This window comes from Phaethon aethereus (assembly GCF_964289735.1).
Source record: "Phaethon aethereus genome assembly, chromosome: 7".
NCBI classification, from domain to species: Eukaryota; Metazoa; Chordata; class Aves; order Phaethontiformes; family Phaethontidae; genus Phaethon; species Phaethon aethereus.
Genome location: NC_138583.1, coordinates 41,117,116 through 41,187,944, shown reverse-complemented (window position 1 = coordinate 41,187,944; position 70,829 = coordinate 41,117,116). Strand labels below are relative to the sequence as shown.

The 70,829-nt window shown below is 50.2% G+C and overlaps 1 protein-coding gene across 1 annotated transcript; it reads left to right on the top strand.

Annotated features, from left to right (window-relative positions):
- Positions 1-55,893: 55,893 nt before the first annotated feature.
- STK32C (serine/threonine kinase 32C) lies at positions 55,894-68,129 on the top strand (the record flags this gene model as incomplete). Its single annotated transcript, XM_082002161.1, has 10 exons — positions 55,894-56,027; positions 59,360-59,533; positions 60,118-60,155; positions 61,575-61,664; positions 62,163-62,266; positions 62,366-62,482; positions 64,803-64,928; positions 65,100-65,231; positions 67,146-67,213; positions 67,991-68,129. The coding sequence occupies exons 1-10, from the start codon at positions 55,909-55,911 to the stop codon at positions 68,127-68,129; spliced, it is 1,107 nt and encodes a 368-aa protein (XP_081858287.1). The 5' UTR covers positions 55,894-55,908.
- Positions 68,130-70,829: the final 2,700 nt, after the last annotated feature.

Sequence of the window (70,829 nt, the reverse complement as noted above, 5' to 3'; positions counted from 1 at the left end):
TAATGGAGTCTGGCCTGGTCTCACGCGTAGCTGCGTGTGCTGTCCATTCCGTGCGTCGTCACGGCTCGTGGGGACCTCTCCTACGTGCTCGTGGATCAGCCAGCTCCGGCAGGAGGCACCAGTTTTACACCTCTCTCTTCGGGGAAACCAGCGCTGGTTCCCCCGGCGTCTCCTCGGCTGAGTGTGCCGCGCTCTGAGCCGCCTCGCGGCTGCTGCCGGCTGGGCTGAAGTTTGTACGCTGAGCGGAGGTTTCTGGCTTGTGACCTGGTTAGAGAGGTGGATGGTACAAAAATCCTTAAAAAGTGGAGGAGGAGCTTGTTGCCAGAGGACTTTAGTTTTGTGTTGCGCGTAAGGGGAGCGGAGTCAGATGTAATCAGGAGCGAGCTAGAAATAGTCCAGAGATAACGTCCTGTCTTTCCCTTTGAAAGGATTAGGAGTTTTATGATTGATTTCAGGGGAGGCAGCACTGGAGACTGAAATGAAAGAAAGTTGGGGAAGATGCAGTAGGTCAAAGCTGAGATGGTTTAAAGGACCAGTGAGCTGAGAGCTGCTAAGAATAGAGCACGCCAGAGACAAAGGGAAGTGTCAAGTAGTCTGGTAGGATGCTCGTGCAGATGCGGTGTGTCCGGTGATGACAGCAGCGGCGGAGTGGTGGGTGACTTGGAAGAAGTTGATTAGAGAGCAGCTCTGCAAGAAAAGAAGTTTTGCCTGGAACTGGGGGGGGCTTGATCAGTGGTGAAGCCCTGGCTGGGTGCGCTCGGCACCGCTCCCCAGGGCCTTGCGGCTGCTCGGGGAGCGACCGGGGGGACCACTGCCACTGACCAGTGCCAGGAGCTCCGACCCACGAGGAATGGGCGAGGGACCCGGCCTTCGGTCTGGGGCAGGGGAGAGCGCCAGAGGCGGGGAGGGAGCGCCTTTTTCTCCATCTCAGTCTTCAGTGGAAGAAGCGATAAAAACAGGAAGGAAATAGCGGTTGGACGTTGTGGAAGACCCCGCCATGGCCTGGACAGCCGGCTCCGCGGGACAGGCTTCCCGGGACGCTGCAGTTTGTGCGGCTGCAGGGAGCACCCGCAGGTGCCACCGGAGGTGCTGCGGGCACAGCGCCGCGCCGGCAGCCGCGACAGCAGCTGGCTTCCGGACGGCGTCCTGTCGTCCTGGGAAATCTGCTGTGTGGAACGCGCGTCCGTGCAGCTGGAAACCTGCTCGAAGTCTGGCTTCTCCTTCTGTAGAGCTCGCTGGGATCACCAGCGAAGAAAGTGGCTTTCTTGGTGACGTTACCTAATCTCACAGCACTCCGTAACGTCTCGTTTTTTACCCGGGGACTCGGGTGACCTCTCCGGCGAGCACAGCGCCAACCCGCTGGAGCGGAGCCGTGCCAAGCCGAGGCAGACGGGTTGGGTCTGGACTTGCTCTGTAGTCTTGGCCTCGTTTTTCTACCCTGCCTAACCAGAAGCCCAGCTATTTCAGTGCAAAATCCCTTACTGTATTTGCAAAACTCTTAGTCAGTAGAAACCTTGTCTGATTTTGAAACTCAAATAATAATTATTTTGATAGCCCAGTAATAGAGAGTCAGTGACTCACTGGCACAGATTGATGGCATTTTTTGTGCTTGCATTGACTGGTAATCTGTTAATATTTTTTCTGTTATTTAGTGTTTAATGTATACCACGTTCTTTCCACACAAACGTTATTTTTCTTTACTGTTTTTGAGGTGATGCTGGCCAAAGCCGTTGGATTAAGTTGACGGTGAGAGTTTTGTTGCTTCATGTCTCCAGGTCTTCTGTAGTGTTGGATTACAGACTCACCAGGTCAGCATATTTCCCTTTGGACTCGGGAGGCCACATAACCAGCAGTCCATAATGGCTCCTGATTTGCAATTAATAGTGTTGCTGGACATGGTCCCCCTGCGGGCCGTGCGGAGCCGTGAGGATCCCGGGGTCTCCTCATGGCAGATGTGCTCAGCTAGGAAAACAAAACACTCTGCAAGTGTATCTGCCAGCTTAGTGCTTTTCCCTAAAATAATTACCAGTGCATTTTAGAAACTGATTTTCACTGAAAATTGTTTCTTAAGAATTCTTGATCACCTCAGTTATAAAAAAGAAAAATAATTTCAGCGCACTTCAGAAATGCATTGGCACAAATATTAATTAGCAAAGCCTTTGTTTTCCTCCACGCGTGATGCAGGCAGGCTGGCAGTCAGGGTGTTGTGTGAGCAACTTCTGCAACTTCTGTTTTTATAACACACACATTACATTAAATTTTGATTCACATCTCTGACATCTAGAAAATCGCTTCTTAACAAAAGGGGCGTAATAGTTGCGCTATGAAATACAGGCATGGTCTGGCCGCATTTTGGATAACTCTACCTGATTCTTTAGAAAATTGGGTTTATTACTGGTAATTGGGCTAAAAGGAAGACCATTTAATCCTGGCCAACCCAACTTGCTGGGACATTAAGTTCTAACAGGCAGATATAAACTGGTCTTAATAGATGAGTCTGACATCATCTGGCTGCTTATTAACTATTAAACCTCGTTTCGGTAATTCTCTTGGCAACTATGTGTGTGTTGCCATAGTTTCTTTGTTAATAGAGCAAGACATCAGTGCATTTTGAGTACTTCTTGCCCAAAAGACGTGAAAAAACACCTTACGTTTAAAGACCCAAACTTGAGCCCGCCACAAGCAGCGGACAGAGCTATCTGGCCGTCTGCGGACAGCATCGCGTCCCCGCGGCTCTGCGTGAGCTGGCGCGCGGGGCGCAGGCTTGCGCGGCGGGAAGGCTGTTGAAAATCCCCGACGTAGTCTGTGCTTTGCAAACCTTGTCGGGCAGTGATCTTGACATAGGTGTCTTGCATCTTCAGACAAACATTGACTGGGCCACCACAGCCGAGGTTCCCCGGCACCGTAAGGTGCGTTTGGCTGAGGCCACTCGGGGACCCTCGAGGCCCCGGAGGACAGGCTCCCCGGGGGCTGGGCAGGACGCGGCGCCGCAGGCGTGCCGGGGGGCTCGGGCAGGAGGGGGCCGGGGAGCGCTGGGGGCTCGTGCCTGGCTCGGGTGCCCTTCCCCGTTTTTCACTTGTGCTGCTCCGCAGGGAACGGGACCCAAATTAGCCGCACCCTTTTCGTCCCCTCCTCCTTCGTTAGCCTCCGGCATCTCCTCCAGGGCGCGTTGCTGGAGAGGTACCGGTGAGCGGCGTGGAGCCGCGAGCTGCACAGCCTCACAGTCTTCTTGTAAACTTTTTGAGGACTTTCAATAAGCGTAAGTAGCGTATATCTCTTCTCCTCATCCTTGGGATAGATCAAACTGGAGCGATAAATATGTTGAAATAATTTCCCGTCTTCTGAGATGACAGTCTTCAGATTAAGCCTGACCTTACTTAGGGAGAAATCTGTGGGAGATCTGTACAGTAGTAAAAGGCTTTTGTAAGTAATTACAGGCTTAAGAGAAGTTGTAGCATTGGATAGTGACAAGTGGTATTTATTCCTTATTTTGTTCAATATTATAAATTACATACTTATTAGAAAAAATAACACAGGCAGATACAGAGCTGCATAAAGCTTCTGAATCCCCAGGAAGTTGGAGAGCGCTCGGCTCTTTGGATGCACATGCGGGTACAGACTCTGCCGATAACCCTACTTTAAAAGAAAGCGCAAGGTGAGCAGGCGTGCGCGCAGTCCGTGGGTGCGGGTGGGCGTTAGCCGGGTGCTGCCCCCCGCCCGGGCGCCGGCCGGACCAGAGCCGCCTCCCGCCCCAGGGGTGCGGGCGCAGCTGCGTCTCGGCTCCCCTGCTCTTAGTGGAGCTCCGTGAAGTCAGCCAGCAATTAGCACAGCAGTTTTAGAAAGAAAGAAAAAAAAAAAGCCTACGGATATGCAGGGTTAGTCTTCGTTTACTGAGAGTGGCTGGGAAGTGACTTTTTGGGGAGACTTTCCTGCCTGGAGATGATTCAGTGTCAGTACTTAGTTCCGTTACCCTGAGAGATGCTTTCTATAAATTCCAAGCTGGCAGCTAAGACATCCCCATCGTTTAAAAAAAAAAAAAAGACTTGAACGTTGCTTTGCTGGGGTGGTGGGTGACATCTGTACTTCCCTGGTCTGGGCGAGATGGGCTCTCGCTGGGCAGATGTGCGCTCAAGGGCAAGCGCGTGCAATTTCAGCATTACCAGACAGGCTGGAGGTTTAGGTGCAGAGTGTTTTGTCTTACCGTAAGAGAGGAGAAAAGATTCATGGCAATAACTTTCTCTTATGTTCGGAGGAATGCTGAGACCAAAACCTGATTTAATATAATGTTTCTGTTTCGTTTAAATTGCTTCGCACTTTTTTGAAAGTTTTAGTTATGCGGATGGACCGTGAATGGTGAAGCATAGCGAGTGATGAAGAGAAGGGGAGGAGCACGATTCGTTCAGACTTCCGCGGTGTGTTGTGATTACCGGTGCGAGCCGCATGACAGCGTTCATTCTGTGCTCGGCTAAGTGCGCTACTAGCTCGAGAGCGAACATCTCAAAATACCTCATGGAAAGGCAGTGCACTAAGAGGTGGTAAAAGGCAAGAAAAAATATGGAATTTTTGGAAATGCAGAACTTTTTATTTTCCGTGTTTTTTTCCCCCACGGCCCCATAGGTATCTTACGTGCTAAACTGAGGCTGCGGTAAGACAACGATTTTAAATCTGGAAGGGACAAACCAAGTTGTGTTCTTGCAGCTTTTCCTGTAAGGGTGTATAGATGTAAGCTCTGGCAGACAGGGACATTCCAGTCATACCATGAGCAGGAGACCTGGTCCCTCCTCTGGCAACGAAATCTTTCCTCCTGGTCATCAGTTATGGTGTGAATATATATATACACACATATGTATTCTCCATTATATGGAGAGATATATATCCATTATAATGTTTTTTTTGAGTGTTTCTGGATACTATTAAGCTAATAATAAGCTAATGTAGAAAACATTTAGTCTTTCTCTCTCTGTTTCTTAATGGAAAGGAAGCAGATTTTGAGCAATTTTTTTTTCCAAGAGGTAGGAAGGTAGTATTTGCCTTTAGGGAATAAGGAGAAAATACTTTCTGACTGTAAAGGGCTCAAGATGTCAGGTAAGAAAACGGAGGCTGAGTGAAGGGACAGGTTTTAATTTTATTCAATTGACTGTATCGTTTATCAGAATTTTTTTGAATTTGATAATTAAGGAAAAATCTGAATAATCTGATCTCAGTGCTGTTCATAGTGCAGTGGTTGCCTGAGATGCACAACGGAAGACGTGGTCCAGCCATAGGGAAACAAGATGGAGTACAAGGAGATGGAGGAGGGGTGTGTGGCAGTGGTGCAAACTGGTGAGAGGACCAGACGGTGCGTCACCTTCTCTTGGTGGAGAAGATTTTCATGGCAGAAGTGGCCCCCGGTGTTGCCCCCGCGTGCTTGTTCAGACTGTCTTTGTTCGGGATGAAACCCACCCCCTTTTTCTCGGGGGGAATTTGCACTACTTTGAGCAAAGGCAGGACTTCACTGGCGCTTTTGCTGTATTTCAAGGTCACATTTATGACACTTCATAGGGGTCATTACTTCATATATTTACTTGGATGCTCTTGGCATCGGTTATACTCTGGGTGTGTTTTTTCTTTCCTATTTTTGGGTGCGAGTCTCGGCGTGGCCACGCCGTACGCTCTGCTGGCAGGCAAGGAGTGTTCCTGCCTCCGTGACAAGGGCTGAAGTGGCTGCTGCGGTGGCGGTGAAAATCCATGAATTTACAATGTTGTCGTTTTTAATCGGTCTGATTTGCTTATAATGCGAGTCAGGCAGCCTGCTGCAGCCAGACAGGGACTTCAGCCACTGAAGGACAGCCCTGAGCAATCCGCGGTGGCACGGCTTCCCTTTCCCGTGCTTGTTTGGCTTTTGTACATATTTTAAACTGAAACGTACAGGTTGTTAGTGTGTAGCTGCTATGTAGGAACAACATCCTCATTTAAGGAGGAATGGCTTTAAATCCGGTGCACCAGCAGATAGATTATCTGGAAGACAAATCGCGGTGACGTGTAACCGGGAAGCCCACCAGCTCCAGATGGCAGGATTTTCTCTTGTTTGTCGTCGTTCCGCTGATGGCGGTTTTTTCATGGTCTCCGTTTCAGCTTGCCGTTTCCCCTCTGCTGCGCGGCTCCCCGGGTGCGGCGGGAGAGCTGGGCTGAGGAGTGGGGGTCCCGGTGGGCGACAGCCCCCTCGCCGCACTCTGCCGGTGCTGGGCGCGGCGGCGGCGCGGCCGCTCTGCCCCTGCGCGCAGCGCCGGTGGCAGCGCTCCCACCCGGCTGCGGCCACCCCGGGCACCGCCTTCGCGCGCAGCCCCGGCTCGTCGAGGCAGCTTATGCAGCTCGGCGGTTCGTGCTGTTCTGCGGCGCTCTGGGGCGCGGAAAGCCACAACCTCTGCTTCACTTGCCCCTTCGTGCGGCACCCTGGCTGATAAACCCACGCGCGCCGAAGCGGCCCCTTGCCCGCCGCGCAGGGGTCCTCGCGGGCTTTCCCACTGGGTGAGGGGCTTGCTTTTAGCTGCTGGACAGAGAGGCGTGCGCTCCTTCTGCGGGCCGTGTGCTGCTGGTGGTGAGCGCTCGTCAGCGGGGGTCCTGTCTCCGCCTGGCACGCGGGGCGGCACTTTTCTGGCCACCGAGGATTCGGCAGTTTCCTCCCGCCATGGATGGCAATGAGACCCGCTGGTTTGAGTCACGTTCTGAACGGGGAGCAGAGAGGGTTGGCTGAAAAACTCTTAGTTAAGTGGAGAAAATGTGAGGAGAGGGCAGGATGGGGATGGGAACATCTCGACGTGGGTGTGTTTCTGTCGAGGAGCTGTGGATGTAAACTGCAGGCAGCGAGGACAGGAGCGGGGTGTCCTGTCCGAACCGTCCTGCGAAGGACAGCGCTTCCCAAGGGCTGCAAATGACCTGACGAGACCCCCCCGTGTTTCCATCACTCTCTTCCATTTGAAGATGCTCCTGAGTCCAGGGGGCTGTGGGTACCTGGAGATCAGGACTCAGCCATGCCCATACAGGCTGTGCAGGGGACAGACGCGTCCCCGTCCCCATCCCCATTCCCAGCCTCGCGGGAAGGCAGAGCCGTTGCAGAGGCACGAGGGGAATTTTGTGACACTGCATTAATGACTTCTTCCACCTCTAAGCAATTGTGCTGGCGTATTAAAGAGTGAAAGTAGAGAAAAATCATCAAAAGCTAGCCACGTGGTAGAAAATTAATTACTTTGAAGAGTCCTTCTAGTGTTTTCCAGTTATTGAGAGTTCATGTGAAATGTATGAGTGAAGTGAGCTCTCCTGAAAACTTGCAGTCAGGAACCCTGCAGACACCGTCTGAGAGAAGTGCGTTGCAGGGCATGATCTGTATGGGCAGAGTCCTCCTTACTGCGTCCTTGGACCAACGTAAAGTGGCCCAGGAACCCTCTGCAGCTCATGATGGCCTTCAGAAGGCCGTCACTAGACACGAGAGCGACAAAGCTGTCGCCTTTCTGCACTATACACAAAGCTGGGGAAAAAAAGGAACTGCTTCTATTGCAGATCAAAGTGACCTTTTAATAAAGAACATGAGGTATACAGTGTGCAGATGTCCAGTGGTAGACAAGGACATTTCCTCAGGCCTCAGAAATGGTCCAGCATCATTGCACCAGTATTTATTTGGCTGAAAAACTGCATTGAATACTGGGATTTTATGATTCTACTATGTGAGGTATGTCAGATATAGTGGGCATCCTTATATTTATTGGAGTCACAATTTCAGAATAGCCAGTGATACTTTCATGTTAATATTCATACCTATATTAAGTAATAATATATATGCACATATGCATTCTGAGCATTAAGAGCATCCAGGTTTCCAGCTGGTTGGTATTTGCAGGATGTTTCATTGTACGAGACTTGTTCTGAGATGCTCAGACACCCCGACTTGGTTTTACCTGTAACAAGTAGCGGTGATGGCTCTTGGGCTCTCGCTAGCAGGCCCGGCCAGGAGAGCAGGCATGCCACGGCCTTTGTGTCTGCCTGAGCCTGGTCCAGACAGAGACTCGAGGCTGGTCAGTGCTGCTGTAGCTCTGCATTGCTCTGGTAGGTCTTCAAACGTGTGGGGTGGCTCATAAGTTGATGTGTTGTAATGAGATGGAGTAATACCTGCCACGTGGAGCAGGTCTTTGTCGTGAAGGACCCACAACAAGACTTTGTTCTCCAGGAAAAAGATGCTCTTCCACTGTCCAGGGTCTGCTTTCGCCTCCTGCAAACTCACCGAGCTTTGCTCGTGGCAGCTCTGGGCATGTTGAGCTCGCAGGCCAGCCATCGCTAGCAGGGTGAATACCTTTGTGGTACGCAGGAGTGAGTCCTAAACGATTATTAGACAAGAAAGGGGCTAATTTAATAATGAATAGTTTGACTGGCTCTCTTTGCAGTAATGTTGGAAATAAGCGTCACCTACTGTGATAGAGAGCCGTTTCTGTGAGAACACCATAGTTACTTACCTCAAACTTTAAAATGATCTTTTCCAACTCTCTCTTGCTGGTGTAGAAAAGTGGAAAGGATTTTACATGAATTAATATGTCTTGATCAGTGTGTTTCCAGCAGGAGCTGAGTACCAGTTTATTACACTATTTGAGTGGGAGGAAAGAACTGTGAATTTGTAAGGAGAGGGTGCATAAAGTGCAGGTAGGGGAATGGGGAAGACGAGAGAGGACAGTTTAACGTCAGGATCTGGCTAAACCTGTATTTTCCTCCTGTGTATGATTATGTGTTCACGCCATCTGATGATTTCGCATGACATGAATTGTCCGCTTTGAGAAATGACAGAAACACAGAATTTAGGTTTTCCAGAAAGAGAAGGGTGGTGCCTTCTTAACAAGCATGAATTTTTGCAGTCTAAAGTCATGTTCTGGGCAGTACCTAATGAGACTGCCCTAGAGGATTTGCAGTCAGACCTTTTACAATACTGTGGAAATAATTACAAATGAGTTGCCTGTTAAAAGGATTTGGTTTTGAAGCTCTTTTCATGCCTGCATGGGAGACGATGGAAATGCCTCCGTCTGGCAGGAGGCACCATCGTTTGGGGAATCTGATTCACATTTGCTGCTTGGTGGAAGGCTTGCCGTTGGCCGGGCAGCGAAGTCTCTAGCTGGAGCAGAAGGCAGGCGGGCAAAAGGTCTGTGGTGACCTACTTCTGGGGAGATGCCGGGTGTCCCCGGCGCTCACCCCGGGCTCCGGGCTTGCGGAGCCTCTGCGCAAGGAGAGCCGTGCCCCGAGCAGTCTGCGGGCTGAGCGCTGCCGCGAGCGAGCACAATTTCTTCCCAGCTGCCCAGAACGCTGGATGCGTGCGAGGGAAAGAGTGGATGTATTTCTGAGATGTAGGTTTGCTGACATGAGAAGTGGGAGTCTGGAGATCCAAAAATAGCGGCTGTGTTTTCTGAACGGAGAGGGATCCCCATCGGGCGTGAGCGGGCTAGCACCGCGCCCCTCCGGGGGTTTCCAGCCCCACGGGTCTTTGCGGCAGCGCTGGGGCTGCGGGGACGCTCGTGCCCCGCCGTGGGGAGGGAGGTGGCCGGGCTGGTGGGCAGCACGATACTTGCTGCTGGTGAGAGCTTTCTGCCGTGCCTACCTGCCTGCCCTTTGGGAATAGCGCTGTGCTGGGGAGGAGCAGAAGGGCACCCGACAGACCGGTTCAGAAGGCTCAGGACCTCTGCGAGAGGGGTCTGCACTGGGCAGAGCTGCCAGCTGGAGCTGTTCCGTTATGTTTCTGAAACAATCCCTATCCCCAGTTCCTGAATCTTTGCTGAAGAGAAGACCAGCCAAGATTTAAAAAAAAAAAAGGAATTTTAGCAACGAATCCTTTACTCACTGATCTCAAGAGAATCTGCTGATGTCCCATTCCATGGGGACGTGTGTGCACATGCACATGCACACGCACACACCCACACACGTGTGCGCTTGGGGAGGCAGACCCTGTGGGGCTTCCCGGACAGGTACGTGTGATCTGACCAGGGTCTGGGCTTCCCGTGAGAGGGCACTGCTGAGATATTCAAATCAGCTGCTGGCAGGGCTTCTGGGATTTATACCTCAGAATTACAGGCCATGTTAACAGGACTTTTTTTTTTTTCCTTCTCTTAAGTGCTAGCAAAAGAGATTTTTTTGTAGGCGATAAAATTTTGGGGAAAAAAGCAAAATCGTGTTGGCACAAGTGCTAGAAAGCAGGTCAGCTGCCAGAAGGAGGAGCAGGCATGGCTGGCACAGAAGTCTGCTGCTCTTCTCGCCCCCGGCACAAGAAGCGGGGGGCTGGAGCCGTGACCAGGACCCAGGTCTCCCCAGTGACGGGACCCAGGGAGAGGGGTCCCTCCGCTGCTCCTCCTGCACCTCCGTCTCATCACCCCTCTGTTTGGCAGCGCCGCCCAACCCGCGCAGGCGTCCCCGCCGGCTCCGCGGGCCGCGCGGCTGCCGTAGGAGCCTCCTCGCCGGTGCCGATTGCCTGGTGGTGGGTCAGTCCACGCGTGTCCGTCTGCGCTGCGTGCGGCAAAGCTCATTAGAAACAGAGCCGCGGGTTTCCTGCTGGAAAAGACATCTCTGGTTCTGCCCCCGACACCGTTGGGCCGCAGCCGTGGGCCTTCAGCACGACACCGCTCGCCGTGTGCGTGCAGCGGTCCGTCTGCCCCAGGGCTGCGCAGGGGTCAGCTTCCACTAGGCTTGCAGTTGTTTAGAAAAGCCTGGAAAATGGCACTCTAATTCAGGACTAGATGGCTGGCCCTTGCGTGGCTCCGAGCCAAGCCTAAGTGAAGAGTGGAGAAATGTTACTCTGTTCAAAGAAAAATACTCTGAAACTCGGGCTTTTCTGATACTAGCAATTCTCTTCCAGTTTCTTCTTCGCTCTGACAAGTCAGATAGTGCCAAAACACCAGTAATGAGCAGGCTGAACAAAGGTGTTGCTAAATAAGTTTATGTAATTTTCAATAAAGTTATAGACAAGCGTTTGTAATGTATTGCTGAATATTGTCACTCCTTCTGGAGGTGACAGAAGGAAACCCCGAGTTCGGATTCATACCTTTAATCAGTAATATCTTGATACAAATTTAATGGTTTGAAGTATTTCTTTTTGCAGACTCTTAAAACAGGTCAGCAGTTTCTCAGAAAGGAGGATTTCCTAACCTTGTTCCCAAATGTGCATTTTCAGTACCATAATCATGCAGCGCAATGTTGTAACAAATCACTTCATCAGTTCTCGAGAATATGTAAATTCTGCCTGGCTTTTCTTGGTGGCTTCAGTCTTGCAGATGTTTGCTCAGATGAGCTGTAGTTCCTCGCTCAGGCAGGCCCATCACTTCTGCAGAAGTGCCCAGTGAGCCCTCGGGAGCGCGGTCGGCTCTGCGGGCTCTGCGGCTCCTGCCCGCGGGCAGCGCGGCCAGGGTGTGCACGGCGGCTGCTCACGCGCTGCCCCGCGTGCCTGGGTGGGACCAAGCCATCAGCGCATCGTGCGCGTGCCCGCACAGACCGGCGCAGGGCGCTGGGTGCGCGTCCCAGCCCTGCCTGCTCCGGAGGGCGGCTGCTGGCGGCACTCCCGCGTCGGCTGGGTGGCCAGAAGAGCCCACGTAAGGTCTAGGAGCGCTCGCAGCAACACTGCGTGGAGCGTTAACATCAGTATACAGATGAGCAGCACTTTTCTGGATGGGGGTCTTAAGCAGTTGGTACAGCAGCGTGCTGGGACGCTGTGGAGTAATTGCATAGGGACGTGGTGGAAGCAGGAGCTGGTCAGTCATGTCGGTCTCTCTTTCCTTGAACCCAGAGGCCGCACCCAATGACCTCATCTGTGTGGTGATTCCAGCTGTACTTTCTGTGTTGGTGACCACAGAATCACAGACTGGTTGAGGTTGGAAGGGACCTCCAGAGGTCATTTGGTTCAAGCCCCCTGCTCTAGCAAGGTTGCCTGGAGCCAGTTGCCCAGGACATGTCCAGATGGCTTCTGAATAGCACCCAGGATGGAAACTCCACCTTCCTGGGCAACCTGTGGTATCTGTGGGAAAACTGTCTGAACTGGTTCAGGGAACGGATCTGGGTTAAAAATACCTGCCTGCAAAGAAGTGGAGGGAATGAGCAGGTGACAACTTGACACGGTGCCGCTGAGAAGAGGGTCTGTAGGACCATGGCCTCCAGAGCAAGATATGGTCCAGCCCTTCCCCTGTGTCCCCTCTCCCACCTTGAGGGCACAGACAGGAGTGGGATAGAAGTTTCATCCCTATAATCTCATCTGTGTGCCAGGAAAGGCACGAACTGGAGTTTTCCCTTCCACGTGTCAGCACATGGACCGGCATCACGGAGCTTGCTGCAGGTCAGCAGCCTGAAATCACCGTCTAGGAGAAGACAATTAAATCCTCCTGCCTTCCTGGCAGGCAGTTCCCTGGCTGTGGCCAGGAGCCAGCATGGCTGCTGGCCACCCTGTGCGTGGGGCTGCTGGTAGATGCCGTGGATGGATGGCCCCAGGGAGATCTTGGAGAGACGGCTGAGGTGCCCAGGCATGCCTCGGCAAGGTCCTAATCTGAGGTGCCGGCCCGACGTTCTTCCTTGGCTGACTTCTGTTCCATTGGCTTATGTTAGAAAGCTTGTACCATAGCATGGCCAGCTGACTCGTGCCAGAACTCACCTTCTTGGGTTTAAACAGCATGCTAAGATACGGTACGATTAGGTTAATGACAGATCAGCTAACGTCTAACCTGACTGAGCAGTGTGCCCTTCTCACGTTCAATACCAAGTCACAGCTGGAGGAATTTATTTTGTTTATTGCTTGCATTTTTAAATTAAGCTTTTATTTTATTTAGCCTTTAGCATAATCCATTTCAAAGTATATAAGCGAGGTTTCGCTTTGGTTCCCAGTTTGATCTTCGTGAAACTGGAGTCAATGGTGAAACACTTTGAAAGCCCAGGAAATGTAATGTTCAGTATTTATCTTTTGAGATATTTTAATTTTTCCCAGCAAACATTATTGGGTGGTTGTAGATTCACAGGAGCAAGCTGTCTGCACAGAGTCTGTGCTGCACAGTATGGCTTCTAGAACATTTTGTTTTCAGTTTAGACAACACTGAAAAAGTTGAGCTCAGCCCGACAGGAGTCCTAATTAGCTCTATCAGCGTATGTGCACCGAAATCATTAAGCGTGTGCTGTTGGGTTCAGCAAAGGAAGAAGGAATATCAAGTGCCACCTGACTGCACATAATTAAGTTTAAAGCATGAAGAGTTAATCCTGCTGTGTGTTAGAATTTGTGCCATTTCAGTGTGAACTCAGTTTCTCAAGACACAAGTATTAAAAGTGAGTAGGAATTAGTGTAAGCTGTTTGCTATTGAGCTGAACAATTGGTTTGAACTGAATGCTGGAATAAGATTGTGAGCAATACTATTATTAGCAGTTGTTTTCCTGAGTTGGTAATGATTGCTTCGACCTGCTACGGGAGCAAAACAATGCGGTAATTAATCCACTGCATATGGCAGGGCAGGTTTTATTCCGTGATCAGCATCTCTCTTACTTGGCGTGGCCACAGGTAGGATCCCATAGCAAAGGGCTACGCCTGGTTTTGCCGTGGATTCTCTCCCAGTCTGTGGACCCGGCTGAAAGCAGCCAATGTTAAGCTGTGTAACTGCAAGCCTGGCTTAAAGCAGATCCCTGGTGCTTAACAAAATTGAATACAGGGCTTGTGCATTTTGATGCAGTGAGATGGGCACCTTCTAGAGCTTTACCAGGAAAATCGTCTCATTAAAGTCAGTCGGAAAGCTTCCTGTCGATTCTGCTGGGCCCAAATATCCCCAAGCAGTGCCGCTGCCGTCATGAATAGAGTGAATTTAGACCTTAGAATTCCCTAACAACGGTTCGTGGACCTCTTCTCTTCTCATTATTTCTGCTCGCGCTCTGTCTGGGAGCTGCGAGCGCTGACCTGCAAGCAGCAGGCTGTCCAGCCCGTGCCTGGTTCTGCTCCGCCACCGCTGCACCACCTCTGTTGAGGATGAGACCCCACTGTGCTGGCTCCCGCGCATACAACAGGCAGTAAAGGCTTGCTTGGCACTGCAGAATAGGCTTTTCAACAGGGAACACAAAGAGAGAGTCAGTTCAATTCCCTTCGGATCAGAGACGGAGCCAGGAATAGAGCACGGGGCTGGTGGCTGCCGGCGTCCCCGCTAACACCTGCGTGGTGCTGTGGTCCCCCCGTCCCCCTCCGCACCTCCCAAACTGGGTTTCCTTTACTCCTCTGGCTGCACGCTGGGCTTAGATCTTGATTTTGCTCTTTATCTTCAATTCCAGTGATGGTATGTTAAAGATTTCTTGCTTTCTACTTTGGTTTCATGTGTCGTTTGTGTTCTTTTGGTTGAATCCCGTTTCCCCGGGGCTGGAGATACCGGAATGATCTCCATGTAATCAAATGCTGGCGAGTGCCACCTCCGCCTGTGCAAAGCATAGCAGCAACGGAAAGCTTGAACAGGGCCCTCGTTCTGTGGTTCCCAGTGAGGAAAAATTGATGTGGACCCAATAGACAGCAGCCTGGGCATATTATGGCTAACAGCTTGCTGGGGAACAGTCCTTAGCAAATTGCACTTAATTTGGAAATGTGTAAAAACAGCAAATTAAATGTGCCAGCAAATTTAATTTTTTTTTAAATGTCGTGTTCAAATCTATTTATTTTGGAGGTATGTAGGTAAAGAAAAAGAAAAGAAAGAAAACCATAACCTCCTCCCCGCTCCAAGCAGATGAAAAAAACCTCGTGGCCAAGGGTGGTGATGGTTAGGCTCCAGGCGGGAGGGAGTTTTCTCAAGCTGAGGTTGCGGCTTTGGAAAACTTGGGTCGTATCCTTTGCAATTATCATTAAAGCTTTGCTCACAATCTGTGGGAATAGCAGGCAGAAGTTTGTCTCAATTTTGGTGCTGGGTGCTGGGCGTGGTTTATTAAAAATGTGAAGTCAGGACACGTTGTGAAGACTGTGGGTTTAGCGTGATGGAGCAGCATGAAAAATGCAGACAGTTTAAATCTGGCCCATCCTCACGTGGAGCAGAGCTTAAAAATGGAAACTGTAGGGGGGGGAAAGCACATGAAGTGTATGTTAATGCTTCCATGGGATGAGGATGACCTATTTCTGTAAGTCATTCTCGATTGCCAACTCTAGGCAATGAAAATGTATTTTCTGAATGGTGAATAATTTAGCAACTTTAAAGTGATTAACATAGAGAAGCTGCTATACCATGAAAGGTAGCGTGCTTTCAGAGCAAAATACGTTCCTGTGCGGGAGGGCAGCACGAATCCTTTGCATCTTTTAAATTCTGTGAATTCACTCAGAGAAGGTTCCTATTGAAAGAAGATAGGAGGTTTAGGCTTGTGCTCATCCTCAGGACAGAGGTGAATTAAAGACCCGAGGATCTGAAGCAGTTTGTAGTGTCAGACCCTCAAAGGTGGCTTTGCCGCTGTTCAACTTTTGTTTAAATTGTCGATTGAAATGATTTAAAGAATTAACTTCTCATTTCATGGTTTCCCTTGTACAGTCAGAACCACAGGGTGAGCTAAGCTCATGAAAATAAGCAGACTTTATTTCTGATGTAAAACATGTAGCTATTACATCGCAAGTTCAGGACGCTGACTGAAACTATTACTGTGGAATAAATGTGGAAGAATTGTCTCCTTGTTACATTACATGGGACTGAAAAATGGTTAATGCTTTAAAAGCTGTGCCAGAAAGCCACAGCTCACCCTGCCTGCTCTTAATCCATTTAACGCATGTGTTACTGGCACACACAGGGCAAAGCTTTAACTGCGCTTATGCAACACTGAGCCTAACAGTTCAGTGCAGACTAAGGGGCCTGCGCCGCGGTCTTTGATTGCCATGCTTTCTAGAAATTTCACAAAAGGCAATTAAGTTTGGTTGACGGAATTACTTCCCCACAGAGTGGTAAAAACTGTCATTAATCATTTTCCTAGTTGTCTTTATAAGAGAACCCCAGAAAAGCTTCCTGCTATATACACCCAGGAGTAAGGTAAAACGCACTAGCTCGCAGGTCCCTGTGACCGTTTTTGCCGATGCGCCGTGAGCTGCGTGATGTTGGTCTTTCCCTCTCTCTCTTGCAGCCTTACCCATCCCAGGTCATGCTGGAATGGCTTCCAAGAAAAAAAATGAACAAGAACATTGCCGTCAAAGTGGTTGCCATAAGAACAACCGGTCCTGGTCCTACTGGCTGGTAGGACCTCTCGCGTCTCAGCAGGAAAAGGGCGTCAGTGGTGTCCCCAGGACAGAAATTGCAGCACACATCCTCCTTCCACTTAAATATGGTTTTGCATAAGCTTAGCTGAAAACTCTACTGGCATGCCCATGTTTTCAGAACTCATCAGGCATTGCTGGGTGGGCTTAAATATTTTACAGTTCACAAACAGCTCGAGGGTGCCGTGCACTTCACAGAATCACACAGAATCACTAAGGTTGGAAAAGACCTTCAGGATCATCAAGTCCAACCATTAATCCAGCACCACCATGTCCCCTAAACCATGTCCTGAAGTGCCACATCCACACGTTTTTTGAACACTTCCAGAGATGGTGACTCCACCACCTCCCTGGGCAGCCTGTGCCAATGCCTGACCACTCTCTTGGTGAAGAATTTTTTCCTAATATCCCATTTAAACCTCCCCTGGCGCAACTTGAGGCCATTTCCTCTCGTCACAAGGCTGAGGAATGCTGCAATATCCATTTTTTATGAGGTGGCGGGTCTGATGAGGAAGGTAGTAATGAAGTAGCAAGCCACAGTGCCGCTTCAACATCTGCAGCAGGTGACAGGTTCTGCAGAGCGTGGCCAACGCCGCCGCGCCGCTGCTGCCGCCTGCTACAGAGAGCCGGCCCTTCTGTGCCCCGCTCAGCACCCCGACCCTTTCGGGGAGGGGAAGAGCCGAGGACTCGGGCATTTTTCATTTTCCATGTCTTCCGTGTTCCTGGTGTTACGGCTAATATTAAAATACAAAGATGTTCTTGCGTAACAAAGCCGGGATTAATGTATTTTTAATGCCTAGTTTCCTTTCTCTAACAATCCTAACGAGGACTGTGCCCCCACCGTACCGCTCAACGGCGGTGCCTGCGCTGCTCTATCTGAAGCTCTGAGGCCGCTCTCGGGGGCTGCCCTGGCCCCGGGCGCGTGCCGGCGCCAGCCAGCCCAGCCGCGCTGCCGGCAGGGCGAGCCCCCAGTCTCAGCCCCAGCCCCCCGGGTTTTAATTTTCTGTTGGTTTAATTTTCTGTGGCCGGTCTGAGAGCAGAGGGATGGTGTCCTGGGCAGCAGCATCCTGACACCGGGGTGAAATTTAAGATGGGCGGCCAGCGTGGCTGCCGTACCAAGGTGACTTCTGGAAGAAAATAGTTAGGGGAGGATTTCTCTGAAAGGGCTGCGGTAACATAAAAACTCTCTTGCTGGCTGCATCAAAACCATTTATGTGGAGTTATGTTTAAGGACACGTAATGATGAACTAGGGTCCCATGAGCTAGGCACACAACCCCAAAGGCAAAAAAAAAAAAAAAATCCTGCATCAAAGGAATTCCTAATGAAGTTACTTTCTTAGACATATTTTAAAAGATCCGTCTCTTCCATATATCTTTTAATCTAATTTTGGAGATCGTTCTTGAACTTCTACACGCCCCAATTTTATTACGAACTTTTTAAACATTTCATTCTTTTCCTCATGCTTTCTGCTTCATCACAAGAGTCACTTGTGGACTTCTGGCTCATCTGAAGTTAGTAGCTGCCGTCTCATAAAACTTGGAGGGTTGGAGCTGGCTTACTGTAGTAGTAATAAGTTTTTTCCTGGAAGCAGTGTATTTCTTCACTGGCTGGATTTTATTTCTGATTACTAAAGATTTCTGCATCCTCCTATGAGAATTCCTGAACTGTATTTAAACTGTCATTGCTCAGCAAACCTTACCACTGCAGAGCCAAAACACACGGTACGTACATAAAACATTAACATTTTTCCCATGGATGGATGTGAACGGAGGCTGACAAAACCCAGACTTTTCTGTTGTGCTGAGCAAAACAGATCGTCAGCTGTCGGTTTGAAACAGAAATGGCGAAGTTGCCCCAAACTTTGTTTTCAGCCTAGTTTTCGAGAAAACTCGAAATATTTTTTAAGACTTTTTTTTAATTATTCAGTGAGAGTGTTTTCAGTCAAAACCAGTTCGGACAGCAAGCTGGCTCTGAGCGTAGTGAAGAGCGCAGTGCTGCCTCTGCGGCAGCGCGGGGGCTCCGGCACGGCTCTCTGCTGATAGACGCGCTACGCCGGCGTGGGGCAGGCCGTCCTGTCAGCGGGGTGGAAGCGCTGAGGACTCGTCACCCAGCCGGACGTGCTGAGGGGAAACCGCGCGGCAGCGTGGCGGGGGTGCCCGTGACTTGGGATGGGCCGTGTCCCGGGGAGTCCCGGCGACCCCCCTTTGCAAGGGAGCGACCGCCGGGTGCTCTGGCACTCGGGGGGCTGCAGCCCGGCGTGCCGGGGCGGGCGCACGCTCGGCGGCGCTGGGGGTTCGCCTCTTGCGCGGCTGCTGCGCGGCGCTGTGCCAGGAGTGGAGGTGACGGGGATGTACGTTCAGCAGCATTTCAGAGTCCGGTATCCGTTTGCGGTATTTTACCTGAAATCCACATTTTTCAGCAGAGAAAGCAAAACTTCATTTTGTCTCGAATATCTCATTTTGTGTAATCATCTATTCTTCTTACCATTTAAAATTAAAATGCAAAGGAAGACTTACTGTGCGGAAAAGTACTGCCAAGGTCAGTTTTGAAAACACTGCAGAAGAAGAGAGACTCTCCCACCTCCCTACACACTGTAAAAAAGTGAAATTAAACTGAGGAGCTGAATTCAATATTTTGGTATAGCCAGCTTTACAGTTTTTGTTGGAGTAAATTGGTCTAAAACTGTTTCGCTTTACTAATGTCCTTTCTGTTCACTTTTGGGTTTTTAGCAGTCACAGCCTAGCCCTGAACACAATACAACCTATATATTTTATAAGGCACCTGAAGTCATCCATTTATCATTTACAACATATGTTGCAAGAACATTAAGTAACATTTAGTGGTTGTTTATTGCTAATGATATGTTACTATAAACATGTGCTATAAAGACTGGGGTTTTTTTGGTAAGTTAATTTTAGTTACTTGAAATAAAATTTTCTAAGCTGTAGAAGTGGTGAAAAAAGCACAACAAAACAAGTAAAGGCTAGAGTACGCATCCAATCTGCCAGCTTGATAAAAGATGGAAGCTGAATTTGGTATTTAATGAGATTTATTTTCTAATGCAAAATGCCATGCCTTCAAGGAAGGAACGTCGTAGTACATTTTAATGGTAATTCTCGCCATCTGGATAAAACGTTTACTTGCTTGGCCCAGTACAAACGGGTTGTCTGGTTTTGGATTCCTAGAGAGGAGGGCTGACACTGGAAAGCAGGACGCCTTGCCTGTTGAAAACGTAACGCCCGTCGGTTAGTGCAGGCGAGCACGGCGGTGGCTGCGCCGTTCTCCAGGCACGATCCTGCTCCGACCTGGACGACAACCCAGCAGCACCGTGCCCTTTGCTTCTGCCAGCTGAGTGCGTGTTGCCGGCCGGCGGCGAGCGAAAGCGCAGCCGGGGAGCCCGGCCGGGCGGCTCGCCGCGGCGCAGGAGGAAGGCCGGAGGCGGGCGGTGCGGGGGGAGCTGGCCTCGAGGAGCGAGGAGGTGGCTGAGGGGGTTTGGTTCCCTCTTCTTTTTCCCTGTGCTGCTGGAAAAATCAAACTTCGTAATTATGATGGAACCGCCCCAGAATTAAATGGCTTACACGACCTTCCTGATTCTCTTGTTCTATTCTGGGATAAAGAGCAGGGAGAGACGAAGAAAAATAATTACTAGTGCCGTGGCGCGAGAAGCGGTGACTGTCCTGTAAAGCCGGGCACACCGGGGCTGGCAGAGGCAGCAAAGGAAGAAGTGCCCAGAGCCGTGACTCGGCCTCGTTCGGTCCAGTCCCATTCCCGTTTCCCTCTGTCACCACCAGCGTGACTTCTGTGTGTTTCCACGGCGTGCGGCAGCGCTGGTGGGGGACTGCCGCAGGGTGCCTCCGCACCGGGTCCTGTCCCTGCGAGTCCCGTTTGCTCCATCCCGTGCACCCGCAGAGGCTGGGCGAGTCGGGGCAATGTCGTAGATGAGGTTACCTTGGTGTAGCACTGGCGTCTGTGATCGCAGGCACTTCAGGCTAAGCTTAAATGAGTCGGCGTGGTGCCTTTTGCTGCGGCCGGGAAGCCTTCTCTGCCGGTACGTGGAGAGCCGGGGGTCAGGCTGGCCCAGGAGACTGGGCTGCTGTGAAGATGGGGAGTGCTGGGCAGGAGGTGGCTGAGGACACCCTGCTGCTGTGTCTGGAGGGGCAGTGCTGGGATCATCACCGCCTCATGGATTTAGCATCGTAGTTAGCACTCAATCAATTTATATGCCGTTCCTGAACAGTTTGTGTATCAGCTTTACTCTTCCTCCACCCAGGGTTGCTTTTTTCCCCAATTTTTCTATCCCAGGTCAAGAATACTAATAGAAGGTATGAAAATTGGAAAAAATCTTGTCTTTTCTTCACTATAGAATCAGCAAAGCTAATCTCGACTATCAGCAGTGCTCAAACACCTACCGGAGAGCTCTTAGCTCTCTGCTTCTTAGGGCCTTGGTCCGAGGCCGGGCAGTGAGGGGTCCCTCCTCACTCTTCCCCCGGGAGGAATTTTTGGCCTGGCAGGTGGGAGGGGCACCGGAGATTGCTGCGGTGGGGCTGAGACTCATCTGCTCTGCCACAGCAGCCGTTCCTTGCAGGGTCCTCCTGCGTCAAAACCCGCACCCCGGCACTGCTTTCTGAAGCGCGCGCCTGCCCTAGGAGACAGGTCTTGGGTTTGTTAGAATGACGCATCCAAGGGACCGGGATAAGAACGGTGTGTTCCTGTTGTTCCTGGCAGGGCTCTGATTAGCAGTCCTTTCAGCCGGGATAAGACGGTACTGTGATCAAAAACGGCTTCAGCTCTGCTCTGCTTTAGACTCAGTGTGCTGGAGGAGTTTGATTATTTGCCAGCGAGATTCTACTGAAGCTGAATATAAAGTTTTCCCTTACAAATGTAACATGATGGGTCTGCCCCGGAAAGCCCTGCAGTTGCTGTTCACGGGAGCAGGTGAACTTGTGTCCACAGTGGAATATGGCTGCTTGTGTTCCTCCAGCTTTCCTGCCGGCAGAGCCTCACGGTGCAGGATGGTTTGCTTTTGGTGGGTGTCTCTGCCACCCGCCAGCATGGGACCCGCCTCCTCCCCTCATCCGAGGGGCTGTGGGAGGGGGACGCGGCGGTACGCGGGCTTCGGCCTCGGCAGAGCATGTGGCCACCTCCCGCAGAGACCCCCGTGCCGGGCTGTCGGGGCCCGCCCCCCGCCTAGCTGCTGGTCGGTGGCTGAGGTGCTGGGCCCGGGCGCCATGAGGTGCTCTGTCCGCTGCGGCTGATGAGCGGCAAGCCTTGGCTTTGCTGCCAAGTAGCGAGACGCTTCCCTCCAGGGACGGCCTCCCCGCGGGAGCGGGGCGCATGGGAGCGCTGCGGCAAGGCCTCAGGGGCTGGGGAGCGGCGACGCCGCCGGCGCCCAGCATACCCCCGCCGGGACGGCTCCAAGGCCGGCCGCGCCCCGCTGCTCTGCCTGGAGCGTTCGCATGGGCAGTGGGGCGGATCGCTATGTGAAGTTTGCTCTTTCTGTACCACCACTGTCACTTGCTTGGAAGCTGTTTAACAAGCGATACCACCGTAAAACGGACCATTTACCAGCGAGTTTTGCCGAGAGGCTGTACCCTTCTAGAAATGCTAGCTGGACATGTGGGATCACGGAAAAGGACAGCCATCTTCGGCACGGGCCTCAGGACATGGGTTACTTGTTTCGTTTCAGGTGGCGCGGAGGGCTCTAGCGAGCATTGGGTACGGGCCGCGCTCCTGCAGCCAGCCTCCGAAAACGCGTCTCGCGGCGGAGCTGAGGGAGGCCAGTTGCTGCGAAAGCTGTGCGGCGCGTGTGAACAGCCGTATTTGCCCATCAGCCGGCGTACGTAAAGCACACGCTGGGCTGCTGTGCTTTTGGCCAAGACCACTCTGAACTCATTTAGCTCTCGCTAATCGACACCGGGGGAGAGCTCAGCTGGGCGGTTAATGAATAACCCGTTTGCCTCCCTGGGTTGTAATTACGAGGTAAGAGATTTTTCTAGGAGAAATAGCATTTGTGAAGTGTGCAGAGCACAGGGGAGAAGGTGCTGTGTTTTTCTCTGTGATCTCCAGTGCCTCCTGAGCTCGCTGATGAAGCAGCAGATGAATGTAATACACTTGCACTCGTCTGGAAGCGTTCCTGGCCAATGCAAGCAGTATTTTTGTGCTAATTAGGAGTGGTTTCTGGCCAATGCAAACATTATTGTACCCAGTATCAATAACCCAGTCTTCCTAAAAGGACCTTGCAGTTGCTTTACATGGTATATTTGATTCCTTACGGAGTCGCATGAGATTACTTTTTAATCACACAATAACTCAGTGTTTTTTCATGACTTCAGAGTTGCTTCCTAACAGTATGTTTGAATCCTTAGTTTCTAAAGGGGTTTGTTTATAGCACTGGGCTTGCGTTATACCTTTAATTTCTTTAATTATCTACCAGCATTCCATGAATTCCTGGGTAGTTAATGCTCACTTGAGTTTCCTGTCAGTCCCATTATACTGTATTTCCATTTTTCTCACCCATGTAGTCTTCACTGTGGATGTGAATAGGCAAAACGGATCAGCCCAAGGTGTTGGAGACTGAACATACTGCTTGTGCTTTTTCTAGGGACAGAAAGGAAGGCAGTGGTTTCTTGCGCCGTATGGAGCCTTCCAGTCGGAGAAAAATGGATGCCCTGCGTTCAGAGCGTCTCAGGCTTGGGGAGGACTGCTGGTAGCATTCACCATTGACCTTTGCTCCCTCTCTCCATCAAACACCTCTGCTTTTTCCCCCAAGCTGCTTTATCTCATCTCAATCACAAATCTCGCTTGATCTCCCTGATCTTCCCGATCTTCCCAATTCAGGTTCATCCTGCAATTCGAAAGCTTGTCATACGGAGTCGTCCCTGTCCCTCCTGCTGTCCTGCCTCTCTCTCCCACGCTTTTTAGCAGGCTTGCCACTTCTTTGGAAGTTTTCTGCAGTTGCCGTTCGCAGTGATGCCTATGCTTCCCTCGCAGGCTCTCCACAGCGCTTCCCTGCTCTGCCTGGTCCCCTTGCTCAGGCCCTCCCCATTGCTCTAAAAGCTGCTCCTAATCCCCACATCTGTTAATCCTGCTGTGGTTCCTTTTCGTCGTCCTTTGACTTTCATGACCGTTTTCCCCCATTGCCGTGCCCCTGTGCCATGTTCCTGTGGGCTGTCCCCTCCCGGCACGGCCTGGCCGGTTGCCCTCTCTGTCCATCCACTGCCTCGTGGTTTGCCGCAGTGGCCGTTCCTTTCTGGCTGGCATCTTGCGCGCGGGGACTTTTAAAGAGAAACTGAAACTAAAGCTGAAACTTGGCATTTTGTGGCAGCAAACTTGTGGCTACTGTGGCCACATACTAATGTTCCTCCATCAATTACCAAAGCTAGACTGCAGTAGTAGAATAGGTAGACAAATGCTATTAATTATACCAACATATAGAAATACATTGACAGAAAGAGAAGGTTGATCGTGTTGTACTGGCCCTACAGATTTGCTGCTACGAGACTCAAAAAAGAATTTCTTAAGTCTTTTGCGTCGTAGGGAGTCATTCTTGGAGTTAAAACTTCCCTGTTTTTATTCATGAAGCTGGAAAAGATGCAGGTAAATAGTGAAAGGTTGACTCAATTTTTAAAATGTGATTTTAAATTTTCTGTTTTCCCCAGATTTTAGTATATTGGATACTGGGTTTACTAACTGCATCCGTTGTTTTCCTGCTATTAGACGTTAATACTAGGTCCTGATGTTGAACCCTCACTGGGTGTCCACTGTGTATCCGAAGTTTTATGGTAGTTTTATCTTGCCATACTTTTAGATATTTTGTAAATAAATACAGAATAAACTGCAAAAATAATGAAAACATTTATCATTTTAAGACAGTAAAGACAAAACCCTCATTTTTTTGCATCTCACATTCTTCTGTGTAAAGAATTTTTGCAGAGAAACATATTCTTCATTCTCTTTATTTCACTGAAAAATAGAAGCTGTGCATCCAGTCTGCTTTATCACACAGCCCATTTTGTGACTACAATGAAATCTTAATTATAGAGATGTCAGTGCAGCACCTGGCACTCTCTTGTGAAGTGGGCTGGACTGGGCTGCGTGAGGTTTGGTGAGGTCCAGCAGGCGCGTGAAACCCTGCCATCCTGCTTTTCATGCGTTACTGGAGATGGAGAACAAAAACATGCCGAACAAAGCAAATCCGGGTCACAGCATTTATCTTTATTTGTGATTCATGGTTTGTCACCATGAATCAGGGAGACATGTCAGGGAGAGTCAGGAAAAGGCACATGTCTTTCTTATGGCAAATACCAACGTCTTATGTCGAGCAGTTCCACTTACCTGTGAAGGTGCTATATTGATAACGAGCTGTTAGAGGGGTCAACAGGAGTAATTAGCGTCATTTTCTCATGAGGAGCGAACGAAATACCCATTGAGCCATTTCAACACAACAGATGGCATTGGGTTGCGGCGCGACCAACAAGTCAGGGTCCTTGCGCCCTTGTCATGCTCCCTTGTGTTTGTACATTGCAGACAGTTTTCAGGTCCCTCTCCCCCTCTCGTTGGGTTGCTCTGGTCCAACCTCAAGCCAAAACCATTTCTGTACTTACAGATTGTGACTGTCAAAACTGTGCCGCGCTGAAGTCACAGTAGTGGGTGAGTATGGTCCTGTGAATAGGCAACATCAGATGCATGACAGCAATAGCTGTCACCTCCTGCTCGCTGGGAGCGTGTATCATGGAATCCTCCACTGGCGTCTGTGACTCAGGCTCCTACCAGTCACCCCCAAATAATCAGCTCTTCTAGGTGCGGTTGAAAGACAGCTTTCTCTTGTCAGCTCACAGAAAGCGGAGTCTCTGGAGCATACGTAATTGTTCCAGGCAGGTTCAGGATTTCTATTTTAGGGATAAACACATATTCTGTAGTGATATGTTGTCATTTTTAGAAATTCAGTGTGTTGTGCACAAAAAGCAACATGCTGCTACTATGATTTTCTTCCTCAAATGTTGAGATTTGCTTTTTCTTTAATAGGATTGTTTACTGAAGAACCTAATGAAACTGATAAAAACAGTCAGTGCCTGTTCATCTAACATCATCTGAACTTCAAATCAGCAGCACTGTGTATTTAATTTATTAAAAGTGACATCTTTGCTGGTAGGTTCAAGGGCCTGGTGAATATTCATATCTAGATTTGTTTCTTGACTGCTGACTAGAGAATGCTTGCTAGATCAGTTGTAGTCATGGATACATGGAAATGACACTCTTGGATCTGTTTTCTCAGTGGCAATGCTTTTTTACACACTATTCCAAACATTATAATAAAGAATTGTCAAAAACTGCCCTCCTGTAGTGATTGCAGATCATGAGCACTTCCACATGGTTTGATTGCCAAGAAAATGCTGTGCTTTGAAGGTGCTCACTGTAGCTGTGTTTCCTCTTGGAATATTTCTTAGTGACAGAAATTCAATTAATGGGTTTGCTTGCACGTGAAAAAAAAGGGATCTGTTGCCCCAAATGCTACAGCATTGCATGTGCTAATGTTTTGGATTTCGGAAAGAATATTTATGACACGTAGCTGTGGTTACACATTGCTCACTACAGTCTCTCTAATAGAGGTGATAGGAAAAACCTCAGTAAAATGCTGCCTGTGGCTGTGGACTGCTGCTTCCAGGGCTGGGTTTTCTCAGACGGGAGGGAGCAGGCGACCAGTTTGCAGCTCTTGCAGTGTCTCAGATGAGCTGGCCAGTGGCTCCAGGTGTTACCCACGTCCTTGCCAATATCTCATGGCTTCTCAGCCCAAGAACCGTCAAGTCCTGCTGAAAGCAGGCTGCTCAGTCACGGAGAAGGGGAGTGATAAGGAGATGACACATCACTCGTGTAGCTGAGGCAGGTGAGACCATCAGAAGGACGGGGCAGCACTGGTTTCCCCATGTGGTCTTTCATGGAGTCTCCTGGAGCATCCTGAGGGAGGAGATGGTGCATCTGCCCTTCAGCGTCGCTTACGGAGTGGACTGGGAGTGTGTGAAGATAAGTGGTAGGAGCTGGCCCAGACTCTGTTTTCAATTTCATTTGGCAAAGTTTTCCGAGTTCTCCTGCAGAAAATGTCCCACAAAAGTGACAATAACAATATTTTGGATATAAGCCTAGCACAAAAGGGTAATAGGAACTCCACGGGCATGCGTAGGCTTTTGATTCATCCTCAGAGATGACAGATGTGCATTTATTTAAGATCTGGGAGTGGGACTCAGAATATTTATAGTGAATTCTTTACTCCCACTCTTCCTGTGTGATTTTGGTCTCCACTGTCAGTCAAGCACGGGTTCAGTGCTCTCTACTGACCATCTCATGCATCACTCACGCCACGAATCCCCATGCCCATGCTTCATCCAGCCTTCAGAGCTTTCTGGAGAGGAAATGCTGAGGCTCCCCTTGCATGGTCAGGGTCTCACGGCAGCAGTGTCAAGGGCTGACAGGCGGAGCTGAGCAAGGTGCAGCTCAGCCCACCGGTGAGCTCTTCCTACACATGTCTGGCCACTTTGAGAGCACGTTGGGCTTAGAATAGAGTTGAATAATTCAGATGGAAGGGACCTACAATGATTAGTCCGACTGCCTGGCCACTTCAGGGCTGAGCGGAAGTTAAAGCACGTGCTTGCGCAGCAGCCAGCACTGATGTGCAGAGTGTGTGCGCACCATGGGCTTCGTTTGCAGCCGTGCAGCTTATTGAGCTGTGAGGACATTAAGGAACTGAGATATAAAGAGGCATTTTGTAAAATGGGAGTAAGGCTGTGTCCTTTACATTGGCTTTCGTGACAGTATTTATTTATTCATTTGTCTGTGAGGGACTCCAACTATATGGCAATGGGGATTATCTCATTATTGGTATAAATAGACCTATCTTTTTTACTTATTTAACACTGATATTAGATTAGATCACAGCAATAGTTTAGAAAAAATAATTTTGTTTGCATGGTTGCTGATCATGGCAGTAGCTGAAGTATTAATAGCTGCACTGTCATTTCTTGTCATTACTCCTCACTGTGACACTGGAAAAAATAACAGGTCTGGTACAGATAGGTTTGCACATGAAGAGAGTGGAAGTCAGTCCCCATCATCTAAACGTAGTCCTTTGGAAAGCACAAATACCAGACCAACGGGCTGTTGAATGTGCACAAGCAGTACGAAGCCAGGTGTGCGGAGAGCAGCGGCCACCCGTGGCGTGGGGTGTGCGGCTCCACTGTGTTCTCCGCTCTGCCGCGCTCTGCGTTTGCTCATGTGCTTATGGCATCTCTGTGAGACTCCTCCTGTATCGACACAGGTCGAAGTTGTATTTTAAGTTGTGCTAAACCACTTATTTAGTAACCTAATTCAACCTGGTTTTACCTGCTTGAAGTAGCTAGCAAAGGCACTGTTGAAAGAAAAGCAACTGCTGTCCTGTGTCTTCCCTGGGAGGCGGTCAGTGACTTTCAATAAAAGCTTGACCAACGGTCTTAGTTGTCTCCTTGTCTTCTTTTTAAATATAAGATCTTTGCAGTAAAGCATTTACAAATTTAAATTCTTTTTTCTTTACCTTGTAGTGAACTTTGACCACTTCCAGATTCTCCGGGCGATTGGGAAGGGAAGCTTTGGCAAGGTAGGCTTGAACGCTCGGTCTTGAGTTTGCTTGTATGTTTTATCAGGTGCCTGCTGTTATGTACTTAGGGTTTACTGAAAGAGTAATGGTGCTGAAACAGGCTATTTTTATTGTCTATTTATGGTTTCTAAGTAAACACAGGAAAAATGTGTTCAGGAAAATATCTTGTTGCCATTTGGCATTGCTTTAATTCTTGGCATCTTGGTGAAACAGCTGTATTTTAAACCATCAGCACTGTTGTGACTGTTTCATGGCAAATATTCATTATGTTTTCTGTTTATAGGTTGTGAGGGGGGACAGTAAGTCAGGAATGTGTTGGAAGTTGTTCTGGGTGATTGACAGAGCTGGCATGATGTGGTCAAGAGGGTTCTCTGAAGCCCTGGGCTGTTTTCCCACTCAGAAATGAGTTATGGTGACAAGTTTTTGTTGTTTAACGTTTTTTTTTTTTTTTTGCCAAGCATGTGGGAGAAGGTGGGAGGTGATGATCAAAAAGCTGGATAGCTATGGAAATCAGTTACTGGTTGATTTCCTAGTTTTATTCCTTTTTCATTCCTTTTCACTGACTCTCACTCAGTCCCTGTGCAGATAACTATTTGCTGCTTCTGTCACGGCATTTTACACCATTTGTTTGCACTGCAAGCACAAAGTTCGGTGTGTCTGTGTGGTGACGTGTGTACGTCATTGCATTGGTACTGTTCTGTGCTTATTTTGTCACCTGCATTTTACTGTGCCTCAGCAGTAGTTGTGTCCCTCTGTTTAGCTGTGACGTCTGCACCCAATGGACAGGAGCTGTAGGAGGGATAACTCTGGTGACCATTCATGAAAATTGCCGAATTTGGTTGTCGTCATCTTCTCACGTGATGGTTGGATGCTGTGGGACTTTGTGCAGGACTGGGTGTTAGGACAGGGCAGGGAAATGGGCCTTTGAAATTCTGCAAAGCATGCAATATCAAAGCATGCAATATCAAACTTGTGAAATGGCACAGACTAGTTCAGAGGATGGCGCAGGTGCCTCCGTGTCTCCACACGCTGCTAAAATAGACCAAAGACAAGCTGAGCGATCAGAGGAAAGCCATATCCTCTCTCGTTTCTCTCTTGTCTGGTCATCTTGGCTGGTTTCTGCCCATCTTGCTTTGGTTGGCAGCTGGAGCGTGAGGGTAAGAAAATCTGAATCTGGCCCAGGAGATGAACAGTACTGTCCTTTGCTTTTTGCTCTGCCCATTATAGCCCTAACGGGCAGCGTCACACCGGGCAATGGCCACGTGAGCATCCCGACCTGCTGCATTTGATGCTCAGGAACATTGCAAAAGCAGAAATTTCTCAGGAGATCTGAGCCCTGTTTGGCCAGAAGGACCCAAATTTTTACCAATTATTGAAAATATCTTTTTAAATACTTAAAATGTATTAAGTAGCATCAGTCTTGAGAAACAGTAGCAGTGCAAAACCCAACTGCAAGTCTCGGTGAGGGAGAGTCCAGCTCTTCTTAGAGTCAAGAGAGCGGACACGGTTAGTCATAGTGCTGTCATTAGCACTGCTTGCTAACGAAGGTGTTTTGTCGCAGCTTTGGTTAACTGACAGACACGGAGGTATCTATTACACTGTTCTGGCATGCTTGGGGGACGATCTACCCACGCAAATTCCTGCCTGGCTTCATTGTACGTCTGCACAGGATCAGGGCTAATGAAAATGTAATGCCGAGTATTGTGCAGGTCACGGAGAGGGTGGCTTTAAATAGTCACCCGTATTTGCAGACACGTCCCTCGAGCAAGAAGAGGCGAAAGCTGGCAGCAGAGCCATGTCAGATTTCTGAGGTTATATTAGATGATGGAGAATGATTAAATACGAGCTCATGTCCTTCCTTAAGGTAGTGCTGTAAAGGTAAAGCAAACAGCAGAGGAAAGTCTCCCCAGATGCTGCTGGCGAGAATGGGAACTCTCAGGGTCTTGTGACTTCTGCTCATCATCAAAGACCAAAACCTAACTCAAAATCTTACTAAAAAATAGCAGCTAACATTTTTTTCAAGCTCATATGAGAAGACTCATACTTCCAAATGTAAACTTTCCAGAGAAAAGTGGTTTTATTCTATTGAGCAGCAGCACTTGGTGCTGGGAAAATTAATTCTGCTCAGAATATGGAAAAGAGAAAAAAATATTCTTGTCCCAGGGCAGGACCTTTTTTGACTTTGAAGAGTGCTGCTCCTCATGGCTGCTTCCTTCTCTGTTTATGTTAACGAAATGTTAAGTCTAGCACATAGCAGTCTATCAGGCACCAGAATTGCATATACACTTTCAACAAAATGCTGAAATGATTCATCTGTCATCTTTCTGGGTAATTATGTCAATATGCTAAATTTCCTTTGATACTGAGAAAAGCTTTTGAGATTTACAAAGTCATTTACAACTCGCATTTAATTATGGAAAAGGTAGAAATACCTACCTGAAAAATGTTACTTGAAATTTATGAGTAATTTCGTTGCTTTGGTTGATTCAAGCACTATCTGCCCACATTCAGGAAGGTATTTAGGAGCCAGTGTCCCATCCATCTCAAAATGGGGGTGTGTACCCTCAGCGTGTAATGAGTGACCTGTGAAATCTGTGACGCCGTGTGATGTCGTAGTGACGGGACCTAGGAGGCAGCCACCCGCTGGGTAGCTTTGTGCAAGACATTTGCTTTCCGCTCTCGTTTTGTGCACCTCTCAGGACAGACTGTGTGGTCCTTGGTACAGGAACTGTACAAAATGGAGGAAACGGGAGCTAAGAAATCGCTTTTGAAGAGGCTGGAGAGCCCCTGAGCTGTGGCTCTGGCATATCTGCAGAAACCGGCCAATTTCTGTTTCCTGGTGCTGGGTTTAATCATCTTTAAGATACTAATAACCAAATGAAGGTCAGGCTCAATTCCATGTTTACGCAAATTAGCAAATGTGTAATGTTTTCCATACATATTAGAGGCAATATTATTTGATTTTCAGTATTTTAATAGGAGCATTGTGTTTCTCCGGTAGCACAGACTCCTTCCTCAAGCAGCAGAAATTGCTCAGGTGGCCCGTTGCTGGTCCCAAGGAGCCGTAGCCAGGAGAGGATTTCCAGAACGCGATGTAATTTGTGACCCCGTTTTGGTGGGAAACGTGCTCCGAGTTTCATTGCGCTCCATAAGAGACGTGATGAGACCCGGAAATCTTGGGCAGCGTTGGTTGCGTTGCAGGTATCCTGACGCCTCCCTTCTTAAAAACGGAGCCTTCCTGGCTTTAGTCTTTGTCTGGACCAGGAGGCAGACAAGGGGGTGTTCGCCCCTGCAGTCCGCCTCCCACCTGGGCTTCCCTCTCCATTCTGCCTCGAATCAGCCACCGCCGCCTTTTCCAAGGAATAAAGGGCTGGATAGCGTTATGGGGAGTTCTGCTGCTGTGGAGAAATAAAAACATATCTGAAGTTCTTCAGCACGGATTTATGTCTTTGTCCGCTGTTGGAGATAGGGGATTAAGCCAGGGGATGGGGGCTGGAATGAGCGGCAGCGTGAGATGAAATTTTCCAGAGAGAACAAATACGTCTTGGGGCGGGTGGGCCCGCGCAGGCAGCCCGCAGGGGCGGGGCAGGTGTTGCTTTCATTTCTGTTCTTTTTCTTTTTTTTCCCTAATTTTGAGTAACTCGTGAGGCTTTAGTGGGACCTGCGAAGGTTCGGGGAACCCATCTGGTAGTAAAGAGGCTGTAACCGCAGGCAGGCTGCGCAGCGAGGGCCTGGGGAACACCTCGCGGTGCCGGCGGCGCCGGGGCGGGAGGCGTGCGCGGCTGCGGGTGGGATCGGGCAGGACCCGCCGCAGGGCACGCGTGGGAGGCAGCCGCCCGGGGCGGCCGTCCTCAGCACGGCCGCGGGCCCAGCGGCCGCCTCCCCGGCTGGCCGCCACCTCAGGCCGGGGCGCGGGCGGCCCTCCCTGCTCCCCGAGGGTGGCTGCTCGCTGACCCTCCTGAAGAAAGCTCGCCTGCAGCGTGGTTTGCTTTGCAAAGCAAAGTACTTAACTTCATGATTTTATTGCTTTAATAATTCGCACAGCCTGGAGGTGGGTATAGCAAAGCTTTAATCCGTTTTCTAAAGGTCAGAAATGCCCACCCAGTAGATACACCATAAATAAAATTCCCTTCAAGTCTATTCTCAGCTGAATCCCTCTTTGATATCAACACAAGCTTGATCCTTTGTCTTTTTCTCACGCTTTATAAATGTTGGATTTTTCCCCCCAAAGAAAGTCTAGAAACATAATCCTTTGACATTAAAATACCACCGATATTTTTTGCCCCTGTTTTTTCCTTTGCTGTCCTGGAGCTTGCGTGGGGCCGGGCATTTGTCAGAGCTGCAGGCAGGTTCTCAAGACACATGTCCCTGCCGGACATGGGCCCCGTCCCTCGTCTGCGCGCTGGCGGCGGGGGCGGCGGGAGGGCCTGCTGCGTTGCCAGGCAGCTCCGGAGGTGAAAATGCGCTTGCTGCTCAGAAGGGTCCGCGAGGGGCCAAAGAGCCCCTGGTGTTTGACCGCCCAGCCCCGCCTCGGTGAGGTTCCGCCGGGTGGCCCCAGCCCTGGCGGAGGGAGAGGCCTTGCTTCTGCGCCGGCACCATTCGGGCACCGTCCTGCGCGGCCCCCAGAGCTACACAGGGTGTCGTGTCGTGTGGGACGTAGCAGGTCCTCCAGGTAGGAGATACACAATCGCAGGAGTGGTGGTGTGAAGGCCGTGCTTCACCATGGCGTCTGGCGCAGAAGCAGCTCCCCTGGCTGGGGGGCACATCTGCCCAAATCCCGTGTCTGGCAGTGACCACGAGTGGGTGCGTGAGAAAGCACGGAGCACACGGAGGGTGATCCTCCCTCTGATACAACCTCCTAGGCAGTATTTAGTGATTTTTTTTCTTTCTTGCATGTTGCTAAGCTGTGTGTGTGTCATCGGTAAAAGCTATGGGAGAGAGAATGGCAAAGAACGAAAAGCCGAAGTGACAATATAGTTCAACACTACTTTACTGTCCAGACCTCGGATTGTGCGGGCAGCGGCAGTGAAACTACAGAGCGGAAAATGCTACCAAATCATAGAATCATAGAATCATTAATGTTGGAAATGACCTTTAAGATCATCAAGTCCAGCTGTCAACCCAAGCCCACTAAACCATGTCCCAAAGTGCCCCATCTACACATTTTTTGAACACTTCCAGTGATGGTGACTCCACCACTTCCCTGGGCAGCCTGTTCCAATGCTTGACCACTCTCAGTAAAGAAATTTTTCCTAATATTTAGTTTAAACCTCCACTGACGCTACTGGAGGCCATTTCCTCTCATTCTATCACTGGTTACTTGGGAGAAGAGACCAATCCCCACCTCACCACAACCCCCTTTCAGGCAGTTGCAGAGAGCGATGAGGGCTCCCCTCAGCCTCCTCTTCTCCAGACTGAACACCCCCAGTTCCATCAGCCGCTCCCCATCAGACTTGTGCTCCAGACCCCTCCCCAGCTCCGTTGCCCTTCTCTGGACACGCTCCAGCACCTCAACGTCCTTCTTGTCGTGAGGGGCCCAACACTGATCACAGGATTCAAGGTGCGGCCTCACCAGTGCCAAGTACAGGGTCACGATCCCTGCCCTGCTCCTGCTGGCCACACTAGTGCTGATACCGGCCAGGATGCCGTTGGCCTTCTTGGCCACGTGGGCACACTGCTGGCTCATGCTCAAATGATCTTGAGCCACAGAGTGAGCAGTGACTTCAGCGGGAAGGAGGTCTGGGACATGACACTGTGCGCACCCGCCGGGGACCTGTTTGGGGTTGCTGAAGAATCAGACTTCATAAGACAGTGATTTATAGTAAAAGCTGCCCACTTTTGTTATTATTATATACCCAGTGCCTTATTAACATTTGCATTAGAAACTGCCTGGGGTTTAGTTCAGCCCCCGACATTCCCTGTGGATGAGTCGCACTGGCGTGGGCTGGGAGGTGGGACCGATGCTCCCACCAGCAGCCGGGAGGCTGTGGACAGGAAAGCCGCGTAAGGGACCGGAGGGTGGAAACACCCCCTCCACTCCAAAACCCACTGATGGCCCCTTGGCCACCCCTGCAGGTTTCCACACGCGGGTGGGGACTTGCCCCAGAGCCGATCGCCACGGTGGGGTGGCATCGCCTCCCCTGGGGCGGCACGGCTGCTGCACCCCCCTTCTGGCAGTCCCCTTGTGCCAGCGCGCAGCTCCCCGCGGAGGGGCACGCGCGAGCGGCAGCTCCCGGGAGCTGGCTGTTGAGTGAGACGGCTTCGCTTTGAGTGCCAGGCTCGCCCCCCTCTCGTAGTTTCTCATCGTACGGCTCAGACGGCCTCTGTCCCTCCCGAGTCCTGAAACCTGCTGGCTCCCAGTCTTCAGGAGGCAAATGGTGGTGTTTGAATGTGACGCTTTTTCTCAAACAGGCTCTATTCCTGAGCTCGTTGTAGTCTGCCCACTGATTCATTGCATCTTGTGACAGGTGAAGCCTCCTGTGTGTTTTGCTGAAGCCTCTTCACGGGATGGCTTTTCTGGTGCTGTATGTGATACCCTCTCTTTAGTCACAGATACACGTCCCTGCTCACACAGGTCCTCCCTCTTCCTCTCCCTGGGCCCTGGGGGACAGGCAGAGCATGCGGGTTGTGCTAGCTGCGCACTGGGAGTTGAGAAATGCGCTGCAGGTCTTATGCACAACCAAGAATAAAACCTGTGCGTGAGCCAACCTCTCTCCTTTATCCACTACAAAACAACCCAGAAGATGTTTGCATTTGGTTTGCTCCCCCGCACTTGGTAGATGTGCTGCACCTCGCGCTTGCGGAGCTGGTGGGGAAAGTGCCGCGTTATTCTTTCTCTGAAATTTTGTCATTTTCTCTTGTCAAGTTATCTTTTGCCATCAGAGTGCACCAACATGGAGAGGATCTAGTGCCTTCTTGCCAGAACAAAGCTTGTCTCTACTAACTCATGCAGATTCCCTGGTGTCTAATAATATGGTTTAATTAATGATGGAGCCTCTCCCTCCTTCTGGATCTCTGTCTCTTTTGTCATCTGATTGGTTTTCACAAAGCTGAGAGGAAGTTCTACATCTTTGAGATGTCCATCCATCTGTAAAGTCTGGATGAAACCGGCCAACAGTCCTAAAAGTTGGTAGGGGTGAGTGTGAAAAAAATAATTCTGTAACCTCATTTTCTTAGGAAAGCAGAACAAATATTTAATTCATGAAGCTGTAAGCAACTCCAGCAGACTGGATCCCTCCTGGCGAGAGCCTGCATTATAATGCAGCGGAGCTCCTCTTCAGGAAAACGGGAGCCCTGGGCTGCCAGGAGGAGCGGGTCCGGGTGTGACGCTGCGGCATCGTCCCCCTCGCGCCCCGGTTGGGGCCGGTGCCGCCGGCAGCGGGGCAGGCGGTGCACAGATGTGGTTTGGGGCAGGCTGCCGCTGTGGGGAGTGCTGGTCCCAACTTCCCCGTAGGATGCGCTGATTCAAAACGGTGGTGACGCCTCGGGATGTGCTGGCGCTGGTGTTGTATGTTGGCGGCGTGGTAAACTGTCACTAGCAATTGTAACGGTGGTAAATGATGGAGAGGGGAAGAGCAAAGGGTGTTGAATGATCCCGTCCCCGCTTCCTCGTTCTTGGCTCACTCTCATTCTTTAATGTTGTTGGCCCCGGGGGTGTCACTAGTGCCCACCTCTGGTATCCACTTCCAAGCTGTTTTTTGGGTTTTTTCCTGTATTTTTTTCCTTCTCCTACTGCCTCCGAACTGCACAAAATGAAGAAAAAAGGAAGCACAAAATATAAGATGTTTTAAAGTTTTCTCTCTATATAAATTTTATATAAATTTATAATTTTATATATTTTTTAAAATTTTTTAAAAAAGCTAGCATGAAGTGAAAAGGAAAAAGGATGTCTGTGTTTGTAAGTGCAACATTAAACCTGACCTCTGTAATCCAAAAGTTGGCAGCCAGGCAGCCCTGCTGAGCCGGGGTGCGGCGATGACCGGCTGGGTTCCTTGGGCCCGGCGGACACGGCCCGGCATCGCGGCCCACGCACAGCCCTCTGCCCGCCGACGCCTGCTCCAAGCCAGCGTCATCCCTCTCCAAAAAAGAGTGTAGCCCCGGGCGACGCATCCATGTGGCGAGAGCCTCCCCGCAGCGACAAACGCCGTTCCCTGGCACAAACCAGCCTATTCATTGCCGTGTAGTTAATTGAGCCTGTAAGGCAGAGGGGGGTGGGAGGGCAGCCCTGCGATGCGGCGGGGCAGGCGTGCGCACCGCAGCTGGCATGCCTGCCTGCGCGCCGCGAGGTAAACCACCCTCATTTCCACGGCAGCGGGATTATACGGTCTCCGGTGCCGGAGCCGGCTGGAGGGCCCTGCGGTGATAGCCCAGCTCCACGCGCCGCACTGGCTGGGGAAGCAGAGGTGCAAAGAGATGCAGCTAGCGAGGGGAGGCTGCAGCCGCTGCAGGCTCTGCCGGCTGCCTGGCCGTGCCGCCGCGTGCCCGGGGGACGTGCCTGCTGGCAGGCGTGACCGGCACCTTTGTAGACTTGAGGAGGTGCGTTGCATGCGTAATGGCATTGCCATTTGAAGACTCTGCTTTTCGCTTGCTCTGCTCTGCAAAGCAAGGGTCTTTGGATCAGGTAATTCCTGAAAATAGTAAAGGAGATGAAGATGCTGCTGCTTCTGAGGCAGCCCAGCCTGCCTCATGCCCTGTACCCTCTCTCAGGGCTTTCTCAGCCCTGAAGTCACCCAGTGATGGGCATATGTACTGCTTTCCTACTGCAGTTTGCAAAAAGGTCATTAGTGGGAGGAAGCCTAGACAGCAAATCCATAACACATCTTCCACATGACATGTTTGTGTAGCGACTATGAAGTTCTTGTTTGCTATAAAGAGTGAAATGATGCAGTGCTGTTACAGCGTAGGCAAAAGAAACAACTCCCTGGAGGCTACAGCTCAGTCCTGTAAGCCGGAGGCACAGAGCCGAGCTTGCTTAGGGGCCATTTCTCTTTCCTGCACAAAGTCTCCTATCAGAGTCCCACAGTTGTCTCCAGCTGCCCAAAATGAGAGTGGCGGTGAAGTCCCTGTGGATGGGAACGTCCAGCATGTTCTCATGTGCCCTTTTAAAAACAGAGTGTTTTTCCGATTACTTGTGACTATTGCAGATATATGTTTAGTTATCGTTATTAACCCAAGCCATCTCTCCGACAATTTAGGACTGCAGGCTGGACCCTCTAGGACATCTCTCTGCCGTATTTTTTGCCTGTTTTTTTTGCACATTATCTCTGCCTGGACTTGGTTGGACCTTTAGCTCTTGTTTGCGGTCTCCTTCTGCCAGACAAAACCCGTGGTGTGTCGCCCAGGTCTGAAGGCAGAGCAGCTTTCGTTTTTCATTCCCTGCTATCACTGCTGTCTCACTATCTGCACAACAGCTTGCAAATACCAGAGGAGGCATTGCAAGGCAGGCTGCACGACAAGCCTCAGAGGCTGACAAACCCTCTGTGAGTGCTTGGAGCGCTTGGAAGGAGAAGCAAGTGGTCCCCGTAGCAGACGTGATCGATAGACACACGGTGTCTGGCTTTGCGGCGTGTGCGTTCTCAGCATTGCTGCAGGGGCTCCTCTTAGTCTGGAAGCAGAAGCAACGTCCCGAAGTGAACCACAAGGCTGCTTCTGCCCATGGATGCAATGAAAGCTTGCTGTGGCTTGTGTCAGCAGAAATTTTTTCTCACATACATTACTGTGTATTCATCAAGGCTAAATAGCTGTTTCCGGCTCAAATTCTTCCTAGCTCTTACATATGAGTTTTTTTCAATATTAAATTCTAACAACAAAATCCACACACAGCACCGCCACCTCCCACCCCCCTGCCTAAGCCACAAGTGTGATCTCATTTCTAGGTCTTTGATTAAGGAGACCTTTTTATGGATTAACGTATGCTGTCTGTTGAGTGGCAGATGTCTCAATCAAACACTGACACTTGTGTGTGGAAGGGTCAACCTAATTACGGGGTAAGGAGATGGAGAGCTAAAGGTCTTTGAGGGGAGGAGGAGGTGTTGCAGCATGGGAGATATCCAGGTTCTGCAGGAGCCTCGCAGACTCTCACAAGAAAAACAGTGGGAGAAGGAAAGGGCAGAGCTGGGTTAGGTGGCATGGCTACAAAGAAACCCGACCAAAATGCATTACTGAATTTCATAAACTAACATCCATCCGTGAGGACAGAGAGAAGAATATTTTGGCGCTTGATCAGATTATTGTTCTTCAAGCATTACGCTTAAGAGAACCCGCAGCTCAGTGGTGCCCAGCTGTAGGCTACCCAAGAGGCTGTGCCTTGTCTTTGGCGGCGGCGGTGTCTTCACCTGCCCTCTGTGCCAGCAGTGCAGCCACCACCAGACTGCTGGTCTAACACGGCCGACAGAAAAAAGTCTTCTTTTTAAAGTAAAAAAAAATGTGCCCTGCTTTGCTAATGTTAATTATAAATTTCTCAGTGGCTTAAATATGACCAGCATTCGGATCTTTTTTTGTTCTGACAAGCCATCATACAGCACACCCCCACAAGCTGGTTAATTGAACCAAGAGCATGGGATGTTTCAGCATCAGATGCAGGATTTGGCAACAATAAAATTGAAGCTACGCTGGACATCAAAGCCGTCTACAGGTCCTTAGAAGCTGCAGATTATGAGTTTGGGATGTTCTGTTAATGCTCATGGTTGGACAATCCAATTACAAACCACTTAATGTCACAAATGATAAGGCACAATGTCCTCTGTTCTTGTGAAATTATGACTATATCAGTATGATACAGCAAATATTCCCTAAGCGCTTTTATAATAGTTTATTAAAGTAAATATTGTCTAGGCTTACCCAGAGCATTATGGGGTGTACCCGTTTTGTTACTCTAGGCAGCACTGTAATTCAATGAAGTTTGCAGGAGACTTTCTCCTTTTCTTCACATGATGTATTTCTTCTTGTGGGTTAGATCAGCATTCAGAGAAGTCTGAAGTTCGTGACTTCCTGTTAAAGTGTCTGTACACTGCTTAAAACCAGATCTGTATCTCATAGTGATTGTACAGACACAAATCCAGAGAAACTGTACTGGCTACAAGTTCTGTTCTGTTTTTTCTATGGCGAATCAGGAGCTGCCCGCAAGCCAGTAACAGGCAATTGAGATTTTCTGTGTCTCAGCAATGAAGAAAAAATGGAACATGAGAAAGATAAACAGAAAGTGATGCAGCTGGTATGCAAGTAACAGTAGGAACTGTTGTTGTAATGGTAGATTTGATATAATTCTGTCAGTCAGAGAGGCTTCCCACCTGCGTTGTGCACTGCAAGTCAGCTGCAGCACCTAGGTTAGACCTGCCGCGGGGCAGAAACTTCTCATGGGGCAGACTTAGTAGGAAGTGTCTTTCCCATTGATGAGCACGTGACACGCTTTTATTCCTCTTGATTTTCCTGCCTGCCTTTCTCCTTTGAAATTGCCTCTTTTGCAGTCGCTTAAGGATTAGGTAGTGGTTTGCCTTGTTTCCTGGATGAACCATCGTGATGGATTCCGGAGACAAACAAGAAGAGTATATGGAGAATGTTGTTGTCGTGGAATAGACCTTTAGAAGTGGATCAGAAAGGTTGTGTGGAGTGTTGGGTATTTCATGTGACAAGGTTGGGGAGACCATGCGAGTGCATTTCTTGTTACTTCTGCTTGGGATGGAGTGTCTTCCCTCCCACGACTGCCCTATTGCCCAGCATCTGGCTGCCCGGAGCTGCACGCCAACCAGCTGAATCTGCAGAGACCTCTGTGTCAGTTTTATGTACCATTTCTATTTAATTTCTAGTTATGTCCTGTTTCTGTTTTGCATGGCTTCAGAGTTTGGTGACCCTCTGCATCAGCCTCTGAGAACCTTTTCTCATGTCCCCGTGCACCTTGGCTTAGTCCCCCACGTCCCAAGCGGTAACTCAGTAGTGACGCAGTCAAGAGATGCTGCTTTACTGTTGTGAAACTGAAGCTTAAAACTAAAACAGGATTTTTATTTGTGTTACCCTGACCTGTGGGACTGGGTTCTACTGGGAGAGCAATGATAGGTGGGAAGATAGACAGATGTGCGCATATGTATATGTCATACATACCTACACACACACACACACAGAGCCTATGATGGTTGTTAGGTGCTGCCTTCCTTTTGTGGATCATTGGCCCCAAAAGGAGGAAGCACGTACGTAATGGATTTGAACTACATGCTATTTCTTAAACTGTGTAATAAGCCAGGTCCCGCTGTACGGGTGTCCCTCAAAAGCAGCAGGACATGTTGCTGACGTCAGATGTTCTTTTGCAAAAGGTCTGTGGCTTTCCAGGCAGTCTTTATTTATGTAAACTCTTTTTTCCCTGGGCAGCAAATGAGCCTTACAGTCTTACGACCTAATTGTATTGTAAAAGCTGTACAATTTGTCTTATGAATCTAGCCAGGTTAGCCTCAGTCATGGTTATCTACAGTGTTGCTTAAAATCATTATGTCTGACCGTATTCCTTACAAAATCTAGGAATCCTGGAGTCATTTGGTGTAAATACAGGTAAAAGTATTTCTGATACACCTTTCCTTTTTATGCTCATGTCTGAGTGTGTTACTGAGTCCTTTATGTTGGCACAGTACCGCTGTTTGTTCCGCTGGACAGTGCCTGAGTACCATGACATCTAAGGCCCGTGCACTGTGGTCAGAAAATAGCCGTAATTGTCAAAGTGCATCATATTGGATATTTTCATAAGTATTTTCATTCTCTGACTGCCTGGAAAAAGGCTTCCTGAAAATTTGACCTACATTGTATAGAATACCTGCTTCATTAGGAAAGACTTAGGGAAACCAACAATGCGTATTTGTTTCACAAAAGGTGCCATTTTGCCAATAACAAGTGGCAAAGAGCTGCTGCTCTCTCTAGAGAGAAAACACTCTGGACTGTAAATACATGAGATTTTTTTAAAGAAAGAAAAGAAAGGAAAGTAACAAGTATTTATTAAATAGAAATCTTTTGTGTCTTTTCACTCTCTTCACTTTTCACTCTCACCTCCCATTTAGTTACTATTTATGTACAAAATCCATCAAGAATCCTTCTGTTAATGTTGTTCACTTACAGAGTTACAGTAAGATTGTTGTGCTGTATTATTACTTTTGATCTAAAGAGTCTTTTTAAACGTGCTAAAAATTCCTCTTAAGTAAAGGGCAATGCCATATAAAATATGTATCTGTTCATATTCAGCAAATGGTGCAGTTAAACCAAACCATACTGAAGATTAAATAGCAACCAACCCATTCTTCGCAGCTGCCCTTTTGACAAGTGCCATTTAGTGAGGACGTAGGAGCTTTGCTTGGCCACCACTCATCTTGTTATGAAATAGTGCCCTATGTGTGCTCATTGCGGAGGTCCGTGCGTCGTGCTGCATCCTGAGGCTCTCAGCTCTCCTCTGCTCTACCTTATTTCCTCAGGAAGGAAATGCATTCAAACGCAAACTTAGAGGAGAACACTTGCATAAGATGAGAAAACTAGATTTTAGCTCCCTGCTGTTATCTTTTGGCTTATCGGAGAGAAGAAGATATGCAGGGTTGTTCCTGGGCAGAGAGGAGCAACTGGAGACCTTTCTTGGCAGCAGCTCCTCTTCTGGGAGGTGCCTCCAGGATCAAGGCAGAATTTATGCTGTGGTCAAGCACTGCTGCTCGGTGGCAGCCATGAGCTCAGGTATTGATCTGCTCCATCCTGATGCCCCGTGCCGTTAATCCAGCGAGCACAGTTTGCTGCAAAATCGATCTGCTTGCCATTGCTCATGCAATTTGGGTGGCTGCTGGCTCCTCTGGGCAGCCAGGCTGAAGTCACAGCAGTGACTTACCTCAGTGAGTGCTGTCTGATGTTCATGGAGACACGCATGATGATGGGCCACTTGAGGGATGGTGAAAAACATTAATGAACAAATTAAACAAAAAAAAGCCAAAAAAACCAAAAAGCTATTAATGAGTGGAAGCTCCCATCGATGTCTAATAGGAGAGCTGCAGTAGGAAGATCCTCTTCTCTGCTGTTAAATGCTTGAAGCATATGTCTTCATTTTGGTAATATGATATAATTAAGTACTGTTTGGTAGGTTAGATAGAAAGACTTGTGAAGCAATGCTGTGGCTTCTTCAGAACAGGGTGGAGGCAGCCCCTTGTCTGCTGGTGACCATCTGCTCAGGCTTAGCTGGTGGGGTGGCTGCAGTGACGGAGGAAAGAGACCAGCCAGGAGGAGCAGGGGGTTTGTCCATGTCCAGGCGCATCCACAGCCCCTGGGCTCCCCATCTGGAAAGGACCTCCATCTCCCCAGCCTCTACAGCTGTCTCTTCCAGGAGACACGGCGCGCTCTGGCCAGCCGTGACAGAAACCAATTGTTAGAAGAATTGCAAGAGATTCCTCGTGGAGAAAGGACTCGGTGTATTTTGTATGTTGAGTTCCTGCATATGTGGAGATGGATGCTGGAGTGGGAGCAGACATCTCCCTGGGGAGCTGCCGTAACATTTACTTGCTTGCTTTTTCTAAAGGAAGGGTCAATGATGGTCACAAAATAGAGTTGTGCTAGGCATGCTAAGTTGGTCTTAACCACAAATTATCATTAATTCTCTCCTTCCAAGACGATATTTTCTCTCTGACACTTTTGCTATTTGTATACTGTTCCTTAGTATGGTCTTTGGTGGGGGCACTCCAAATGCTTTGTGTTGAGTGTTGGGCATGTAGGACAAAGGGAAAATAAAGCTATGTTTGGTCAGTTCCTACAGGGTCTAGGTTTGAACTCCCCTTTTTCCCAGGGGATAGATACTAGGGATTTTACTGCAATACTGAAAAGCAAATGTGAACATGTGAGACTATGATCTGGCCAAACTTCCATCCAGCCATTTTACTGACTTTAAACCTGGAGAGTGGTGCTGTGGTGATGGAGAAATTAATGCTGTGTGCCACATGCACAGTGTGTGCACAGAGGTACTTGCTGTCACGTAACAATTGTTTACAGTTATTCTGATTTCTGACGGCCAGCCGGCAGACCCAACAGCTGATCATAAAGTCTGGGAGGTTTCCATAGCTCTGACATATTAGCTGTTTTTAATGAACTGAAGTGAGCTTTGCTCACCTTAGTGCTGGGAGTCTCTTCACAATTTGCTGGCATCTTCAGCACAGGTGTCTGCAGTGTGATAACTCTTATGGTTTCTTTGCAATACCTTGGGCCTGGTGCCGAAAAACAAGGTCTTTCAGTACGGAGGACCTTCGCTAGAGGAGATGCCTACCGGGGCAGATCCATTTGTAGCACTTCGGTGGTAAACGCATCAGCGCAATGGAGCAAGCTTCTGCCAATGAAAAATTAAGCATTTGGCTGCAAGTGGCATTAATTCCTCTTGAAGGTTTTGCACTGTGAAACATGAGCGTCCCCTTCTTTCTTAGGTGAAAAGTTACGGCTACATTTATTTACTTCAGCACGGAATGGAAACTTTGGTGCCTGGGAGGCACGTTGCTGCAGCAGCACAGACGACGACGATAGCCCACTCCGCTCTCAATGCCATTGCCTGGCAGCGCCGTTTCAAGATGAGTGATGAGGTTTTTCGAAATAGCACAGGGAGTGTTCTTGCCTTGGTATTACGAAAAGCTTCAACATTAATTTATGTTCAGAGATTAAATAAAGCCCTCCATTCTTCATTGGAAATAATTAGATTTCTCTCTGTTCCCAAGTTTTATCAAATATGTAACTAAAAAAATCATTTTGTCTGCCTCTTCAACCAGTTTATAAAACATCACAGAATGCAATCATGGCAGTAATGAAAGATGACTCCAAATACAAGACTTACTTAATTTAAAATGTATGTCAACCATAGGAAGAGGTACTTTCCACATTTTATTCAGAAAAGACTTGTTAACTGCAGTTGCGTACAGGGGTCCAGATCCTTGTGTAAATCCATGGAGTACTGCTGAGCTGAAGTAAATGGTGGATCCAGGTTTGTATCCATCCAAAAGGCAGAAAGAAGATAGATCATGGTGTCTTCAGGGATTTATGCAGGTTGGTCTGATGTTTCATCATTCCTCTTTAAATAATATTAAAGCCAGAAAAGCCCAGCAGAGATATGAGCATGATTGAAGCTACACAAAAATTTAGATGCCTAACAGCCTTTCCGTAGGAAGCGTGACAGCTCCAGAACACATCTCCCTGTTTGTCCTCCTGCTCGTTCTCGGCAGAGCCATCCGTACAGCGGGAAACAGTTCCCATCCACTTTGAAACCTCCTCAGTGAGGGTCTGCTGCTCTGTGTCCTTAAGGTCAGCAAATCCAGGCCATGCCACATTGAAGACATGTGCTCAAGACTGTGACCAAAGGATGATCCAAAATGCCTACATCTTTTGTTTTAAAAATTAGTAAAGACATTGGATTTTGAGATATCTGACTATAATTTCTATCAAACGATCAAACTACATAGCTGGTGTGCAAGAGGGGAGAGGGTGGAGAATGAGGACAAACAAAAGTAAAGAAAAATGCTCCATTTTCTTTGTTTCTTCGGTTTATATGCTGTCACTTCTTTAGTTTTTCCTGGTTTATTTGGATCAATGTCTCTCATGAGGTAAAGTAGTCTACATGTTTTTTGGAGCTGCAAGTCAATTAATTACCTAAATCCAAAACTTGATTATAGAAACATCTGCTTAATGTCTGACGAGATGTTATTTTCTCAGCGTGATATTAAAAAGGAAGTGCTTAATCTGAACCGTGTAAAATTGCTATAAATCATAGGATTCAGAGTATGTAGATAACACTCTGCATCCCCCTCTCATGGATTCTTGCAGGAAAATTGGGAAATATCCCATGGTAGACACCAACTAGAAGAACTCTGCTCCCTGCTTGCTGTGTGCAGGTGCCAATAAGGAGAGCTTTTCCTGACATAGTTTCAGTGTACTGGTTGTGTGCTATTTCTGTCAACAGCAAGACATAAATAAGGTTCATTCTGGAAAAAAAAAAAAAGAGCAAGCCTAGTTTTGCATGTGTTTTGAGCATACTCCCTGCTATACCGATGAGATGTGTTTTACTTTCCCAGTACGCAGGGGGCTGCTCACATTCTAGGTTATATAAATCCGTATGGGTCTGTTGAGCTTCAAGGAGGTCTGCAGACTTGCACAAGATGAGAACATGAAGACATTCTTAAGACTACAGAGTTGAAGTTATTGATGTATGGCACGCTGAGGTGTGATCTTGAACAGCAGCTTTTATTTTGAGTCAGAAGAGGTTTTCGTCTCTAGCATAAGTAACTGAGAATCGGATTTTTCATGGAAGTGTTGACATGACCTGAAAACACCAACAGGCTTGCTTTGAATAAAAGTTTTATCAGCTACTGTTACAACTTGGCTGTAGCAAACAGCAGTACTGAATTAAAGAGATTTTAATGATTTATGGTGTTCTGACAAACCAGTCCTTCATCAATTTTGTGATGAAGCACAACTTTTCAGCAGGGAAGAAGTAAAGCCGTAAGAGTCCATGAAAAATGTCTTAAGGAGTGAAATGTGGTGAGGTGTTTGGAATAGAAAACAGAATCATCTCTTGAAGATGTGAAGGCAGATTTGTTGAGCTGGTAGCCTTGTACTTACAGCATGGCTCCTCAGGATCGTGGTCATTTTCCATACACTACAACTTTATACCTTTTAATTTGCTTTATGCCTGAGTAGATAGGTTCTGTTTGACCTTCGCCTCTGACAGTGTTATTAAAATACTTGTTTTTTTCGAGATGTAGCTACTAAGTGATCCCAACTGGCTGAAACCATTAATTGCAGAAAAGCTGCTACAGCCCCAGGTGTCTCTGCAGCCCAGGTGCCCGTGCCTGGGTGCAGCCCTGCGGATCCCTGCCCTCAGGGAGGCGGTGGTCATCACTGGAAGTGTTCAAAAAACATGTAGACGTGGCACTTCAGGATATGGTTTAGTGGGCACGGTGGTGTTGGGTTGATGGTTGGACTTGATGATCTTAAAGGTCTTTTCCAACCTTAATGATTCTGTGATTCTATAGTGTGTAGCACAGACTCCTCCGTGAAGGCTGGAGATCGGCCATACGGAGTTGGTGTGCCTGTTGCTGTGCCCATCAGGAGCCCAAAAATGTGGGAGTATTTGCAGAGAACAACAGAGTAGCAGCAGCAGGTACCTGTTTGCCGCATGCGACCCTAGTCTGTGAAGCCGGCTGTGGAAGCAGGTAGGAGCAGTGATGTGAGCATTACACCTAGAGGTGTCCGTTGCTTTGAGGACCACAACCACACAGGTGAGCATCCAAACACAGGGAGGCTCCGCCGTGCAGGCCTGGCCCCGAGCAGCCTTCAGCCCAATCCAGTCCAGAGGCATGTCCGAAAGCTGGAGAGATGTGGAAAGGCAGAGAAGTGCTGTCATCACGGCCAGCCGCCCGCCTGTTTGTATCACCGAGCCTGGTTCATCAACATGGCATAACACAGAAGATTGCCGTGCAGATTGGCGTGGGGACCAGAGCTGCAGATGTCCCATTCTTCTAAATGTGTCTTTGTGTGCTGGAGATAATAGTTGGGAAAAACACTGCCAGAGGCACTGCTGTCAAAACTGTTCCCAGAACAAAGTTCTGGTTAAATAAGCTGCATAATCAAGCAATGAAGGTTTTTGATTGTTTCAAAGTGTGTTTTTATTCCGGATCAGACAGTATTATAGTAACGTGTCCCTGCTGAGTGTGGGGTAAGCGTCATGGGTAGGTTGTGTGCAACTGCGGTCCTGCTCCCAGGACTTTGCCTCCGGCCGCGGTGGCGCAGCCTCCCCGGGGCGACTCGGCTGCTGGGGCCGCGAGGCTCTCACCGCAGCCACGGCCTCACAGCAAGGTGCTGCAGGGTCCCTTTGAATTGCACCAGACCCATTGCCCGCTGGGCCGTCATCAGACGAGCTCTTCTAGGGACAGGTCTGAAATTTTCGGTCTTGCCCAGAACACCCTCCACCAGGACCAGCCCTGAAGGGGCGGAGAGGGGCTGCACAGGCTCCTGCGGTGCCAGCTGCTTTTAGTGTTTCCAGCCTCTTGTGCTCATTGAGCCAAGTGCTGGGTCAGCAACCATGGAGGGGGAACACCTTCACGGGACCAGCATCCTTGAGATGTTGGGTGCCTCTTCTGGGCCTGTTCTTGTAGGGGAGCTGCTCCTGGGTGAGGGTACCTGTGGTCTTCAGCCCCAGCCCTTTCCCCTGAGATCAGCTGCTTTTACTGTCCTGGTTATCAGGTAATTATCGGTTTACTTTTTGTTCATGATTCATCCTGCCCAAGGCACACAGCTTCGTGGTGCCCATAGCTGCACTTCCAGCGGTGCTCAAGAGAGCGTGTCTGGCTGTCTCTCTGCCCTTCCTCATTTGCTCCTTTCTGGGTGTTGGGCGAGGAGAACGTCTGCAGAGCTGGGCAGCGTTGTCAGATGCCCAGGACCCACCTGCCGGGTCATTGCTTTTGTCAGAGTCAACAAAACTGTTGCCTTTTTGAGAACACTTTTGATTAGATAAATCTGATTTGATAAATTTGAGGTAATTTTTGGTGGAGGATGTCGGTGGTTCACACCTGATACTACCCATAACTCACATGCTTTTGTCGCTTTGTAGGAGGTGCTGTTTTCTGTGGGTTGTCCCAAGGCAGTAGCTGGGAGCCAGCACAGTAATTACAGGCATCAAAGGAGTTTTTGACCAAGAGTGTCCCCAGGGGAAGTCAGGGGATGGTTTTGGCACAAGCCACGTGCAGTCGCTGGTAGCCCTCAGGGGACCATGCCCCTGGCCAGACAGGGAGGACTTGGGAATGGACCCTTGCTGATTCCAGGTGGAGCCCATCGTCTGCAGACCGAGTCTGGCCTCCTTCACCACACCGACGGCCGGCAGCCACTAGCCATCAGCAGCTAGCCATCAGCAGCGGATGAGCAGCTGGGGCAGCCCGAGCCAGAGGGCGCGGGGCCATGGTGGTTCACAGCCATGGCCCTGACAGAGTCACCATCCCCTTTGTGTCCACCCATGCCTGGGCTTGTGTGGAGTGCCTCAGGGGGTGACCTTCATCCTGGGTCCTCCTGGTTGGACACAAAAGTCATGGACAGGCCTGTGGAAAGCAGGTAGATGCTTCCAGCAGAGCTTCATCGAGCTGCTCACCATGGTTCATGTGCTTAATGAATCCCTGATACTGTCATTATAACACTGGGAATACACCTAGGAGGCAGCTTTAAGCTTTGCTATCTTGGCTATGCCTAAAAAAAAAGAAAATTGATTAGCTGGTTTTATCCTTAATGTTTATGAGAACTGTAGAACAAGTTAATATTACCTTTTTAATTACAAGTGTTACACAGATGTTAATTACCGGGCAAAGATTGTATTTCAATTACCGTCAGTGCCATCTTAATACAAAATGGATATAAAGATTGCTTTTAAATGACAAGGTAACCGATACTGCGTCCTGTGCAACCATGATACCGCAGCCGTGTCAAATGCCTTCGTTTTCCCTGCAGAATAACACGATCCCTGCTTGTTACTTTCCTGACAGCAGCTGACAGTTGATTTTAATTCATTTTATATAATTGGCAAGATTCTGTCTGCAATTCTTGGTACAGAACCGCTCTCAAAGAGCGAAGCAGAGAGGGTCCCGGAGGCTCTGGTCCCCGGAGCACCGGAGGGACAGCGGCAGGGGGCCGCAGCCTGCGGTGCCTGCCAGCCCTGTCCTGCCCGCTGCCGGTGCCACGGCTCTCCCGCTCGCCTCCCGCGCAGGCATCGCTCTGCCCATTGCGGCGTTAATTGCCAAATAAAGTCCTCTCCAACTCTTCTTTAAAGGCTGAGTGAAAGTAATTTCCCTCCAGCTGATCAGACATAGCTGCTTTCTAAAGAATGAAAACACTCAGGGAAGTGAAGAGTTTATTGTCTTGGTTTAACAGGGGAGCCCTTAGAGGAAAGCTTGTCTAAAGGAGCTGAACTTGTTCAAAACCGGTATTGGAGGTTGTTCTTTCAGCAACAGAACAGCAATGCATAGTTTACAGTAAACCCTTTCTTAACTGCTTTACTGTCTCTGTTTGCTCAACAAACTCCATCTGGTTTGCAAGAAACCGGTAATCCCAATCTTCTTACTCTGCAGGGAAGACTTGCCGAGTCTGACTGTCCCGGGTTTTGCAGTTTATCTTCAAAGGCTCAAAGCCCCACTGAGCACCTGCGGGGGGTGTCCAGCCACACTGCAGTGACTGGTTTGCAACCCAGCCGTTCCCCGTGAGGCCAGCGGTCGGGGCGGTCTCGGTGGAGGTGCGGTAAGCATGTGCTTACATGGCTCTATCACAAATTACTAGTTCTTTCTCTTTTCTCCCTGTTTCTGCTGTAACATTTAGTGATCGAAACTGAACTCAGTTCTCCAAAAAACTTGAGCTGTTTATGCATTGTGATAAGTGCCTCCTTACTGTTTCTGGTCCTTCAGAACGAAGAACTTAGTTCTTCCTGCTCCAGAGGCTGCAAATCTCCCATTTGCTCGACATCCTTCCTGAGCCTACTGCCGTGCTGTCCCCGCAGCAGAGACTCTTTTCCCCGGGCAGCCCCAAAGCCCACCGATGCTTACGTTTATGCGTCGCATTTCAAGTTTCAACCTTGCACGTAAAATGGCAGCCATATAGATATTGGGGAAAATGGGGAGGGATTTGGCCCCGACAGCCCGTGAGGGCAGAATGAGCCCCGCCGGTGGTCCAGCCAGGGTCCTCCCCTGCTCCAGCCCGCACCTCGGTGGGGCCGGGTGCTGGGACATGGTGCCGGTGGCCGCGGCAGGCCTGGCGACTGCTAGGTCTTGCTGAGCTTGCGCAGCAAGAAGCGCTGCAGGCTGGACCGGGTGTTTGCCCAACACTTCATCTCTTCTGCGCTGCCGTTCTCGGGCAGAGGCAGTGCCTGGTCCTGGGCCACCAGCACAGGAGGTGGTTGGTGTCGGAGGTGACTGATACTTCCTCTGCAGCGTAAAAGCTTAGGGCCAAATTCTGGTTGTGCTTTTGCTCGTGATCATTCCTCATGACTTCATTGGGGCTGGCTTCTTTCTGAGAGCTGAAAGCTGCTGCTCTGGGTGATTAATGGTTGGAGACCGCTGCTGGGATCACATAAGCTCTGCCAGAGGGATCGATGCGTCATCCCAGAGTCACAGCCATTTCCAGAATGACCACTTACAACTGCGGTGCTTTTCATTTCTGGGGAAAGGGAAATATGGAGACTTTTTATAACCATTTCAATATCTAACTGGAGTTTTGTAGGTTTTCCACATGGGGAGTCCAGACATAAGTACCCAAGGGAAGGCAGCAGAAGCTGGAGGAGAAATCAATATATGTGAGCAAGGTGCATCCACTCCAAATAAACATTCTTATAAGCTGGAGCAGTGTTCGGCTGTTGTTCACTATCGTGTAGGATTAAGGTGTTTGATGTTGGTGCGCAACACTTGCTAATGCTAAGCCTTGACTCTAAAAACAAAATAAACAGAATCCAGCTTTGTATGCTGAAACTTCCTGATGGCTCTCAGCCAAAGTCAATAAAGTGTCTTACATATATGTCAGGATTACAGTGCATTTGTCTCATCTTTCAAAGGCAGAAGCCACTGAGAGATTCAAGAAGAAAACCTACTGCTCATAGTTCAGAAGCAAAAGGAAGATCTCTTGAACCCAGCTGTGGGCATTTGCATCAGAAGTGATGGTAACGTCCTGCAGAGGACAGGATCGCGGATGCCTTAATTTAAGACGACATCTGCATTTGCAGAAGGAAAAAAACAATCTTTGTGCAGCCAAGATCAAGCAATCTCAAGTATTTATCAGCTCTGCAGATCCTGCCCAGATCCCCAAACGACTTGCTTTTGTTTGAGGCCAGACAAATTGTGCTGCCCCTTTATAATTGGTTTGAGATAAGTTGGGACATGCTATTAAACGATTAGATGACCTTTCATCTGAGCGGGGATTTCAACCCGTTGCATTCCTTCAGAATCAGCAGGAAAAAAGTTATTGGATTTCTAAAGGAGAAAAGGCAGCGCCTGCCTAAGAGAGAGGAAGCTGGACTGAAAAATGTGCAGAGCAGCAAAAATTTAGGCAATTGGGGAGAGTATCCTAAATTAACAAGAAAAGAAAACACTTCCAAAAAGGACATAATGTTTGAGTCCCCTGGGCACCAGAAAACACCCAAATCTCAGCTTTCTATTTCCATGCCAACTTACACCATGGGTGGGTGGAAGATAGAAAGAACTCTTATAAGCAACAGCTCTATGAGTGATGCAAGGGAATAAGGAGCCAAATAATTCCTGGCAGGTTGTGGACTTTGTTTCTGCTTTTGGTGCTTAGTACATGGTGTGGTGGAGAGTGCTTTCATCCTGCAGAAAAAGGTTTATCCTGAGGCTTTATCCTACGGTCGGGTTTGTGTGAGAGTGTAAATGGTGCGTATACTCCTTATCGAAGGAGCAAGGCTCATCCCTGCAAATTATGGTCATGGGGTGGATGGTAGTAGAAGACAAACCAGTCAAAAGTATAAATCCCTTGGATATGTTCCACTTATTTAGTCCCAGTATTAATTTTTTTTCTTTGTTTTGTTTTGTACGCCATAGATTGTGGTCTGATATTTGAAATTCTTAATGTTTTCCCTGAATCGATTGGAAGCTGGTGAAAACAGCCACCACCGCACTGACTCCAGGACAGCGGTTCAGTACCATGCCAGTGGTTCCCACTCAGTGGCTGCTGTTCGTTCATTCTTCTCAAATTAAAGCTGGTCCCTTTGTCCCCCACTTTGATTTTCAGACGCTACAGGAAAATCAGGAGAGCTTTGGGTGCTGTGCCGTGTTTCCGTGCCGCATCCGTTTGCCCCACAGGAGCATTGCCAGAGCTCAGCACAGCACGGAGGAGTCCTCCAGGCGCCCGGCAGTGATGGAGGGACGCAGCCCTGCCGCCCCGCGCCCACCGCCCCGCGGGATGCCCGGCTCCTGCCACGGGGAAACCTCTTGGCTTCCCAACCCTTGTCTTTTCGGCTGTTCTCACGTCTCTTTCATCAATTATCAGGACAGTTTGAACAGATTGATGTACTGTCAGCTCAACGGAGGGTGAGGTGTTTTGGCCCTGGGGAGCCGCAGGGGTGGCTCTGCAGGGAGCGAGGTTGGGGACGTTATCCAGGCGGTGCTGCGTGACAGGGAGCAGCGCTGCGTGTCTGCCCTCGCGAGACGCAGCGACGAAAATCTCCTGGGTGCTCATGGAAGTCCAGCAAAGTCAGGCTAGCTCCTTGACTGCTTTTGCTGATGAAAGCAAACTTTGTGCACAAAGCGGAGAGGCGGCTCTGAACACTTCTGTTCATGCACTGCATTTTTAACTGACAGCTCTTACCTTAAGGAAAAGTATTTCAAAGCCAAGAGTCAGTTTTCCCTGCCCGTTACTTTTTTAATATCACCTAGGTCAATGGTCCTCGTTAGTCCCCTCTAAATTAATGAGATAGATAGCTGGGGCTGCTGAGCGAATTCTCCCCGATTCAGATGAGAAGAAGCTGCCAGCTATGGTGACAATACAGGCGTTGTCATTGTCTGGGGCCCCATAAAGTGAGATCGAACTGGGAGATGTTAAATGCACATCTCATGTCCTGAATCGCAAATGCACGCTCCAAGCCCTTTATGCCTTTAATGCAATAAAAGCAAAGGCAGCTGTATACAAACCATTTGGCAGCAGCTGAATGTGCAGGGTATCTGGGACTCTATTAAATCTTTTATGTGCCATGTCTTGAGCGATATACTACCAGCTGATGCCTGCCTTCTGCTTCACAAATCTGGCAGCATTACATACAATTTTTTCTAATGGCTGTATTTAACCACTGAAAATTTCCTTTGTGCGGCGAGGGACCGCATTATGCAGAATGAGGACAAAGTAGTCTCTTCTTTCTGCTTTCTTGCGTTACTTTGCCTTGTAGATCTGCTTGAAAATGGACCGAGATTAATTTAAAAAACCACTCTGACTTGTTACCAAGTAGATGTTTATTTCTTCCCCAGGAGCAGATGCAGGAATGGAGAAGCCCAGAAAGGAGAAGATACGTGTTGGGGCACTGGGGGGGGAAGGGGGAGATGGGAAGGGGCACTTTTGTCACCAGGGGCATTTTAGGAAGGATTCCTGCTGGTGGCAGAGGACCTAAGAGGCTGAGCCTGGCCAGGCAGTACTGACACCGGTCCTGACCTTGGTTGGACTTGCGTTAGACCCCTGCCAGGAGCTGTATTAACGTGATCATTAATGGCTGCGGTAATTACAGCGGTACAAACAGAGCACACCTGGGGCACCGGCAAAGTGCCCTCTCGCCCTGGCTGTCCATCGGCCGTGGGGTGCGCTGCCCAGGAGCTGTGCCGCCGGCAGCACCGCCGCGGGAGCCCCGCGCCCCAGGCTGCCCCGCGCTGCCCGGGCGCCCGTCAGCCACCTCCCGCTCGTCCCACGTGGCTGACCTGCCACCCTGGCCTTCTGGGAGCCTTGGCTGGAAGAAGGACGTTTCCATCGACGCCCACATTGGTGTTTTTTTCCAGAAGACGGAGCACAAAAATTTCCAGAGTGCCTGAAACTGGCATTGCTTTGTATGTAGGTGATGCTGTTCCGTTTCAGAAAACTATTTATTATGATTACAGAGTACAAGAAGTTTTCATCATTTCCTCATTTATTATACTAGGTTTCCATTTTCCCTGCAGAGAAACAAGAAGCAAATGACATAAATACAAAATGCAATGCCTGTTAAGATATTGCAAGTCACAACCTAAAAAAAAAAAATTTAGAAATTAATGAGCTTCTAGCCATAATATGAAATCAACTGAAATCAGGAAAGAATGTTTTTCAGTGCTTGGATGGCTGTTATTCAAAGGTTTGTTTTTAGAGAAGTTATATAGCTATGACCATGTTTTAAAGCTATGACCATATTTTTATGTCTTTCCCACTCAAAGACTTTATAAAGTTATTTTTGCCTGGTCTGTTACATGTTCAAGCAGTTTAGTCTGCTTTAGGCAGGAGTTGGATCCTGCTGGTGTCTTGCATCGCGCTAGGTAGTTCATCATTATTATTACTAAGTTTGCACAAAGCAGGGTTTTACCGTACGTTTTTGTATTAATGAACAGCCCCTGGCAGCCGTAGCTGATGAGCTCGTGCGCGCCCACGGGGGCACCCGCTCTCGCTCGACAGCTCCGATGCGTGCGGGGGCACAGGCCGCCCTGCCTCGGCGCAGCTGCCAGCGCCGGGCGTGAGCACCCGTGGGCGGGCGCCGGGCTTGCCGGTGCGTTGGGGAGCGAGCCGGGCTCTGCCGGCCGCGCCTGCCGCTGCGCGAAGCGTGGGCTCGACCCCGGGGGTATCACCCAGGTCGAGCCGCCCGAGCAGTGAGCCTTTCGCCGGAGGTCTGAGGTGTGCGTGGAGTTACTTCAATGCACAATTTTCCGTTCTTACCGTAATTGTAATGACGACTGTAAAACAATCCCCATAATTTCAGTGTGCTTTGCTAATTGGGGTGTTTTTATCAGGCTAACGATAACCACCTATTATTTTGTCACCTTCTTGCTGCAGTGTGTCCTTGATGATACTATATTGTGCGCCATTAGCACTTGCAGATGGTTATTAATGGCAGTATTGTCGAAGTTCGGCGGGGTTCGGCGGGGTTCTGTGGGGTTCCATGGGGTTCGGCAGGGTTCGGCGGGGGTTCAGCGGGGTTCTGTGGGGTTCCATGGGGTTCGGCGGGGGTTCAGCAGGGTTCGGTGGGGTTCTGTGGGGTTCAGCAGGGTTCGGCAGGGTTCGGCGGGGGTTCAGCGGGGTTCGGCGGGGTTCGGCGGCTCCCGCTGTCCGCAGGAGCTTCCATTACCGCTCCGTGCTGTGAATTGTGACCCGCTCTCTACGCGGCTGCCTGAAGCCACCGCAGGGCGGCCTCCCCACGCCGCCCCAGGTGAAGGCTGCGTGACCAAAATGCCCAATTTTTTCTTTTTCAAAGAAAACATATCCAGCACATTGTAATCATGAGCATGTCTGGTAATTAAAAGAGGACAGATGTAATTATACCAGATGTAGAAATTTCATTAGTTCATTTAAAAATAGTTACCTTGATAACTAATTAGCTCTTCTAAAAACAGTTACCTTGATAATTAAGATGTCGTCGTCACTCGGCAGCAGCGAGGGGGGCACAGCAGAGGCGATACCGGTGGGAGCTTGGGCCAGCCCAGCGGGCTGTGTGCCCGTCGGCGGAGCGGCGGCCGGTGCCGGGTTCCCCCTCCCGGCCCGGGGCTGGCGGCTGCCGGCGGCCTGGCGCTGGGTGCCGGGAGGGAGTGGCTGATGTTTCGCCTGGGGGACCCGCTGTGGCCCCCGGCTTGCCGGCCGTGCGAACAGGCTGTCCGCGCCCGTGCGGCGCGGGGCAGGAGGGACGCGCAGCGTGGCCCGCGCCCGGCGAAGCGTGGCCTGGTGCTCCGGGAGGCTGGGAGCCTGGGCCGGGCGCGCGGGGGGCACGGGGGTCGCGAAACCCCGAGCGGGGAGGGTCTGGGCCTTGCAAGGACAGAGTACCGCTGTGTTTCTGGGGGCACAGTGTTTGCTGTTGTTTTGAACGAGCTTACGTTTTAATCGCTTTCTGCTAAAACAAATGGGGTCATTTTGACCGTTCGGAGCCGGCTACGCACACCGCGGATTAAACCCAGGCTGCGGGAGGTCGGCGGCCAGCGAGTGTGAGCAGAGCGGAGTCGGGGCGGGGAGAGCAGAGCCCAAAGCGGTCGCGGCGGGAGGCAGCCGGCACAACGCCCTCTCCACAGCCCCCGGACACCCCTCCCTGCTGGAGGGCTCTGCCCGGAGCTGCCGCCACGGCCTGCAGGCAGCTCTTGTGTGGCTGCGCAGTTAAAGGCAGTCGGGTGGGGCCGGGAGCGCACGGGCGCTGCGCTTGGAGACGGGGTGCTTATATTCCCAGGTCCCAAGCCACAGCCCGGGCAGGTTTGATAGCAGGGGTAGAAGTGCTGAGCGGCGCGGGTCTCCGCCAGGTAGAGCAGCAAATGAGGATATGGAACATTTTACTAAATCTCTTTTTTCCCTGCCCCTCCTGTGGTACTTCAGGTGTGCATTGTGCAGAAGAGAGACACTGAGAAGATGTATGCCATGAAGTACATGAACAAACAGCAGTGCATCGAGAGAGATGAGGTTCGCAATGTGTTCAGAGAGCTGGAAATCCTGCAGGAGATCGAGCACGTGTTCCTGGTGAATCTCTGGTGAGCAGCTCCTTCCCCTCTGCCTGCTGGGGCCGCCCGCCCTCAGGTGCTCGCAGAGCCACGTGCTGCCCGTCCTCAGGGGTCACGGGCATCCCTGGGAGGAACCCCGTGAGCTGCTACCGTGGCAGTCTGTGAGAACGTGAAATGCCTTCAGGAAATGTAGCACAGAAGATACCCAAATGTTATGGCATCTAACATTCTAAAACGGCTTAGCTTCTCTTTTTCTATCAAAAACGCTCGGGTGTTTGTTGGGTTCTTTTCAGAGCCTGCTTGCCAGTACCACTATCAGTCCCTCCTGAGGGACCCCCTGCCAATTTAAGCGTAAAATGGTTTTGAGGCATGGGTGTCGATGTGCAGCTCGACTGCGCTGTCTTGGGGCAGTACGATGCTGCCGGTGACTGCTGTGAAAGGACTACTCCCTCCCACGTGCATGGGGATACTGAGTACTGTGGCAGTCTGTGATCAGTCGGATACCGCAGGGGGCCAATTTTTGTAGCAGATAACTGCTTGAAAACGTAAAGAAGCTAGCATTTTTGGAGATGATGATTTACAACTTTTATTAATAGAAAAACTATACAAAATATGTAGTGCTTTGCACAGTAAGTGTTTGGTCCTTGTAAAGGACTCGATGTTGCGGAGATTGGCTAATAGTTTAAATAAACAGGACTGCACCCAGGCGTAGCCAGTGTGTTCACTAGGGCGTTACTGAGATAGCTCCTAACTGAAGAGGTTTTAGCGGGTGGTTTAAAGCCGTCCGGACCGTGTTTGGGTCTGCGTAGGCTCTGCAAAGGCATCTCCGTAGACGTACACCGAGGGACACTGGTGGGGTGGGGGTTTAATACGGTGGTAGGGAAGCCGAGGAGATACACTGCATGTCGTTTTTTGCAGTGACTGTCTAGACAGGATGCGTTTCGAAAGCATTACCAACTAAAGCTATTGGTTAGATTTCAGCCTGATTCGAGGAGGTTTTTTTTTAAATTAGACCCTAAAGCATTACCCAGTAACGAGGATAGTTTTTGCCAGTGCACACACAATCAAGTTAGCATCGAGCAATTTGAAATGTAGCTGGTTTTAGGGATCTGTTGCTGAAAAAAAGTTACATGTTCTCTTCAAATAATGAGGTGTGTGGGCTTTTTCTGGAGAACGACTAAGGGCAAAAACGTGCTTTGCAACAGGTTTGCTGGCCAAATCAAATATATTCCTTTAGAGCTCAGATGTATCAATATCAAATTTTACACAACATACTAATTTACAAGTTTTAGAAAGTAGTGCACTGTATCCTGACATTGTTGGTTAGTTTGGGGTGCGTACTTGGCAGCCAGCCTTGGAACTCTCTCCTGGATCCTGCTGCCGGCTGGTCCCTCCGCTCTCTGCCTTCCCTGCCCCGTGAAGGAGCGCCCGACCTGGGGCAGGGATCAGAAAATCCATCATCTTCCCCCACAGTCGAGCAGCGTGCCACAAACTGATCCTGTGCTAGCAAACAGCTCTGATCGCTGCTGGAGGGAGCTGGGGCAAGAGCAAATACAGGACACGTTGCAGGGTGATGAAGGGTTCATGGCTTATATTCTCAGACCGCAAGAAGAGTGACATTTATGAGAGGTGGGGGAAAACCTTTGACACCCCGTTGAGTGGAGGATGACAGACTGAGAACGGAAGAGCGGGCCATTCTCTTACTGCATATGTGACCCGGGTTGTTCAAAATTTTGCCTAGGATTTATTCCCCACGTGTCGCGCACACCTCTGGCGTGGTTTGTGATGCGTTCTTGCAAATGATAGCGCGGCTTTTCGTAAAGGCAGGCTGCTGCAGCTGTGGCGTAGGGAGTGTCACCAGGGCAGGTGAGCAGTATGTCCAACCCAGCGGTTTTTGAGACGGCCTAAAAATTTGTGCAGCCACACCCACAAGGAGAAAATGGTAAATGTAAAATAAAGGCCTTGCTTACGTGGAAAACAGTGGGTAAGCAAAAGTGATATATTATGTAAAAAATGCAGTGAAGTGCATCTGCCCGGCATGGTGCACAGTAATCTCCTTCAGAGACTGCAAGGCTGATATCACTATTGAAATGTGTTTTTAAGGCTAGGGTCGGTGCCTCGGGAACGGCTCCCTGATCTCACAGAGACGGAAGAGGGGCAGAAGCGGCAGTTTTTCCCGGGGAAGCTGCACACCTCGGATGGCCAAGCAGGCTGAGCCTTGGGCAACCGGCTGGCCGCGGGCATCCCCGCCCTCTCCGGCCACGTCGGATGCACGGCAGGCTGGTGGGCGGGGAGATTTAAAAAAATTCAGGAAGTTTTATACCCAAAGGGCTGTAAATTGATAATACTTTACATTCTTTTTGTTGATAAGCTACTCCAGACTAGACAAATAAGTTAATATGTATTTTTTCAGCATTCTGGCAATTGCAAATATTTTTTTTCCAACAAGTAATGAAATTCTTAAGAAAACTTGCTCTCTTAGCAAATTTTTCCCTTTCAGCTCGTACTTTTAGAATGAGCTTACATTTAAGTTGAGAGCAGAAGCATGTGATTCATAAGTATTATACAATCCCACATGCTCTTTCCTTAGAAATACTGTCGCCAAATATAACAATCGAACGTTGTTTTGTAGTGTATCCTCACTGCCGTCAGTCTCCTGTGGGATCCACTGCAGATTGAGAGAGGCGTTTTACTCTACAGTAAATATAAATCTCTTTTTCTGTTTTTTATGGTTAAATTAGCACTTGTGTTTTCCAATTCTTTTTCAGGATAGGCAGAGATATTTTAAGTATAGGTTCATCCAGGGAGGTGGTGGAGTTGCCATCTCTGGAAGTGTTCAAAAAACGTGTGGATGTGGCGCTTCAGGACATGGTTTAGGGGACATGGTGGCGCTGGACTAATGGTTGGACTTGATGATCTTGAAGGTCCTTTCCAACCTAGTGATTCTGTGATTCTGTGATCAGATTGTTCACAACTGAAAATGTGAAGTTTCTCTGAAGTGATGGACTAGCAGAGCCCCGACCTCTGCCTGCAGCTCTGCCTGCAGCTCTGCCTGCTGGTGGGATTACACGGCAGCGCTTGGGAGGTGACAGTGGCAGGGCGAAGGGCGGGGGTTAATAAGGACATTTACCTCTTCCAAGGAAGCGTTGCTTAGGGTAGCAATAGGTTAAAAAACAAGACAGTGTCTTGAGTTGTGTTTGCTTAATGAGAAAGGTGTGAACAGTGACGCGGGCATATGCTCGTGGTGGGAATGTTTGCAGTTTTCACAGGAGCTGTGTAATTAGGAGAGGGGAAAAGCCTGACTTGGCTTTGTGACTCCTGCGCGACCCAGCCTGCCCACTCACGCACCGCCGGTCCCGCAGGTACTCCTTCCAGGACGAGGAGGACATGTTCATGGTGGTGGACTTGCTTCTTGGTGGCGACCTGCGCTATCATCTGCAGCAAAACGTCCAGTTTACGGAAGAAACGGTCAAACTCTACATCTGTGAGATGGCGCTGGCTCTCGACTACCTACGAAGTCAGCATATTATCCACAGGTAACCACGCAGTCTCTTACTTGCGGTCAGTAGCCAGTGGGAGCTGCTCGTGTTCCATGCTGCCCGTGCACCACGCTGCCCGTGCACCGCGCTGCCCGTGGCTGGTTTGGGTGGGCGATGCTGTCTCTGCTGCAGGGGGGCCCTTAACGCCATCGCTACCCCCGAGCTGGGGAACTGCGGGTGTTAAACTGCACCGGCAGTGCTGGTCCTGGGCACCCTCCGGCTGCTGGTCCTGCTCCCCCTTCGCTCTGAGGAAGCCTCACGCTTTGCTGGGGGCCTGAAGGCACCCGCCAGGGTGGGTTTCCAAATGATTGAGGGCTTCTCAGAATTAGGCCCAGTCTTGCGTTGTTAATTTTACTTGGAAATTATGCCCGAACAAGTCAATGCTCCCACTTTTTTGCCCAGTTGCCCAGGAAAAGCGTATTTCTAGTCCATCATAAAGGGACTTGTCTCATGTTGGGGTATTTTTGTTTTATACCTTTCTAATTTTTAATAGATAAAAAAGTTGCAGGTTTTTTGTTGTTGAGTTGCATCCTTGATCTGACGGAGATTTCGTCTTGCTGTAACCTTGCTTCTTTTCCTAGAGATGTAAAACCAGACAACATCCTCCTCGATGAGCAAGGTAGGATCTCTCTGCCTTGCTTTGTCTGCCTCCTTCATTCAAGGGACAGATTCTTTACAGTCTTGAATACTGTGTGTCTTTTTATCTGGAAAAAATGTGGACAAGGCACCACACCTTCTAACTATCAGTGTTTGGCTGAACGTACCTGTGCATCGTAATGCCAGGGAAGATCCACCAAGGGCAGCCCCTGTCCTCGTTACCCTCCTCGCTTCGCCCACGCTCTGCCTCCTCTCTCGCTAGGGCCCAGGTCACCCATGCCGGAGTTGCGGTACCTGGCGTCGTGGGAGGGCACGAAGCACCGGAACTGACTTTGTTGAGTTTTAGAATGAGTGATCTGCACGTACACCTCTAGGGTAGTTTTGATGTCTTCCTGGGGGGATGGATCTGGGCTGAGCCAGGTGGAGGGAGTTCAGGAACCTTTATGAGAGCATCTACTGGTAATATTGTCTCAGTGGCCTACATAGGAGAAATACCATAGGAGATCCTATAATGACCTCTGTTCCAGTAGTAGATCTTATAGAACAAAGACACAATCTCTCAGGCTCCAACCATCCGAGTTTTATCATAAAGCCTCATCAAAACCAAAGCTTGCATTTGCATGGAACTTCATTAGAAAATAGCGCAGGGTATAAAGCCCAAACACAAATGGGAAAAAGGAGATGTAAGGGAAGACTTCATAGGACAAGGCAGTGTCCTACGTGATTTACACACCACTTCCATAGGTGCCTTGTAGGCAGAGAGCAGAAAGTAACCCCCAGAAGGGCAAGTGGGTGGGTTTTCTGTATACCAGGCTTGCTTGAAGTAATGACCTTTTCTGAATTTTAACTTTCAGTCCTGATGACAGAGAAAGTAGAGACAGAGAGAAGGTGTTCCAGCACTTTTTGAAAAATCTTAATGATTTCTTTGTACAGGCTTAGGGTTTGGGAAATATTATTACGATTTCATTCAACTGACACATCCAAATTTGCTGTGGTCTGGTACAGAGCGGCAGTACTGTTTTGGCTCTGGGACTTTGGCGTAGTCGTGGTTCAATGGCTTTCATCAAAAACAGTTCTAGTGATTTAATCCATGCAACCAGGGCATTGTCTTAGTATAGTGTTTCCCTGTTGTCTTCTTCACCAGCTGTAGGTTCTGGCTAGAGCGATTTGACCAAGAGCTGGTGTAGGTTACTAGTTCTCTCCAAGTGTGATTTAAAATCAAGAGGCAAAGCTAGCTACCATGTAATCACCTGGCCAGACTGAGATCCTGAGAGGGGTTCAGGATCTGTTACGGTTGTTCAGTGGGGTCTGACCCTGACCCGCCTGCGCCTGTTCTACACTGTCTGAGGGCAGAAGCTTATGAGACAAATGTATTCTGACTCTACATTGCCACTGTTCTGCGCTGCGATTAATTCCTTCTTAAAATGTGTCTTTATTTAAGGTCATGCACATTTAACAGATTTTAATATTGCAACAATAATTAGGGACGGTGAAAGAGCAACTGCATTAGCTGGAACAAAGCCATACATGGGTAAGAAATGATAGCTGTTCCTTCCGTCTGTAGTTTACGTCTCAGTGTGCTCACCGCATGCCGCCTGACAGTCCCTGTCTGTGACAAAGCGTTGAATTAATGTAGCACGTTAACACACGCACCCAGGTCATTCAGCGGAGCCTGATCATTTGAAAAGTGAAACTCCCCGGGTGAATGCATCGCTGTCAGCACACCCTCCCCATCGCACCCTGCCCCCCCGCCCCGGGATGCGACTGGGTGCGTCCCGGCGGGCGCCGGGTTTCTGCCGTCCCTCGCTCGGTTGGGAGGGCTCCCCCCGCGTGCGCCAGATAACCCAGCTGCCCGGCGAGGGCGGGCGTGCTGCTGCTGCTGCTGCTCACCCTGGCTCGCACAGCCTTCCCTCGGGAGGTAGTGCGTAAAAATAACCATAAGGTTTAGATACTGACTTACACGAACTACTCAAACAGAAGGAAACTGAAGTCAGCGATTAACTTGTTGCATTTCGCCCTTTCTGTTCAGCCCCGGAGATTTTCCATTCCTTCCTGAACGGCGGGACGGGCTACTCCTTCGAGGTTGATTGGTGGTCGCTGGGAATCATGGCTTACGAGCTGCTGCGGGGCTGGGTAGGGCTCCGGGACGGGCCGAGGTCTAAGAACGCGCTTTCTGAATAGCTGTGGAGAGGGAAGGGAATCTCTTCTCATCCTTCCGTTTTTTTCCCCCAGAGACCCTATGACATCCACTCCAACAACCCCGTGGAGTCTTTAATTCAGCTCTTCAGTACCGTGAGCGTTCAGTACTCGTCTGCGTGGTCAAAAGAAATGGTTGCTCTATTAAGAAAGGTAAATAGACCTGCTGGTGTTTACGTTGTACATTAGCCGCAGTGTGCGCAAGGCTAGCTGGAAAATTTTCAGCGTATTAATAACTAATGTAAAATTGAAATAGGACTAATTTTTATTACTTCGTTCAGGCTTATGCACAGATTAATCTTGTGTTTTGTTTATTATCCCTGTAATAAGATGCATTATGTTTGATAGCAAGGGAAGGAAAAAGGCTGGTTTTTGGTGTGACAATCAAATTCCTACCTGGACTAGAACTCTGCCCTTCCAGCATCCCCCTCTGTGATCGCCGCAATCTAAAAAGGCAGCGATCGTGGCCGAGATGGCCGCGTGAGGTGGAGGAGCGTGTGCTGTGTTAGCTGCTCCCTCTCGCCAGTTCTGCCGGGCCGAAGGGTCTGATTCGGCGTGGTCAGTGGTGAGAACCCTCTGCGGGGGTTCCATGGCTATGGGACAGTCTGCTGCTTTCCTTGTACTGCACGTGAGAAAGTTGTTCATTTGGAGGCTGTAGTTTCGGCTTCTGCTTGCTAGAGAACTCAGAAAAGTAGCTGACGGGTGTGCTGTAACAAGGGTGTACACGGCGCTGACGGCAAGTAAGGGACTCCGGTGTAAGTTAATGTTGGGTGTACAATTTACGTAACTAGGTTTTGTTTTAATGAGCGGCGGCATTGTCAGTTAGGACTGCGGCGGCACGTTCAGCAGGTTCACGTTGCCATCTGCTGGGCTGCTGGCAGTCGGGCTTCCAGACACCGGGTGGGAATTAAACGTCTCAGCAGGAAAATGCCAGCAACCACCTCAGCCCCGAAGGACCCTCCACATCCCCCAGAGCGCTGGGGTTTCCGTGCTCGGCGCGCCCCAGCTGTAGTCCTGCCCGTTGGGGCAGCCCGGGGGCTCTGCTGGTGCCCGGGGGCAATGTCGGGCGCCCACCCGTGCGCCGGGGCCACCTCCCGCATCCACGCCATGCATCTCCCTCCCCATGGGCCAGTGCCACCACAGCGGCCTTACTCAGGAGGAGTTGGGAATTCCTCCCTTTTCATTTTAAAGCTGAAGGTAATTTTATGGTGTGCAAAAGTGCCTGAAAAGTTCCGGGTGGTCTTTTACCCCACGCCCTTCACAAGCATCCCCGTGCTTGGGCGCTTGGTGGGCTGTAAGTATGGGCACCGTCACCTGCTCCTTGCATAGTTACCTTTGGCTTTGGAAAAATACTCTGTGCTGACTTTATTTTCTGCAGAAAGGTTGTAACCACCTATAATTGCGTGCCTAGAATTATGCCACCGTTTTTTAAAGGAATCAGTCCTAGATGGGCATTTTGTAGAGGTCCTACCGTAGGTGTCCGTCAGTTGGGAGACCGTTAGGTGCTCAGTTTGCAGATGCCCAAAACCAAGCTGGGGTGGCTGGAGGTCAGGACTCAAATTCTAAGTGCTCTGGAAAAACGGCGAGGACTGGTGCAGAGGTGGGCTGTGGCTCTGGCGGCAGCGGCATGGGCAGGGGGACGGCTCCTGCAGAGGGGTGAGGGGGGATGCGACTCGCCCGCCAGGAGCATCCCGCACTTGGGAGAGGAGGGACACGCACGGGGCTCTGCGGGTGCACTGCAAAGGTGGCATCGACTGAGCTTCGGTGAAGATTTTCACAGGGGGAGACTAGGCATGGAATTTTCTGGAAGCCCGACCCAGATCCCGTGTTACACATACCTCCACGTTAGACGTATCTCCATGTCAGACATGCCTCCACGTTAGGCGTACCTCCCGCAGTCCTGGAAGCTGTGACTCAAGTCAGCTGAGCGTGCAGCGTGGTACACGGTGCTGAATTCTTTGAAAAATGAGGTCTGTCCGCAGACGGGGGTCTCAGTGCACCAAGAGATCTTTTTTTTTCCTATGTGCTTAGTAATCCATGTTGTGATAAACAGAGTGGTATCCCCTGGTGTCACAGAAGGGGTATGAAAACAGGACACGTGGAGGTTGAAACTGGAACGATGAGCCTCTGGGGGAATCAACGTCTTTACCAGGGAGCAAGGTCTGTCCCTGGCATGGGGAAGAGTGCGCAGGGGCGGCAGCGCCGGGGTGCTGCGGTGAAGGGTCCTGCCTCACAGTGGGCATGGGAGGAGCAAACCCGCGCAGGTCCGAGTGCTCACAGCACCAAATTTTTGGCTGTCTCATTTCACAACCTCCAGAACAGTTTTCCAATGTGTTTGTTTTCTGTAGCCTGTTAGGTACTTCCCATGACAGGAGAGTGGCTGCATGGCTGAACCATCTGACTCATCTGAAAGGCAGGATGATGCGGGGCTCCTTTTCTTTCTCCTCTGATGGGAATGCTTTTCTCTCCGCAGCTGCTGACAGTGAACCCCGAGCATCGCTTCTCCTGCCTGGCCGACATTCAGGCCTCGGCGTACTTGTCCGGCGTGGTCTGGAGCGACGTCGGCGAGAAGCGGGTGGAGCCGGGCTTCGTCCCCAATGTGAGTAGGAGCGAGCCGTGTCCCGGCCCCGAGCAGGGGCCACTTACCGTTAGAGGAACCGCTGCGTTCAGCAGAGGCTTTCTGATGGAGAAGTAGTTCCTGAGTGTATTTGCTGCAAGAGAGAGTCTGCTGTGCCTAATGCGCGCGGTGTCGTGTCGTGTGTCCTGGCAGAAGGGCCGCCTGCACTGCGACCCCACCTTCGAGCTGGAGGAGATGATTCTGGAGTCAAGGCCCTTGCACAAGAAGAAGAAGAGGCTTGCGAAGAACAAGTCGAGGGATAACAGCAAAGACAGCTCACAGTCTGTAAGTGGTTTCTGGGGTAACGGCCAGCCGGGAAAAAAGGCTGAGCTGCTGAATTTGGGGATGTTACAGCAGCGGTTACTGCGACAGTGCAGTAACCGCGGATTTATTTTGATAAAAACATTTGCCCAATGGAGTCTTCCCAACAGCCAAAGGTTCCTTTTATGTAAGTTTGATAAAACTCTTTTCTCAGTAATCTTTACCTTGGAAAATGAAATGAGAAACAGAGGTCTAGGCACACCAGTCAAGAGAAAAACTGGGAAAAAAAAGTCCATAGTACCTCCACCTTTCCGAGAGGCGCTGCCCAGGTGTCTCTGGCAGCTGTCAGTGGGGTTGCACGGTAGTAGTTTATCCAAGCGCTGATCATGGCCATGCAGAAACATCCAACCAGTCAGTCCCGGTTTTGGGTAACTGTCCCGTGTTTTCTCTCGCCACGTGAGCTGTGCCCTGGGTAAGCCCCCATGGCTCTGCCAGGATCCCACGCCGGGATGAGCTCTGGCTGTGCCGGCTGGGCAGGCCGGCACGTGAGCATGGGAGAAGTGCGATCACAAGCGCTTTCTGCAGAGGAGGATCCATTAGCTGGGAAATGAAGCTGGAGACGAGATGCATTTGTTTCATTTTTTCACTGTGGGAGTTACGGTGCTTCTGTATCACTGGGGAAATAAATACAAGAATCTCGGTTTTACAGAGCAGACACATCCCAGGAGTAGAACCATCTCCTTACATGGCAGCAGGTATTCGGTCCTGCAGAGAACAGATTTCGGAAGGGGTGTTGGCCGGTACGGTGGTGTGCTGGAGGAGACCTGTGTGAGCAAGGGCGCGTTTCCCACTGTCCCTGCTTCCCCCGCGCAGAGCCTCTGAGCTGTGCCAGGCATAGAGTCACAGAATCATCATAGATCAGCCCAGGCTAAGGGAACAAACGTTGCTCCCCCCGCGAGGGCAGGACCCTCCCCATCTGAGAGCAGTGGGGAGCGCCGGGCAGGGTTTTGCCTGTCTTGTCGTCTACGCCAATTAACTGCCATGGCTCCCTTTCCTCTTCAGCGGGAGTTAATGCTGCGATGAATGAGGCTTCCTGTAAAAGGACAAAGAATAAATCGGGAAGCAAGGGAGGAAAAAACCAGAATAAGCAAATTTGCAACTACCTCTCCGAGGTTTTGCTGCCAAGAGAGTTAAGGGCACTTTGCCTGCCAGGATCCACGGCCGATCGCCAGCCGCCCACGCAGGCACCGGACAGGAGCCCGTCCCTCACCGCGGCCACGGCCCGCGGCTGGGGGTGTGCGGGCGGGCGGCGCGGGGGCTGCGGGGAGACGGGCGTCCCTGCTTCGGCCGGAGCTGGAGTGGAGCAGCAGCGTCTGGCTTCGGAGGAGGTCTCTGCACCTCGACAGAGGTGGTGCAGGAGGTAAAACAAAGGCAGAAATCGGGGGGTGTGGGCTGTCCTCACACCCACGTTTCCCTCCTGCCCCGCGGGTGCTGCCAGCTTCCCGGCACGCACGCAGCCCGCCTCGCTGCGCAGCCCCGGGCCAGGCCGGCCGGCCGCGGGGAGCAGCCGTCTGTGGGACGAGGCGGCCGGTTTGTGCCTTGCTCTCGCAAGGACTCGCGGGCGCAGGCTTTCCGCTGGCCTCTGCCCCGCGCCGCCTTGCCTGCCCACGGGCAGCTAGCCCTCCCGAAGCCAGAGCGCGCAGGTAAGCCTGTGGTGTTTGTCTAGAAGCGGTGTGCTCTCTGTGTTGTGAACGCCGCCCGCTGCAGGCGCGAGAGGCCAGCGGTGAAAGCCATGACGGCAGTCGGCTGTGCCGTTCCCATCACCTGTGTCGGCTGAAGCTCCTGGCTCGGTGCGTGCGGCTGGCAGCGCTGCGACGCTGTGGGCAGCGCTGCGATGCAGATGGGACTGCTTATGCACGTATTGTTCTTCTTCAACAGGAAAATGACTATCTCCAAGAATGCCTTGAAGCTATCCAGCAAGACTTTGTCATCTTTAACAGAGAGAAGTGAGTGTGCGGGGGTAGTTTTTTTGAAAGAAAAATCATATTCTTTTTCCTGACTTCCCTCAGGAACCAGAGTGCCAGTGCCTGAGGGCCGGGAGCATCGTGCTGCCGGGTTAGCCCTGGGTGGCTGATGTCAGCCAAGGAGCTCAGGTGCTGCCTCTGTATGAAAAGCAGCTCTGACCAAAAAGGGAGACAAGATCAGGGATTATTAATCACTGCCATCAAATAAAATACACAGCAGAGAGACTTCTGGGATTTAACATACGTATATGACACCACTTCAGTTCCCCCCGTCTCTGCTCATCCATCCTGCTTTCAGAGGGTGTTTTGGGAAGTGAAGGCAAGGAACATGCTAAAATCTCTGCAGGGCATGAGCGAGCGGTGACAGTGCTGGAGTTAAAGCAGCTGCTTTCCCCCGTGTTCGATGGAGCACGCTGACTCGGGAACGTCTGCTTCGAAGGCGAGGCAGGAGACGGCCTCGGCAGAGGAGGTGGTGCGTGGCAGGGAGCCTGCTGCCCTGCCCGCGGCTCAGGGCGCTTGCGGCCGAGGTCTGGGTGGGCAGCACTCCTGAAAGCTGAAGCCTTGCAGGTCACTGCAGAGTATTTCAGGAAATTTTTCAGAACGTTTTCAGCGTGTTTTGCTGGTATGTCGGTCTGCGTAATGGCCTTTTTTTGTGCTGTGTGTCTGCTGGCTGCTGCAGGCCACCTTCACATGGCTCCTTCTGCAGGGTGTTTGATCTGGGGATGACTCTGTAACGCCTGGTTCCTCTGCTCTGCACAGGCTAAAGAAGAGCCAAGAGCAGACGAGCGAGTCCGTGTCCCCGCCTGAGGCCACCGATGAAGCCGAGACGGAGGCCGAGTCTGAGACCTCCAACTTGAACATGTGCAGCTCCGTCTGCTCCTCCGCGGGCAGCAGCTAGGCAGTGGCCGCCGGGCGAGGGTCGCCGGCCCGCGCCGCGCCGATAACCCGTTCTCAGGTTGCGCTGAGCACCGTAGGCTGTCCTCCGATACCGCCGGAGAGCACCGACGACGAGTCTTGCCAAGCTGTAGCAAAACAGATAGTTCTTACAGAACTGCATTCCTGGATTTAATGGAGCGCCAGTTCGGCACTGGTTGCCTGTTGTGGGTAAAGATACTTGCTATGCAACTTGTCGGAGGAGGTAGATCAACTTCTTTACTTGTTCTTTTTTAACGTCAGATTGCTGATCTGCACATGTTTTTAATACAGTGAGATGACAAGAAAAGCAGCTACACCCTTGGGTACAACGAGGGAAGACGCCGAGCAGGTGTGGTGAGGGAGGAGGGCGGAATAGGTGGTTTGAATTTTACTTTGGCGTTCCCTGTTCGTAGGGGCTGTCGTCAGGGCCAAGCAGCCGGAGCAGCCCTGGGGCCTCTCGGGGCACCGGCCTCCTGGGAGCCTCGGGCTGTTGGGGCCCTGCAGCGTAGGGACATTGCAGGCGCGTCCTTGTCCTCTTGTCACCTCTTAGAGTTTCTTTCCTGACTCGGGGCAAATAATAGGTGTTTTTTTGTGCACTCCATGGATGCTTGAGGGGCTGGGTAATGACTAAAGATGTGATCGAGATGCAGAATGTATTTAAAATATTTGCTTTCTTCACATAGCTGCTGTGAGTGGCGAGGAGCCGTGCGAGTGGACCGGAGGGTTTGGTTCTGTTTGTCCGGCTTCAGAGGATGCAGTTTATCACAGGTTCAGATTTTATTGTACAGCAAGTAGGTGGCCTTGCAGTGCTGCTCGGTTATGAAAAACGGGAATGTCTTGTTTCACCTTTCAATTTACTTTATTTTCAGTGTAAAGTAAAAGTACTGTATATAATTTACCAATACCTGTTTTAACTTCTTAATAAGACGGGAGATCTCCTGAACTTGTTCCAGCTGTGGATATTGCCTTTCTTCTTGTTTCAGAAGCCTTCACTATATTAGTTTCTTAATCTGCTGTGGAGTGGCTTTTGGTTACTATTGCTAAAAATGAGCCACGGGTTCTGCTGCAGCGTACAGCTATTGTGACACACAGGGCTTTCGTTAGGGCTGCGTTCACTTTCAAAGTGTCAACATCTGTTTGCTGCCAGCCACAGGAGGTTGCAGGGTTTGCATCCTTACTGTATATTTTTAACACAAAAATGGATAGAAGAGCTTTTTAACGGATGCAGACTCCCTCAGGACAAATTTTGCTGTGTTTTTTGTTTCCGTGAATCAAACAGAAAGGCTTAACTGCTACGAAATGATTTTATATGAAAAATGACACGACACATTTATTTTCCACAGTTTTATGTGGAAATTAGCACGTGGCTAAAATTGTGCAGAACCAGATTTTCATAGAAGTCTTTCAAAGAAGCGTTGGGGCGTGCAGGCACAACGTGTGCGGGGCGGGGGACGGAAGCCAAAGCTCTGCCGCTGGTCGCAGCTATTTTCGGGACGGAGCCAGGCAGACGCGGCCCGGCGTGGTGGTGAGCACCAGGGCCGCACGGCGGGTCCTTGCGCCGGCACGGCCGCGCCTCGTTAGGAGCTGCGTTCATGGCGGGCTGGGGGGAGCTGCAGCCGCTCGGTGAGCGAGGTCTGAAAGAAATGCCTTCCCCTGCGCCCCCCCAGCTCCCGAGGGGCACCTACACCCCGCTCCGATCCCGGGCTGTGCTGGGGGACCTGCCCTCCCGCCCCGATGACTGGGTACCAGGGTAACCCCTTACCCTCATCGCCCCGTTCCCTCCTCCCGCGCACCGGAGCACGCCTGCGTGCATCGGGATGGGCCGCGTGCTCTGGCCCCGTGTCCTGACAGCGGGCAGCCCCTCCTCTCTGCGCTCTCCACGCACCCCTCGTTTCCGCCGTCCCCCCAGCCCGAGCAGCTGGCTCTGCCCCGGCGCAGGCTGCGCGTGGCCGTGGCTGCCGGCTCCGCTGCCTGCCGCGTGCCTCGGTGGGCTCGGCACCCACCGCGCGGGAACGGCGCCTGTCGGCAGCGGCCACTAGCGATGGCCGGGGTACTTCGCAATGTCCTAGTGACACTTCAATCTCGAGTCACAAAACCACATCAAGACGGCCTCTGATTCGCTTCCGATCGGAGCAGTCTGGTAACCCTGCTGCCGCGAGGGGCCAGAAGCCCACTGCGTGGCCTGCCAGGGCTCCGGTGGGGCGGGAGAAGCAGAATGAGGGTCAAAACCAAGTATTTATTTAGGAATTGTAAATTACGGATGACGGACTTACTCCACCAGTATGGATAGGTTTTCTCAGTAAACTTCATCTCACAGTTTGTTCTCTTTCTGTAAATAATGACAAAATTTGGGGCTATCAGAAGGACGAGGAGCGTAACTTGTTTTTGGACCGAAGTGTCCCATATGAGGGACAGACAGATGCAGAGGTGCAGACAGATCCTATTCAACCGAAAGCTCTCAGGCCAGGAGAGATGTCGGCACTTTGGTAGGACACCTCAAGTCAGACGTTTTCATTGTCTTTCATCGTTTCTTTAGTGACAAACAGCCGCTGAGGTCGAGGTTGGTATGTGTAGGGAGGAACGGGCTCGCTTCTGAAATGGATGTTTCTCACCCCAAACCCTCTCCACGCCGGTCATTTATGTTCCCTTTTCAGCACTGCTCTTCCCAGGTTAACTCTGCAAA